Here is a 72,089-nt window from a genome sequence, read left to right on the forward strand (position 1 = left end):
GGGAGGAGGAAGAAGGAAAGAGAGCAGTTGAGGAGGAAAGTAGGAAGGCTATATGAGGAGAGAGAGAAAATTAGGAAAGGGATACATAGTAGGTAGTCTAGGAAGTCTAGTTTTTCTATAGGAGAAATGTGCCAGTACACAAGGCTAACATCCGCTAAACATGTTATAGATGTGTGTTAAGCAGCATACAAACATCCAGGTCAGATAGACTTCCATGATGTTAGGGTATAAGATAGGTCTTCCGTGATGCTATTACAGGTAGTTAGGCATGAGCAGGGCAGGAGAGGGCTGTCCCCCACCCACTAGAAATGTCTGGGAATGATTCGGCAATTACTGCATTGCCCCTCTAAAAGTGATAAATTGGCAGCCAGCTCCAGGGAGAGGCGATTTCCTGATGTTCCACATCTGTTGACATTAAAGTGTTAACTAAACGCAGACCTCAGGGAGAAAGCAACTTCCTGGGCGTGCACATTAAGAGACAAAAATGGCGAAGTACAGTCTTCCGGGTACACTCCAACAGGAAAAGGAAAAAAGCCTCAGATGGGCATGTGTACAACTTCCTAAACACACCGGGCATGCTCACTTCCCAAGGGTAAGGTGAGCTCTGCGCATGTGGTAGCACAGCCTGTGGGAAGAATCATGGGAAAGAGGGGAGCTCATAAAGTCCCAGGATCAAGGTTAAGGCCTTTTCTTTTTGCTCTCTTTTCTCCCTTGGACCTTCAGGCTCCTGCTTGGTCTCTTCCAAGCAAATTTTCCTTTCTTTCCTTTTCTAAAGCTTTTTAAATAAACTTCCACTGCTGCTCTGAAACTTGCATTGGTCTCTTATTCTGCTTTATGCCGTTCAGTCGAATTCTTTCTTCTGGGGAGGCAAGGACTGAATTTGCTATAGATACACCACAGGTAACTCAGGGTAACTCGGATGTCTTCCTCTGGTAACAATGCCAGGGTGAGCACTGACATTCAGCCTGGCCCCTTACACATTTATTCCTGCCTCTATGGCCCTCACAGAGCACCGTGGAGGAGCCATGCCTCCATAAATATGGATTGTTTATGAATGCAGCTGAAGGCTTTTGTACAGAGTCTTTGGATTCTTCCTCACCGACACTGCTTAACTCTCCAAGGTTTTAGCATTGTTTCTCATGCTCCTGTTTTCTTCTTTTTCTTTTTTTTAATGCAATAATGATTTCTTCCTGGTTCTGGGTTTACTTCTTTTCAGGGCAATTCTATTTCTGTAGTTTCGTATTATCTGGAGAGTGTTCTCTAACTTGCACCCTCTCCTTATTTGATTTGGCCCTTTCAACCCTATTCTTGGGCAATACATGGTCTACTGATCCATCCTTATTACACTCCAAAATATAAACCATTTCTGTTTTTCACAGGCTTAGATAAATTTGCTGATCTCTGCCTAGGGTCATTCAATTCTGATGGGGATACATACCAGATGCTCCCAAAACTTTCATGGGGCAACAAAGATGATGCAAATCCATCATTAAGAAATTAAACATTGAAAAAAAAAATCTTCTGTTCCTCTTGCAGTAAAGAATAGTATATTAACTTATAAGGCAGTGGGTCTGTGGGAACTATGAAAAAAAGTAAAATAACATCTACGGTTGCTAAACTTTCTGAACCAATAATTGCATTCATCTTTTATTTCAAGTCATTAAAAATAGTTTATGCTAAATGTCATGCTGTGGGAATGGGCTCTAGAATGGATCTGATGCCTGCATAGGCAGATATAAAGGCTCCCCTTTTCATATCACAGTCAAACCAGGAATTATGCTAGCAATTTTCCTCCAGTTACTACAGTTTTGCTTGTGGCTTTTCCTTTTAAACTTTCTGCATTGAGCAATAATAGCTCAGCCACTCTCTTCAGAGGTCATCCAATATGAAAAAATTGCTCTGGTATGTCATTAGAACAAGAGGACAAAATGTGAGCAGTTTTAATATTTCTCACAATATCTCTGCATTTTGGCATTTTGATAACAAGACATACAATTAGCAAATAGATCAAGAGTAGTAAGATATTCAATTGAAAGCAAATGCTAGTACAGTTTATGTCTTTAAAATCCAAGTTGGAAGTTTTGTTTATGTCTATGAGGGAGTAGATGTATAAAAGAAATCCTCTTGGAGAAAGTAAGTGTAAAACCTGGACAGAAAGTAGAAACAAAGCAAAGCGGCTATCTGGATCCCACAGAAAACAATTATGACAGCCGAGAATTGTGGGGACTAGACCTATAGAAGAGGAAATTGCATTGAGCTGAACCCCAAATTTGCCTGTATATTTTCTCCCTATTTATTTATAGTTTCTCAGTGGTAATGATAGAGCCTGAAGAGAAAGTAATAGCCTTGAGTTGTTACAGTATCATTGGATAGAGAGAACAAAATCAGATTTCAGGAACTGGGGGCAACCACGATTTAAGGGAAAAAGGTACGGGAGAGAGGACATTCAGAGGAGTAGCATCAAATATTGCATGCAGTTTTTTCTGGAGCATTTGCCAACTTGTGAGATGCACACACTTGGTGTGAGGCACTGTGAAGTACAGACAAAGGATACGTCTAGTTCACAGTGCTGGGAAAGCAATTTTAGAGGCCCCATCCCACAAAAAAAGAAGGGGCTCAAAAAAAAAAAACCCTCAGTTGAGGATCTTAAAGAGCTACTCGTAACAATAAGAGCAATATCATAAAAAATGAGGGTGACGTTTAAAAGTAAAGGCAAAGTAGAATTAGAGCAGGAATCACTAAACCTGAACTGCACAATAGACTGTATGAGGATGATCTGGCCAGACTCTAGCAGCTTATTGGAATTAAATTAAGTTCTCTTTGGAAGAAGATAATCTCACATGCATATATATATATATATGTATGTATATATAAAAATAAATATATATACATACATATAAAAGCAATATATTAATATATAAATTATATATACAGCTGTTGCTTTTGGTGTTTTAGACATGAAGTCTTTGCCCATGCCTATGTCCTGAATGGTACTACCTAGGTTTTCCTCTAGGGTTTTTATGGTATTAGGTCTAACATTTAAGTCTCTAATCCATCTTGAATTAATTTTCGTATAAGGAGTAAGGAAAGGATCCAGTTTCAGCTTTCTACTTATGGCTAGCTAATTTTCCCAGCACCATTTATTAAATAGGGAATCCTTTCCCCATTTCTTGTTTCTCTCAGGTTTGTCAAAGATCAGATGGCTGTAGATGTGTGGTATTATTTCTGAGGACTCTGTTCTGTTGCATTGGTCTATATCTCTGTTTTGGTACCAGTACCATGCTGTTTTGGTTACTGTAGCCTTGTAGTATAGTTTGAAGTCAGGTAGCGTGATGCCTCCAGCTTTGTTCTTTTGACTTAGGATTGTCTTGGAGATGCGGGCTCTTTTTTGGTTCCATATGAACTTTAAAGCAGTTTTTTTTTCCAATTCTGTGAAGAAACTCATTGGTAGCTTGATGGGGATGGCATTGAATCTATAAATAACCTTGGGCAGTATGGCCATTTTCACGATATTGATTCTTCCTATCCATGAGCATGGTATGTTCTTCCATTTGTTTGTGAAAAGCCAAAATTGACAAATGGGATCTCATTAAACTAAAAAGCTTCTGCACAGCAAAAGAAACTACCATCAGAGTGAACAGGCAACCTACAGAATGGGAGAAAATTTTTGCAATCTACTCATCTGACAAAGGGCTAATATCCAGAACCTACAAAGAACTCAAACAAATTTACAAGAAAAAAACAAACAACCCCATCAAAAAGTGGGCAAAGGATATGAACAGACATTTCTCAAAAGAAGACATTCATACAGCCAACAGACACATGAAAAAATGCTCATCATCACTGGCCATCAGAGAAATGCAAATCAAAACCACAATGAGATACCATCTCACACCAGTTAGAATGGCGATCATTAAAAAGTCAGGAAACAACAGATGCTGGAGAGGATGTGGAGAAATAGGAACAATTTTACACTGTTGGTGGGATTGTAAACTAGTTCAACCATTATGGAAAACAGTATGGCGATTCCTCAAGGATCTAGAACTAGATGTACCATATGACCCAGCCATCCAATTACTGGGTATATACCCAAAGGATTATAAATCATGCTGCTATAAAGACACATGCACACGTATGTTTATGGCGGCACTATTCACAATAGCAAAGACTTGGAATCAACCCAAATGTCCATCAGTGACAGACTGGATTAAGAAAATGTGGCACATATACACCATGGAAGACTATGCAGCCATCAAAAAGGATGAGTTTGTGTCCTTTGTAGGGACATGGATGCAGCTGGAAACCATCATTCTTAGCAAACTATCACAAGAACAGAAAACCAAACACCGCATGTTCTCATAGGTGGGAACTGAACAATGAGATCACTTGGACTGGGGAAGGGGAACATCACACACCGGGGCCTATCATGGGGAGGGGGGAGGGGGGAGGGATTGCATTGGGAGTTATACCTGATGTAAATGACGAGTTGATGGGTGCTGACGAGTTGATGGGTGCAGCACAGCAACATGGCACAAGTATACATATGTAACAAACCTGCATGTTATGCACATGTACCCTAGAACTTAAAGTATAATAATAATAAATAAATAATAAATAAAAGAAAACACAGATTTGAACTTCAAAAAAAAAATCATATATACATATATATATTTAATTTACAAAGTCCAGCTTAGAAAATAATCAGTCATGGCAGAAAATAGGACAAAATAACTCCGAAAAAGAAGAAGAAAAAAAAAAAGATAAAGGAAAGGCAACAGTAAAACACCCAGAGGAGATTCCGTTGTCAGACGTAAAACTTGAATATCAGTATAATTAATGCGTTTACAAAGTAGAGAAAAAGACGAATAATTTTACCAGAGAACCACAATCTATAAAATAAATGCAAATGTTAGAAGAAAAATATATATTAAGAAAGTAATATAAGTTTTAGTAGTGATATAGATATCATAGAACCAAACGTTAGTAAGCTAAAAGGCAGTTCAGCAAGAAATACCAAGGTTGAAACACAAAGAATACAGAAAATTTTAAAATACAGAAAATATCATGAGATGTCAAATATAACATGATGAAAAGTTCTTAACTTTGTGTGATTAGAACTCAAGAGGAAAGACGAAAGAGAAAAACAGTAATATTAAAGGAGAATGAAGGGCAATCATTTTGAGATAGCTTTAAAAAATTAAAAATAATTTTTAAAAACCCAGAAAGCCTCTCCTTCAAACGGCTTTCAAAATACCCCAATAGAAATATAAGAACACACACACATATTATTGGTGTAGTTAAAAAGTTGAAAACAAGGGAAAATTTGGAAAGCAACTGTATAAAACGCATGTTTCCTTCAAAGGTGAGATAGACAGCCAACGAACTTTCTCTCAGAAACAGTGGAAACTACAATATTAAAAAAAGTTGAAAATGCCACGCTGGGCTTGATGGCTCATGCCTGTAATCCCAGCACTTTGGGAGGCCGAGGCGGGCGGATTATGAGCTCAGGAGTTTGAGACCAGCCTGGCCAACATAGTGAAACCCCTTCTCTACTAAAAATACAAAAGATGAACTGGGTGCGGTGGCAAGCGCCTGTAATCCCAGCTACTCAGCAGGCTGAGGCAGGAGAATGGCGTGAACCCGGGAGGCGGAGGTTGCAGTGAGCCGAGATCGCGCCACTGCACTCCAGCCTGGGCGACAGTGCGAGACTCCATCTCAAAAAACAACAACAACAAAAATGAAAATCACAATAAAGAAATTCGTTTTAGAATTTTATTCATGATGAAATTTTCTTCAAAAATAAGAAAAAAAGGCATTTATAAATAAACAAAAATCAGAGAGATTCATCCAGGGAAGACCTCATTAAAAGACATGAAAAGATATTATCAAGCAGGTAAAAAGATAAGAATATTCCCTGCTTCAACAATGTGTTGTGGAATTGAAAATATGTATAGAAATCATGTACACAAAAACGGTAGCACAAAATTCAGTAAATGGAGCTGAAGTTGTAAGGTCCTTGCATTGTCCAGGTAGCCGTATAAGTATTGATTTAAGGTAAAGTCTGAGAAATCAAAAAAGCTATAAAAATCTAGGTTGACCACTAAAAAATCAATTATAAGATCATAGAATAAAATAAATTAAATAATGTTAAAATCTTAAACAATACAAGAATGAGTAAAAAAGTGACAGGGAATAGATGGGATAAAGAGGAAACAGTAGTAGGATAATAGATTTGAAACTGAACAAATCAGTAATTGTATTATATGTATACAAACAGAAAACTCTAGTTAAAGACAAAGTTTTTCAACTTGAAAAAAACTCATCTTGATAGATGACATGTAATAAAATCATTAAAGAAATCTAGTGTAGCTATGTTAATATCATAAAACTTGAGCTTAAAGGCAAGGACTAGTAAAAAGATTGATATTTCACCAAAATATTCAATTCACCAAAAATTTTCAATTCACTAAAATTTATAATAATTCTAGATTTGTATGCTGCTAATATGTACTCAAAGTACATAAAATAGAAATTAAAATAAAATAAAGCTTTAAAAAAGGTTGAATCATATTAGAATGTAAGTAAATATTAGAACAGGCATAAAATAAGTGATTAAGGATAAGAAAGAATAACAACCCTCACAAAAGCTGACATAGTGGTAGAAGACTGTATCAAAAAATTGAAGAATATATTTTTAAGTGTACATGAAACTGTTTCCGCAACAGACTGTATCCTGGGCCAGAAAAAAAACTCGTCATATGTCATAGGATTGAAACTATTAAGAGTGTTTTCTTTGTCCAATTTTGCAAGAAAGCAACACAAAAATAATATTTGAAAAGGTTCAAATATTTATAAATTAAACAATAAGCTTCAAAATAAACAAATGAGTCAAAGATACTAAATTATATACCTATGGGATACAGTTAAATCTGTGCTTAGTGAGAAATGTATAGGCTTAAGTGATTCTAATTGACAAAAGGAAACATTTTTAAATTAGTAACCTATGTATTCATCTTACGAAGCTAGCAAATCCAGCAAATTAAATGTAAACAAACCAATAAAGAATAATTTAGAGCAGAAGTCAGCAAAATAGACAACAAATGGACAATGGGAAAAATAATAAAGCCAAAAGTTATTGTTTTGGCAAAGACTAACGTGGTAGATATGAAAATGTTTATTTTCATATCAAAAGTGTGAATTCCCTTCAAAGGTTTTTCTTTTCAGCTGTCAGGAGTGTGGTGAGTAGAAAGCATCCAGCTGTCAGCTCCTTCAAAGTCAGCCTCAGCGGTATAGAGAGCTGTTTGCTTTAGAGCATGGCTTTCCAAGGGAATCTCATATCTGATAGAAGCAGACATATAAAATCTGTCAAATTTCAAGCTGATATGGGTTAACTCTTGGGAAATTATTGCTACAGTGCTGCCTGCCATGTTAGCAAAGGTCTTGGCAGGCAAGCATCATACTGTGGATTTCTAATAAACTATAATCCAAATTGGAACTGGGAATGGTTCAAGCAAGCAGGTAAGAAGGTGGATTGTTTTTGAAGCTGGGTTTTGAATTTGAATCATTCTCCAACTGTCTGGTAGTAAGGATCCCAGCACTGAAGAGAGGTGGAGTACAAATGGGCCTGGCATGAGATGGTGGTCCAGTCATTAACCCTATCACTGGTAGTGAATTAAGAGGGTGTATTAATGTAAGGGAATATGCTGATTAATCCTATGTATTAGATGTTTGAGATGAATGGAAGAAATGCTATATAGATGACATGCTTGCTTGGCTATAGTTAAATGCCATTGATGTTCCACAGAAAAGTTATGAGGAGCTGAGGAGAGTACTGGACAATTTAAAGTCAGGTGTGAAAGCTTCTTCTTCAGTGACAGGTAGAGAAACCCAAGGACAAAGATGTAGACTTAATATATAGAGAGGTCAACTTCAAAGACAATTAAATGCTCATCAAGACTCTTCTCTCATGTTCAGGTAAGGGCTCCAGTAGGAAAATCCTAGAATGCTGGCATATTAGATGGAGAGGCCTGGGTGTATGCCATGCATCTTTCTGACGTCTCAAAGCCCTACTGAGTCTACACAAATGACATTCCCATTAAGAGCTAGAATGCTCTAATACTCACTTCTTGTGTTGGTTAATAATTCAGAGGCTCTTTCCTGTAAGGCATCATGTGTACCCCTCAGGATCTGCTCTCACCTGCCATCATGCCCACTGCTGCTATAACTATGTTAAGTTGTAGCATAACTTAGCTGGTTTTATAGTCAAAAGGAGCCACATAAAATAGACATCATATACCAGCAAGTCCCGGGGGAGCATCAATGGGGCTGGATTCTGAGGGTGCTGAATCAAGGAGAAACAGTATAAAATAGGATAGGTAAGAGTTTATTGACTTGTAAATACTCTCCTATGATGTAGAATTTAACATCCAGGCAATGATCCCAGGATATGGGGCAAATTTACTAGTAAAATGTCGACTAAAGGCATGTAAAAAGCAGTGGACTATGCTGAATGAAGTTAAAGGGCCAAAAACTGGAGAAGTAGAAAAGGGAAAGGAATAAAAATGCTCTTGGAAGTGGACATGCAGGAAGTAGATATAGCATGTGTAGTGAGCAGGTCTATCAGATGAGTATGCTTCATGGAAAGGCCCAGGGGGTGTATTATTTATCAGGGCTATGAGGAATAACCTGGTGAGATAGGCACCAGCAACACTAAAACTTTTAGCATTGTCTTTACTCTGTGAACTATGGCTGTTAGTTGGATAAACTAAAATGTGCCTTTCTGATAGCAGTAGGGTTAATAGGAGCCACCTACACGTCAAAAAAAAAAAAAAATAGACGATAGGTGGTAGAATTAACTACTAAATATAATAGGCTACAATTATCTTATTATACAGCAAGTTATAGTTGAAGTCAAGAGATCTGAACAACAGAGGATTATGAATTAGTAGATATTTATATAGTTATGGAACATGGCATCCCAATAACAAGACAGATAGGTGGGCAACAAGGATATTACTCAGCTTGTACCAGCAAAAGAAATCAAGGATGAATGACAGGAGGTTGAGGGTAGTCACCTCAATTAAAAAAAATACCTTCATCAATTCTCTAACCTGAGTCTGTTTCCTGTTTTCAAATCATTTGACCAAAAAGAAAATTAGATCCTCCCAAGAGAAAGGCAGCTGCAATAACACAGCAAGTCTATTCCATAGTGACTCTCTCATTCCTTCCCTGAAGGGATCCATAGCTAGTTATTCGAGTTAAACAATAAACTTGGAAAAAGGCATTATTCAAATATTTTTAGGACTACTGGACACAGGTCTTAATTGACATTCATTCCTGGAGACCCAAAGAATAATAACCATGGTCCCCTAGATGAGAGCTGGGTCATATGGGGCCACTAAGGTGTTCAATACATGTATGGGTGGATCAATATTTGTAAAAGTACCTGGTCTACATTAAAAATAAGAATTAACAAGGGTTAGTTAAATCTGTTAGCTGAATACTGCCAAGAAGCATTGTTGAGCAAGATATCAGAGTAATATTTGTTTTAGGAATATAGGATTGGCTTGACTTTTGCAGACATTATTTGCTTTCATAATTAATTTTTAACCTAGGCTAACATTAAAATTAGTTATTATTCCCAAGGGCATAATGAATGCCAGTAAACAATGTCAAGGACAATTTTCTCAGAGCAGAAAATAAAGTAATACTGCAGTTGATTATTCATATGCAGATACTAGCGAGTTAGCTGCCAGACAATGGTGATCAATAATAAAAAGAAATGTTGAGTTCTTCTGTTCTGTGCAGATGACAGCTGCCTATAAGCTGTTGCCAAATCAGCACTCATAGAACATGGATACAGCCCCAGTCTAATTTCTAAGCCTGGAGATTGGAAAAGTGACCACCTGCCCCTCTGCAATGCAGTGGAATTTTTCAGGACAGGTAAATTTGTCTAAAGCCGTAAACTGTCACAATATTGAGATTGATTTATAAATTTCTCAAATAGTCATACGTTAGAAATGAATAATTTTAATATTATTCTTATGTGACCCTGTCATGTCATAGTCCAGTATAGTTGGTCTAGAGATGCTCTGGAATTAAACAAATCCAGAGTCAGGTAGCATCCAAAGCTCTCAGGCATTTTAAATTTTACTGCACAATCCTACTCTAACTGCTGTTGCCAGAAAGGGTCCCCATAGGGTTTGATTTAATGTAATACTGATAGCCACAATGCTCTAAAGGCTGATCACAGAGGGAAAATCCAGGAAGTAGCCTAGTTCAAGTAGGTCTCCTTAATTCAGCCAGATTTTGTGTAAAGTTGGACATTATAAATGGTTCTTTGGGACATTTTCTCTTTTAGTTCTGAAATGTTTTTCTTTTGTTCCTGAAAATCAGATCAGATGCTCATTTAAAGAGCTTTGTTATAAATACGCAATCTTTAGAGATTTCAGGGAAAGCGAGTTCATTCTTTTAATATACTTTTGTGGGTAAATTTTGGAGAGCAATGAAAATAATTTCATTCTCAAAGTGTACTGAAAATTTATACAATAACATATTTTGATCTGGGGAAGAAAAATAATTTCAATTAAAATTATAAAAATAATACAATTTGAGCACTGAAAAATAGTTTCTTGTTAATGAATATTTAAAGACCATAATATTCCTTGAAATATTTTTATTTATAAGTTAACCCAAAGGGATATTTTAGTTATAATAATATTAGACTTGCTCAAAAATTAATTTAAATATCAAAGTACATTTTATTAAAGTACTTGTAAATTAATCAATATACCTATGAGTAAGTAATCAGACAATTTTCATCTCAAACTGAAAACCTCAGAATTTACCTCTGCTAGCTTCTATTACCTTCTAGCATTCTCTAGGCAGTAGTGATCATGCTTTGAGATATGGTAACTGTCCTCTCCCCACAATTTCATTGAAGAAAATTCTAAGACTGTTCTGATTCACTAAGAAATCAATTCCCTCTCTCTGTCTCTTCTACTTGAAACTGTGGTCAAATCACTGTGTTAAAATTCTAGATTCACACTTTGGAGGCCGAGGTGGACAGATCACTTAAGCTCAGGAGTTCGAGACCAGTCCAGTCAACATGGTGAAACCCTATCTCTACTAAAAATAAAAAAAATTAGCCAAGTATGGTCACTCACACCTGTAATCCCAGCTACTCAGGAGGCTGAGGTAGGAGAATCTCTAGAACCCGGAAGGCAGAGATTGCAGTGAGCCAAGATTGTGCCGCTGCACTCCAGCCTGGGTGACAGAGTGAGACTTCATCTCAGGAAAAAAAAAAATCCAGATTCACTTTGTTAAGCAAAGTTTATTGGGGGCCATTGTTTTGGACTAGCCTCCTACATGAGGCTCCAGTAAACCATGAAGGAGTCATCTGTGCTCAGGGCCACATGGTCAAACTAAACTTTCGAAAGAGCCAGTTTTCAGGAAAAAAAAGAAAAAAAGCAAAAACTTAAAAACAAACAAGATACTAGCAAACTGGGAAACTGGAGAAGGTTGATAAGGAAGACTTCTCTGGTTTATTTTTTTTGTTTTGTTTTTGTTTTGTGTGTGTGTGTTTTTTTGGGTTTTTTTTTTTTTGAGACAGAGTTTTGCTGTTGTTGCCCAGGCTGGCGTACAATGGCGCCATCTCAGTTCGCCACAACCTCCATCTCCTGGGTTCAAGCAATGCTCCTGCCTCAGCCTCCTGAGTAGCTGGGATTACAGACACGCACCACCACACCGAGCTAATTTTTTGTATTTTTAGGAAAGACAGGGTTTCACCATGTTAGTCAGGCTGGTCTCGAACTCCCGACCTCAGGTGATCCACCCGCCTCGGCCTCCAAAATTACTAGGATTACAGACATGAGCCACCATGCCCAGCCTAAGACTTCTCTGTTTTAATCCTATAAAGTAGTTTTGAAATGACCAATCTTTTTGTTTTGTTTTGTTTTCTATGTTTTCTTTCTTTGGTTCTATCCTGCCCATAAAGCCAACCTCTTTTGCTTAACTCATCAGAACATTCATTCTGCTTTATACAATGAAAGTTTGCCAATTCTAGAATTGCAATAAAATCCAACTTGAAATTTAATCTAAATTTATTGTAATTTTCTCTTTTAACAATTCCTAGGGAAACTCTGCGATTATGAGAGCTAGAGACTATTTTAGAGGTGACCTAATCTAATAATTTCCAATTGTTTGATTTCTCAAAGTTTGTCTTTTTTTTTTTTTTTTTTTTTTTTTTGAGATAGGGCCTCGCTCTATGACCTAGCATTGAGTTCAGTGGTGCAATATTGGCTCACTGCAGCCTTGAACCCCAGAGCTCAAGCAATCCTCCCACCTTGGTCTCCCTAGTAGCTGAGACCGCTTGTGTACGTCGCCATATGTGGATAATTTTTATTTTTTGTAGAGACGAAGTCTCACTATGTTCCCCAGGCTGGTGTTGAACTCCTGAGCTCAATTAATCCTCCCGCTTTGGCCTCCCCGAAGTGCTAGGATTACAGGTGTGAGCCACTGTGACTGGTCTCAAGGTTTGTCTTTAAAAAATAAAAAATAAAATCTTTACAAGCAATGAGGAACTACATGATCTTGCCTTCAAAACCTCCTATGACTCATCCTCAAATAGATTTTCTAGGAAGCCCTCAAATAGATTTTCTAGGAAGCCACCCAGACAGCTAGAATTCATGATACTTTATGTTAAAATATATAAAAACAAGTTCACAAATGTTGGATTCATTGACTTTTCAGAATTCACTAAACTCTCAGGTATTATGGCTTTTTTAAAAAAAAGAACCAGAACTTGTGAGTACTTCAGTAGACTTCATTTATTTTCAAATGGTTCCTTCAGTTGGACAACAATGTGAGTAAACCACCCCTTTTCTCCCCAGTGAACCACTGCTGCTAAGACTCTCACTGTTGAAGTTTTGTACTTGTTTACTATTTAACCCACACCACGCAGTTCTCTTCCTCATTATAATGTGATTATTTCACAGTGGTGTCATGTTTCCATAGTGATGCAAGATTGAGTCTGCACAGCAGTGTCATAAGTAGAACATTCTACCGTCTTTACATCAAGTTAAATATGAGTATAAATGGGGATTGCCACAATTCTGAAAGTGAGTAAGGCACCTGATTCTGTCTTTAATGCAATCCTTATCACTTAATGTGTTCTTACGTATTAAAGAATATGTGGCCAGTAGAGAGAAGCATAGGATAAATGTCATGGTACCTGCAATTTTTTTTTTATTCAAATTTACTTTCATTAATGAAAAATTTTTACATCCACTTACCACATTTATAAAACGTTTCACATATATTGCCCATCTTCTTTAGAAAAAAGTCATTAAATCTCTAAACTAAATCAGATCTTCCTATCATATGCTAATAACATATCCTATAATTTTCCTTCTTAGCAATTATCATATTTTATAATTACATAATGGTGTGATTGCTTGATGAATGCCTGTCTTCTATATTAGACTCTAAATTGCAGTATAGCAATTATTAGTTTTTGTGAGCATCATGACTATCCTTAGCACCTACAGTGCTTGGCACACAGCAAATAATAGGCATTTGTAGAATAATTATATTTAAAAATAAATTATTTTCTTATATGAGCACCTGCGAGTTGGTAACAAAACTCTTCACAAAAAGTCACAGCAAGGCTTCAGAGTTCTCAGCACAACCTTCCAGAGCCACTGCCAATTAAAATGGTCAGACATATTAAAACTTGTTTTTCGTTCTTGACCTTACTACTTATCTAGAATACCATTTCTTAAAATTCCTTCCTGATAATAGTCACCTTCAGGGCTTATTAGAACAAACATATTTTCAGGATCCTCCCCTAGAGATTCTGATTCAGTGAATTTGAGATGAGACCCAGGGATCTTTTAACAAGCATCCTAGGTAATTTGTATTATCAGTAGAATTGGAAAACACTGATATAGTCATGCTTAACAAATTTGTCTGAACATAAGATTCAATTAAAAGAAAAAAATACCTAACCATACCCAGGACTTCTAAATTAGAATGTATAGAGGAATTGGGAATCTGGATGTTTAACAAACACCATGTGATTCTGTTGATTAAATGTGAGAGACTTAACTATCTGTTACTTAACTGTATGTAACTTCTGTTTCGTGAGCTTAGATATAGCTTTTTTTAAAAGAGTAGGACAAAGTTAAATTTTTGAAATAAGAAAAAATATGTTTTGCATGAATATGATAAGTTGAACACATGCATTATCTCAATCTTTATCCTTTAGTCCAATTAAAATCTTATAAAATTGATTTTAAAACTCACAAGGGTAAGAACAACAAGGGAAAACATGGCAGTTGAATCCAGAAATCACAACTTTAAATGTACATGAATAGTAAGAATGATTTGGGTTTCAGCTTTCACACCTTTGCTAAGTGATTGTGGGAGAAAACCACAAGAATCAAGTTAACTGGGTCCACAGATTCCCAATGAGTCTCATTAATTGGAGGCTCAAGTACATGATTTTCTATGCACTGAATATGGGAAAGAAGTGTAGAACCGTAAACAAACAAACAACAAACCAGCACCACCAATATCACCACCACCACCACCACCAATAACAACAAACCAGGAGGAAGAGTTTCAAATGCGTCTATGAAATAGCTGTACCTTCAAAACTTCTGGCTCACTGCCCCTTCCCATTCTAACAGAAGGCAGCAGATTTTACTGCCAGGAGAGTTTAGAAAACCAAATGCAGTGGAATGCAATAGAGAAAACAAAACAGGTAAACTAAACAGAAATTTACAGGCAAGAATGAAAGAAAAAAAAGCAGAAATAATTAAGGTCAGTCATCTCATCAATGAGCCACTGCACTAGCTCTGAAATCCCACCTTTTAGATTTCTTGTATAATCAAAATCACTAAATGTCTTTGATGCTTAGTCTACTATTTTCTTTCTTTTATGAACTCCCAGAAACACTCTCTACCAGGCTTTTAGTACCCTATGCAGGTAAGTAAATGGCTGTTATCTTTATAAATCAGATTGATAGAAAGGACAGAGATAATGTCAAGTGGATATTTCTTTAAAAAAGAAAAATAAATATATGAAAACAACTGTAACCTATACCCACTGACTATACCAAATAGTCAACACACTAGTGAAAGAATCTGTCAACCACACATGCAAGAAGAAACAGACTATCTGAATGGGCCTATGTTCATTAAAGAAATTGAATCAACAATTAATAACCTTCCAAGATACCAGCCCATATATATTCATTGGCGATTTCTACCAAACACTGAAGGAAGAAACAATACCAATTCTCTACAAACTTTTTGAGAAGATAAAAGCATAAGGAATACTTTCGACTTTCATTCTATGAGGACAGCATCACCCTAAAACCTAAATTAGACAGTGACATTACAAGACAAGGAAACTACAGGTCAATATCGCTCATAAACATAGATGCAAAAATACTCAAAAAAATGTTAGCAAATTGAATTTTTTTAAGTACAAAAAGGATAATATACATGACCAGAGGAATTTACCCCAAGTGTGCAAGGCTGGTTCAACAGTCAAAAATCAATTAATGTTATCCATTACAATAAGATAAAGAATTTAAATCTCATGATCATATTAATATATGCTGAAAAAGCATTTGATGAAATTCAATACTCATTCATGATAAAAAAAAAAACCTCAGTAAACTTAGAGAGAAACTTCCTCAAATTGATAAGAATAGCTGCAAAAAAAATCTATAGCTAACATACTTAATAGTGCAAAGCTAGATTTTCCACAAGATGAGGAACAAGGCAGGATATCTCCTGTCATGATTACTTTTCAAAATCATATTGGAAGTTGTAGCTAATGCAATAAGACCAAAAAAAAAAAAAAAAGGCGATGGGAGGGGGTAGAGGGGTGCAGGGCACGATAGCTCATTCCTGTAATCCCAGCACTTTGAGAGGCTGAGGCAGGCAGATTGCTTGAGTCCAGGAGTTTGAGACTAGCCTGGGCAACGTGATGAAATCCCATCTCTACAAAAAAGCACAAAAACTTGCCAGGCATGGTGGTATGTGCCTGTAGTTCCAGCTACTTGGGAAGCTGAGGCAAGAGGATCACTCGAGCCCGGGAGGTCAAGGCTGCAGTGAGCTGCAATCACATCACTACCACCTGAGTGACCAAGCAAGACCCCGTCTTAAAAAAAAAATACACACACACAGCAACAACAACAACAAAAAAAGAAAAAAATGCTATACTGATTGGTAAGGAATAAATAAAACTGTTTTTGTTCACAGATGATATGATTCGATATGATTGTTTATGTAGAATATCTTGAAATTCTTGAAAGTCAATTCCTGAAAGACTCGACAAGAAGAAACACCTTCTAAAACTAATAAGAAATGATAGCAAGGTTGTAAGATATAAGATACAAGATTAATACACAAAAAGCCAATTCACATTCCTTTATGCCAGCAATGAACAAGTAGAATTTGAAATTAAAAACACAATGCCATTTCCACTGGCACCCACAAAAGGAAATACTTATGCATAAATCTGACAAAATATGTACGATATCGGTATCAGAAAAACTGTGCTGAGGTATAGCAAACAGTATAACAAAACAAATGGAGAGATATTCCATATTCATGAATAGCACCCACAAAAGGAGATACTTATGCATAAATCTGACAAAATATGTACTATATCTACATCAGAAAAACTGTGTTTAGGTATAGAAAACAGTATAATGAAACAAATGGAGAGATTCTCCATATTCATGAATAGCAAGACAATATTATCAAGATGTCAGTTCTCAATTTGATTTATTGATTGAATGCACTCCCAATTAAAATCTTAGATAGTTGTTCTGTTGATATCAACAAACTTATTCTAAAATTTGTATAAAGCAAAAGACTCACAATAGCCAGCACAATATTGAAGAAGAACAAAGTTGGAGGACTGATACTACCCAACTTCAGGGCTTACTATAAAGCTATATTAATCAAGACTGTGTGGTACTGATGAAGGGATAGACAAATAGATAAATGGAATACAACAGAGAACCCATAAATAGACCCACATAAGTATAGTCAACTGATCTTTGACAAAAGAGCAAAGTCAATACAAAGGAGAAAACATAGTCTTTTCAACAAGTGGCACTGGAACAACTGGACATTCACATGCAAAAAATGAATCTGGACATAGACCTCACACTCTTCACAAAAACTAACTGAAAATGGACACAAACCTAAAGGTAAAACATAAAGCTATAAAACCACTAGAAGATAACAGAAAGAAAATCTAGATTACCTTGGGTTTGGCTATAATTTCTTTAGATATAACACCAAAGCCATGATAATTGAAAGAAGGTATTAATAAGCTGAACTTTATTATAACTAAAATTTTCTGGTCTGTGAAAGACACCGTTAAGAGAATAAAAAGACAAGACTGGGGCAGAATAGTTGCAAAAGACATATCTGATAAGATTTTAATCCAAAATATACAAATAACTCTTAAAAACGATATTAACAGATACTTCACCAAAGAAGATACACAAATGGCAAATAAGCACATGAAAAGATACTCCAGGAGTCCTGGCATGTGGCTTATACCTATAATCACAGCATTTTGGGAAGCTGGGGTGGGTGGACTACTGAAGGCCAGGAGTTCAAGACTAGACTGGGCAACAAAGCAAGACCCTGTCTCTACCAATAAATAAATAGATAAGCCAGACATCAAGTGGCATGTGCTTGTAGTTCCAGCTGCTTGAAAGGTTGAGGTAGGAGGATGACTTGAAACCAGGAGTTAGAGGCTGCAGTGAGTTACCAGTGCACTCCAGCCTGGGTGACCGGGTGAGACCCTATATCAAAAAAAAAAAAAAAAAAAAAAGAAAAGATACTTCACATCCACATCATACGTCATCAGGGAAATGCAAATTAAAATGCTAGGGAGATACCATTACTTACCTGTTAAAGTGGCCAAAATTTGGAACACTGTGAATACCAAATACAGATGGTTTCCTACTTACAATGTTTCGACTTAAGATTTATTTTTTTTTTACTTTATGATGTTGTGAAAGTGATACACATTCAGTACGTTCCTCAATTTATGATGGGATCATGTCTGGACAAATCCATGGTAAGTTGAAAGTACTCTCAGTCAAAAACACACATTCGACTTATATTTTCAACTTACCATAGGTTTGTCCAGACATAGCCCTATCGTAAGTCAAGGAGCATCCCCACGGATCAGAGAAACAGGAACTCTTCATTCATTGCTGGTGGGAATGCAAAATGGTACTGCCTCTTTGGGAGACAGTTTGACAGTCTCTTACAAATCTAAACATATTGTTACCATGTGAACCAGCACTTGTGTTCCTTGGTATTTACCTGAAGAAAATGAAAACATACATCCATTGAAAAACCTGCACATAGATTCGTATGGCAGTTTTATCCATAATTTCCTGAAACTGGAATCAATCAAGACATCAGTAGGTTAATAAACCGTGTTACATCTAGACAATGGAATAGTCAGTGCTGAAAAGGAATGAGCTATCAATCCATAAAAAGGCATGGAGAAAAATCAAATGAATATTACTAAGTGAAAAAAGCTAAGCTTAAAAGGTTACATATTGTATGATTCCAACTATATAACATTCTAGAAAAGGCAAAACTATGGAGACGGTAAAATGATTAGTGTTTTCCAGGGGTGAGGAAGAAGGAAGGGATGAATAATCAAAGCAGACAGGATTTTTTTAGGGTGGTGAAAATTCTCTCTATGATGCTATAATGATGGATGCATATTATTATACATTTGTCCAAACACATGGAAACAGTATAACAACTAATGTCCAGAATCTACAAAGAACTCAGACAAATAGGCGAGAAGAAAACAAACAATCCTATCAAAATGCATATGGAAAAATGCTCAACATCAGTATCAGGAAATGCAAATTCAAAACCACAATGCGATACCACCTCACTTCGGCAAGAATGACCATAATAAAAAAATCAAAAATAATCAATGTTGTCATGGATGCAGTGAGGAGGGATCACTTTTACACAGTTGATGGAAGTGTAAACTAGTACAACTACTATGGAAAACAGTGTGGAGATTCCTTAAAGAACTAAAAATAGATCTACCATTGATCCAGCAATCACACGACTAGGTATCTACTCAGAAAAAAAGAGGTAATTTTACATAAAAAAAGATACTTACACATGCACGTTTATAGCAGCACAATTTGCAATTGCAAAAACAGGGAACCAGTCCAAATGCCCATCAAAGAGTGGATAAATAAAATGTTGTATGTATGTATGTGTGTATATATATACCATGGGATACTACTGAACCATAAAAAGGAACAAAATAATGGCACTCACAGCAACCTGGATGGAATTGTAGGCTATTATTCTAAGTGAAGTAACTCAGGAATGGAAAACCAAACATCAAATGTTCTCACTCATATGTGGGAGCTAAGCTATGAGGAAGCAAAGGCATAAGAATGATACATTGGGCTTTGGGGACTCAGGTGAAAGGGTGGGGCGTGGCCAGGAATAAGACTATACATTGAGTACAGTGTACACCATTCGGGTGATGGGTGCACCAAAGTCTCAGAAATCATGGCTAAAGTACTTATTCATGTAACCAAACACCACCTGTTCCTCAAAAACCTATTGAAATAAAAAAATAAAAAAATGTAATAAAAACACAAGGTAGAACATGGTATGTAGGTTAGTAGTGACATAAGAGATACGACTTTCATATTGTGTGGAAATTAGACACAGCTTTGTGAGAGAAAAAATAGTGACCTACTTTTCTTTCTTAGCACCTTAAAACTTCTGTCTCCAAAGGCTTCAACAAGCAACTTTCTCTTTCTCATAAGAAAGTACAGGGATGTTATTCTAGATGAGTTCTCTGAGAATTGTTTTCCTTTCCTTAGACAAAAAAGAACTTTCAAACAGGGCTAGAACACACAAAGCATGGCTACATTAGTTCAGTACCTCTCAGGTTGGCATATGCATATCTAAAAACTAAGACTCGTGGGTGGAAACAAATGGCCTATGTTCTTCTCAGGGTAGAGCACATACCTACAACCATGTAATATATTTTACATAACACGGGAATCCTCATAAGGATATGAAAACCAAAATAAACAGTTAAACTTGGGTATGAAATTGACTCTTGAACAAGTTTGAATTGTGCAGATCCACTTAGACATGGAAATTTTTTCAACCAATGTATTAAAAAACTTTTTAGAGATTTGCAAGAATTTGGAAAACTCCCAGATGAACTGCATAGTCTAGAAATGTCAAAACAAAAGAAAAGCTATGTCAAAAATGAAAAAAATCATACGTAGATACTAGTATATTTCATCAATTCTCACAAAATGTACACAAATCTATTGCAAAAAGTAAAACTTACCAAAACTTATGCTCACACTTACAGACCATATGTAGCACAGCTGTATGTAGTAGAGAGAAATGTAAACAAACATAAAAATGTGATATTAAATTATAACTGCATAAATTATGTGTAGTACATATTGTACTACTGCAATATTTTTGCAGTCAACTCCTCTTATTAATAAGTGTTGCATGTATCTGCTTAAAATGCTAGGTGAGGTGAATCATCTTCCAGTGAGCAGTTGATCTCTCCAGTAAATTGCATATTGCAGTACAAAGTGATGTTTTGCAGTTCTCGTGTATTTTTCATCTTGTTTAGTGCAATACCTTGAATCTTTAATAACGGAACCACGCAAAGTGCCACTAGCGCTACTAGTGCTGCTGGAGGTGCCCCTAAGAAGTGGAGAAAAGTCATAGAATTTTAAGCAAAAGTTGAATTGCTTGACATGTGCTCTAGATAGAGGTCTGCAGCTGCCTTTGTTCATCATTTCAGACAGACGATTCATCTTGTAAACACATGAGGTAAACTCACAGCATAAGCAAATACAGTACTATAAATGTATTTTCTTATGATTTTAACAATATTTTGTGTTTTCTAGCTTACTGGATTGTAATAATACATTGTATTATACATTAACACACAAAATACATGTTCATCAACTATCTGTATTATCGACAAGGCTTCTTCTGGTCAACAGTAGGCTATTAGTAGTTAAGTTGGGGGGAGTCAAAGGTTATATGCTGTTTTCCTATTGTGTAGTGAGTTAGTGCTCGTAGCACCCCCATGTTGTTCAAGGGTCAACTGTATTTTATACTAGGTTTGATGAAAAGTGGATATACTGGACAAAGGGGGTGTGATCTAATAATAATAAACTGGGGGAAACTTAGTAAGACGTGTTTATTCAGATACTTCTCTGTGACTGTTCATCTTCAGAGAGAAAGAGGTTTCTTTCCTCAAGGTACAGGGAGAGCAGCTCTCACATGAAGGTCTCATGACCTGTTTAAGAGAAGAAGGTGAGGGTTGGGTAAGTTCAGAGTCACATGTCTGCTTCTGTGCTTTTCTTCAATATGTCAAGGTGCCGTATTTGAGACAGTGTTTCCTGAATCTCATTATAAGTCCTTTTGCATATCATTAGTTCATTCATTTTTCTTTCTGAGCAGTAATTCATTATGCTGAAATTTGTTTACACATTCATCTATTGATGGAAATTTGGGTTGTTTCCAGGTATTGTGGATTACATATAATGTTGCTATGAACAACCTTGTCTATGGACATGTTTTTGCTTATCTTCTATAAATACCTATGAATGAAATAAATGGCTTCATATCTTTCACAACACTTGGTGGGGTCAGTTTTGTTTTATTGTAAACATTCTACTAGATGTGTAGAGATATCTCATTCTAAATTTAGTTTCAGTTTCCCTAATGATTAATAATTTCAGCATACTTGTATGTGTTTAGTTGGCATTCATATCATTTTTAAAGAGTCATTTCAAAATTTTGCCCTTAATTTAATACGTTTTTTGTTTGTTTCTTATTTTGAAAGTTCTTTATATATTTAACATACAAATCATTTACTAACGATGTGAATTGCAAATATTTCCTTCTGGTCTGTGGCTTTCCTTTTCATTCTCTTAGCAGTGTCTTTTGATCAACAAACATACTTAATTTTGATGACATATAATTTATTAATCTTTTTCTCATATATATGTGTGGCTTTAGTGACTTTATATAAGAAATCTTTGCCTAATTCAAGATAACTGTTATCTTCTAGGAATTTTAATAGTTTTAAGTTTTTTGTACATGATGCAAGGTATAAAGTTCTTTTATTTTTTTGCATGTGAATATTCAATTGATCCAGCATCATTTTTATAAAAGACTATTCTATCTTCACTGAATTGTCTTTGTACTTTTGTTGAAAATCAATTTCTGGATTCTTCAATCTGTTCCATTTATCTATTTGTCTATCTTGATGCCAATATCATACTTTCTTGATTAATGCAGCTTTTATAGTATGCATTGAAGTCAGCTTGTGTAAGTCATTCAACTGTGTTCTTTTTCAAAGTTATTTGAGCTATTCTAAGTTCTCTGAATTTCCATATGAATATTAGAATTACATTGCCAACCTCTATAAAACAAACTGCTGGGATTTGACTGAAATCAGATTGAATATGGATCAATTTGTGAATTGCTATTTTAACAATGTTGAGTCTTCTCATCTATAAATACGGACTGCTTCCCTATTTATTTTTATCTCATTTAATTTCTCTCATTAATGCTTTATATTGTTTACATTTTTCATTACATTTATCAGTAGGCATTTTTATGTATATTATTACAAATACTATTCACATTGTTTATTGTTAGTATATAGAAATAGAATTTATTTATTGTATATAAAGTTTGCACCTTGCAAACTTGCAAAGCTCACTTATTATTTCTAATAGTTTTTTTGTAGATGTCAGTTGATTTTCTACGTAGATGATCATATCTGGAAATAAAATGTTTGATTGTTTCCCGGCTGGGTACAGTGACTCAAGCCTGTAATCCCAACACTTTGGGAGCTCGAGGTGGGCAGATCATTGGAAGTCAAGAGTTCAAGACCAGCCTGTTAAACATGGTGAAACCCCATCTCTACTAAAAATACAAAAATTTGCAGCATGTGATAGTACATGCCTGTAATCCCAGCTACTCAGGATGCTGAGGCAGGAGAATTGCTTGAACTCGGAGGCGGGGGTTGCAGTGAGCCCAGATCGCACCACTGCACTCCAGCCTGGGTGACAGAGTTAGACTTTGTCTTAACAAAAAAAAATTAAATCAAAACCAAAATGAGATACCATCTCACGCCAGTTAGAATGGTGATCATTAAAAAGTCAGGAAACAACAGATGCTGGAGAGGATGTGGAGAAATAGGAACACTTTTACACTGTTGGTGTGAGTGTAAATTAGTTCAACCATTGTGGAAGACAGTGTGGCAATTCCTCAAGGATCTAGAACCAGAAATATCATTTGACCCAGCAATCCTATTACTGGGATATACCCAAAGGATTATAAATCATTCTACTATAAAGACAAATGCACACATGTTTATTGCCGGACTCTTCACTATAGCAAAGACTCGCAACCAACCCAAATGCCTATCAATGATAGACTGGATAAAGAAAATGTGGCACATAGATACCATGGAATACTACACAGCCATAAAATAGGATGAGTCCATGTCCTCTGCAGGGACATGGATGAAGCTGGAAACCATCATTTTCAGCAAACTATCACAGGAACAGAAAACCAAACACCACATGTTCTCACCCATAAGTGAGAGTTGAACAATGAGAACACATGGACACAGGGAGGGGAACATCATACACCAGGGCCTGTCTGTGGGTGGGGGGCTAGGGGAAGGATAGCATTAGGAGAAATACCTAATGTAGATGACTGTTGATGGGTGCAGCAAACCACCATAGCATGGTATACCTGTGTAACAAACCTTCACGTTCTGTACATCTATCCCAGAACGTAAATTATAATAATAATAATAAATTACTTGTTTTCCAATCTGAATGTATTTTATTTATTTTTCTTGCCTTAGTGCACTAACTAGATCCTCCTGTACAATGTTGAAAAAAGGGAATGAAATTTTCTTGTTCCTTACCTTAGGAGAAAAGCATTTAATCCTTAACACAAATATGATATTATATGTAGGTTTTTGTAGATTTTCTTTATCAAGTTCCTGTCTTTTTCTCATGTGCCGAGAGTTTTTTCAGAAATAGATGTTCAATCTGATTGTCTTAGTTTTTTCCTGCATCTACTTAGATTACTGTATGTTTTTTCTTTTTAATCTGTTAACATGGTAAACTATATTGATAAATTTCAAATGTGAAACCACTTTTGCATTTTCTGGGTTAATATTTGGTAATGACGCGTTATGCTTTTTACATATTTTTGGATTCTGTGTTTTTTTACATTTAGTTAGGAATTATTATATCTTATGTTCATGCAAAATATCGATCTCTGATTTTATTTTATTTTAATTATTTTTGAGACGAAGTTTCACTCTTGTCGCCCAGGCTGGAGTGCAATGGTGCGATCTCGGCTCACTGCAACCTCCGCCTCCTGGGTTCAAGTGATTCTTCCGTCTCAGCCTCTGGAGTAGCTGGGATTAAAAGCGCGTGCCACCACGCCTGGCTAATTTTTGTATTTTTAGTGGAGATGAGATTTCACCATGTTGGCCAAGATGTTCTTGATCTCCTGACCTTGTGATCCGCCCGCCTCGGCCTCCCAAAGTGCTGGGATTACAGGCGTGAGCCACTGTGTCCAGCCGGTTTTCTTTTCTTATAATGCTTTTTTTGTTTGTTTGTTTTGGTGTCAGAGTAATGCTAGCATCATTAACTGATTAGGAAAGTATTCCGTACTTTTCAATTTTTGGAAGAGTTTGTATAGAATTAGCGTAACTTTTTCTATCAGTTATTGAGAGCGGGATATTGAAACCTTCAACTGTTTTTTGGATATGTCTCTTTCTCCTTGCAGCTTTATCTATTTTTGTTTCATGTAGTTTGAAGCTCTGTTACTACTTGCATAAATATTTGGCAATATTATATCCTCTTGATGAATTGACCCTTCTGGATGGTGAAGAAAAATAAAATATTCTTGGCTTAACCTGAGCTCCAAGAATTGTTCCCTTTGGTCCTTGCAGAGGTTCATTCTTCAGTTTTGAGTAGACTTCACCCACACATGTGCAGATCAGTTCTCTCCTGAAACACTTGAGAAAGACCCGATAGATATTGCCAGAGTTTTCTCCCTGTGCAGCTGTCACTTCTCTCATGCTCTGTGAACCCTAGCTGCTTTTGTCTGGGAACTCTCAGCTGTCTCCTCAACTCTACAAGAATGCGAGACTCTGCCTGTGTTTCTTCTGGCTCACCTAGGTCTAGGAGATTTAACCAATTATTTAATCTTTCATCTAAAACAAAACATACTAATTTGTACAAATACCTTTAATTCTGTGTGAAATTATTCTTATATTATTTATTTATAATATATGTTATATCTTTTATATTATAATGTTATTACATAATATATAAGGACAGAAAAAATTAAAAGAAAGAATAACAGAAGAAACATATGGATAACACTTGAATTAATTCACCATTCCAGTGTCAGGAAAACAGTTTTTGCGAACATTTAAAAAATCTATTTATCCTGACAATTTGATGTCTTGTGATGATTTTACGAGAAGAATCAAATATAAATAATCATGTTGTAAAAGATTGATATACGTGCATCTGCTTTAAATGGAACAAAGCTAAAGAACATTTTGTTCTTGTTACTGCTTCTCAATAAGTTTGGTAGTTCACTTTAACTCAGATAAGCTTTCCAAATGTCTAGCACCTTGTTCAAGCTCATACCAAAGATGTTCAAATGCCTTGGCACCCTCCTATTATTCCTTCTCTCTCTCCTCATAGCCTTTTATCTTCTCATTTTCCATTTAACCATTCCTGGACCTCACTCTCATCTTGCAACATCTAATAAGCCTTTACTAAGGACTGAATATGTGAGGGCCAGATTTCTGAACTGGACTTTTCTCTCTGTAGATTTTTTCGATAAAGTTTTCACAATGCCCTAGTTTCACTGAGTCAGTAAAACTCCCAGATGTTTCCATTCTTAATGTATCTCTCTTTGTATCCCTCACCTCTGTCATAATTTTAGAGACCCTCTTGACATTTAAAAAATTTGGAAACAACAGTTTCTTATTTCTGCCTAAGAAGACTTCAAAATAAGGTATTTCTGTAAAGATTTGGATGGACACATACAGACATTTATTCCAAATTAAATCAATGGTCTTCTTCAAATTGAGTTTCAAGCTGTAAACTTCAAAGGATAAGTTCTGCTTGACTAACTGTAACACCAAACCAATTCTTTTATAAAAACAATTAAATTTTCATGTACATAAAATTTCATATCCTGAAAGAATAGAAGTAAGTTCTATATTCACAATAAGTTTTCTATGTATAGTCCTCAATCACAGTGCCTATGAACCACCATCCTGGGAGATAAACTTTTCTTGAGATCTTAAAGCAAATGAAGACAAGTAACCAGCGTGGCACAAATGCTTCTCTGCTACTATGTGGATTGTTTTATAGACACTGATTATATATTAAAATACTAATTTTATCCATTTATGCTCATCAAAAAAGAAATATATGGTCCACATACTTAAATTTAACTTCTGTCTTAGAGGCAATGAACTAAGTACAATCACAAGCAATAGACAAACATCATAACTTTAATTTTTGGCTGTAAAAATGGAACAAAAACAGTAATTGTATTCATCATCACTTGATCAAGTCTGGAAAATGTTACTCTTATTCTAGGAAGAATGCAGGCAAGCTCTAAAGAGTTGATGTGGCAAGAAAGACACTGATATTTTTTCTGGGAAAAAAAATACCTTGGCTCTGAACAAAAAAGAATCTTGCTGAAAATATATACTTAGGAGCCTAGTTCTCCTATTGTTAGAGCTCTTTTAGGACATTTTATGATATTTTTCTACAAGCACAGGACTGGGGCTATTTAGCTTGGTTTCTATTATGCCTTTCTTGGCATCATGTAGGATAACTAGCACATCTTATAGGACACCAGTGAAAGACAAAATAGAGAACACAAAAATCATATGGCATTCTTCAAACTGTTTTATGTGAAAAAGAAAAACTATCTTAGACGATTCAAATCCCTAGACAAATATGTCAAAATAAGAGTACTGAGAGAAAGGGGTTATTTCAAGGATGTCCCACATATAGACAACATAGTGCATTGTGACATCATTATATAAATATTAATAGTGCCAAAATACTAATCCCTTGATCGGGGAGGAAATGTTCTAAGTTCACTTACCTCTTGCAGCACTTTCCTACATAGTACTGTAGACACAACCCATTGGCATCCTGGAGATGGCATTCTGAAGAGAAAGCAGGATCTCAACTCCTCTCAAGGTGTTCCTCCCTCCCTTGAAGGTCAGGATGTCTTATGCTGGCACATCCTTTGGTGGGTCAGTAGATGGCAGTGTGTCTGAATCTAGTATGTATGGTAGGGGAAAGCTTTTTAGCATTTCCCAAGAAAATGATGGTTTTGAAAGCTGTGAGGCAGCATGGGGCCTAGTGCATGGGCCAGGAGACTTGATCTTTATTTCTGGCTCAACTTCTGAATAAATTTACTTGAATAAATGGACACCAGCCACTTAACTTTTGTGTTCCTTGCTTTCTTGAACTTGAAATTAGACAAAATACTCTGTCTCTTCCCATCTCCCTCACAAGGACACTGTGAGTTTAATCAGACTTCAGATTCATTTCCGTTCTTTGAAGAAAAGACTCGTTATGAATTTGCTATGCTATTTATAATGTCAGTGGCAAAACTGATCTGGGTTGTTCTTCTGGGACTTGAAGTAAATAAACATAGAGGCAATTGGCAAGAAGGATCTTCTGTATTTCTGTGCCATAAAATGTTGGTGTATTTTGGTTTTAAGTAGCAGCACTGGATCTCAGGATGCAAATTTATTCTTGTTACTTGGAATAAAATAACTTCCTCCATTCCATGGAACTTGACAATTATGGAAGGTAGCCAATAGGCCTCTGGCACCTTCCCAATTTAAATTTCAACTGTTCACTGCAAACACAGATTCAATCAGATACAATAATTTTCACTTTTGCCTGCTATTAAACATAAGAATTTTCACTTCAGCATTTTACTACAAAGCTGGCACTCTGATAAATGTTAAATGAAACTGTAAGTAGAAAATACTGTTGAAGGGTTGAAAGATGATCCTTTTTCCCAAGAAGATCCAGCTGTGCGTGAATTCACTGGAAGTTAGGATCCTCAACCAAAACATACCTTCAGCTGTATGGCACCAAAATGGGTCATGACAACATCATGTTGGGGCAAAACAAACTTTAACATCTCACCTGCCAACCTGGCTCTGGCCACGATCAAAGCTAAGCTTCTTTCCAGAAGCCTTGCTACTTTGACGCTGGTAACAAGGATCAAAAAGGGGTACAATAAATAATACTACTTCTGGACAGGTAGATTCTGATAGGGAGGTATAGTGTATGTCTAATACAGATGCTTACCTCATCCAGTCTTCCTGGAAACAAAACATTATATTGTGTGGGATAGCCAGAAACCTACCTGCTATATAAAAAGATAAAATTGTAAAATGAAATGAATGTCATGCTTGAACACATGCCATACCATCATTTTTAGATAGCAGCCTTTCAATATAAAGACAAACATATTTGATATGATTTCTGGGTGTATAATCCATTGGAAAAGCTATTCTAATATAAAAATTCACTGTCAAGATATTAGTAAACAACTAGTCTTTTTTCAAATCTCTTGTTCTATGAACATAGACTCAAGACAAATGATTTTTGTGGCGTCATCTTATTTGTAAGACATGTCTCTCTAGTTGGATAGTGATTGGCTTGTTGGTTTGAATGTCAGGAGGTTAAAATTTTAATTTAAATATGCATAAGTATTAAAATATGTTCAAGAGAATGTCACATCAACCTCAACCTCAAAGTACCAATTATGTTGTTTGGGTTACACATTTGACACTATTCTGACTACACTGATATCTCCAGTTCAGAATTTCTAAAAATGCCTCAGATCTCAGATTCATAATACATTATATGTAAAGTAGAAACATTAGAAAAACTGAATTGTAGAAACATAATTTCATAGTTTCAAGGACATAAAAGTCAAAACATACTGCTTGAAGCTAATGAACAATTATAAAGGTGTAGAAGCCAGTACATTATTAGCATTAGGTTAGAAGAAATATACTTAGACAATTCTGTAACCACTCAACAGGATGGATTCAAAACAAAGAAATTGTTAAGGTTGGAGTTTAATTATAAACACTAATTTGTAACTTGGATGAGAACAAGTAACTGTTTTTAATCTTTAGCCAGTGTTTTATTTTTTCCCTGAAGCCACTTATTGAAGAAAATAAATGATGCAGGAAAAGCAAGGGGAATAACTAATAACCAACATTTTATGCATATGTATGTGTAGAACTTAAGTGAGGAAAAAAAAACTGATGGCACCATAGTCAATTTAAGTAAGATAAAACTTATCAATCAAGCAGTCAACCAGAAATCTCTAAGAAACAAGAAGCCCATGTACAAATTCACAGAAACATGGTAATTAATCTTTGTTGATGACCTTGAAGCACTTTGTGATTCAGAAAAAAAAAAATTTGGAAGTTATCATATGTGTAATATGGTTTTATACATAATATTATGTATATTTTATTACATTTTCTATTTTTAGATATTCATACCCAATTTGTGGCAATCCTGTGAATCTGATCATTGGTAAGTTAGAATACTTCTTTCCAGGTAATTATTTTTAATTTACTATTTTCAGATAATTTTAAACTTTGGTAAAGTGGTTTCAGAGATAGTTGCTCTGACAGGCTATAAATCGGTTTAGTAGCTACCTAACAGCATAGAATATAAGAATGTGCTCTGTATGTTAACTGTATACATCAATTTCTTAAAAGCTAAAATATCTGTATAAAAATCAGGTGCTTTAGGAAAAGAAGGCCATTGGAAGACCCGTGAAAATGGAAATTGACTTTCTGAACCAGAAAAGTAAAGAGATAACATAAAGGAAAGAAACAAGGTGACAAAAGGTATCATAAAGTATTACACTTAAATGCTGTCAATTACAGAGATGGCAGTTCCTGGATCATCCTGATTTTGTGAAGCAAGTGGAAAATAGATAAAAATAGACTGCCTCTCTGTAGACTGGTGAGATCCCAACTGTTAAGAAGTGAAAAGTTTACCAACTTATGCAAATGAAGAATTGCAACAAGTTGACCAGAAAGATGATGGTATCTATCAGTCAGGGCTCTTTCTGCTCTAAGTGATTGACAATTCAACTTAAATTGGATTAATAAAACTGAGGTATTATTGGCTATAATGTAAACAAGCAGTTCAGTTTAATTAGAGACTCTAATTCTAATGATTAGAATTTCTCTTTATGCTGTCCCTTGCTCTCCGGGCTAGTTCAACCCTTTGAATAGTGCCTCTCAATGGATGTACAAGAGCAGCAGCAAGCAGCAACCTTTACATTCTTCTACTACCCACTTCAGAGAAGCTATTGTCTCACAGGTCTAACAGTTGTTCTGAGGATCACACTTTTAGGACTGGACTAAATTATTGGCCAATACCTGTAGCAATCCTGATGGCCAGGAAAATATAATGTACCTATTGGCTTAAGCCTGCATACATCCATTAATTAGTGAACTCATCCAATAAATAATCAATCTGTTGGAACCTTTCTTTGACCCCAATCACTGTGGCCAAGAGTGTGAGCTGTGCGAATAAACCCTAGGCAGTATCATCATTATTGCATAACCAATAATGCAAAACTAGTAGTTTTCCAAAAGCAGATGGGATATTATTTGAAGGAAGGAAAATAATAAATGCTGAAAAGAAAGCAACTCTAGGGAAATTCCCAACTGTTTTCTTGATTCAATACATATATAGAGTGGATAAGTTCAAGGAGGCTGAACAAAGAGAGAGAATGCATTTCAGTATTTCTAATGCAGGGTCAGAAAAAAAGGAATATATGTAAGGAGCTATTAAGTTTATCAGTAAGGTGATCTAGTCTTATAAACAAGGTCATATCAAGTTTTTTGAGTCTGTTCCCTGTTAGAGCACTCATTTATGCATTCTGTAGTACTTAAGGTTGAGGTAGTTTTATGTTTAAGTTATATGTAAAGAACTTCTACTCATTCTTTAAGAGTTGGCCAAGTATTCCATCTGTGAATACTTAGCCGAAACCCCTTATATCGGTCACAAGTATACTTCATGCATATACTAATTTGTACACTTTTCAGAGTCTGTTGTAATTATGTTTGTGTTTCTGTCTTCCCTACTTAGCTTTGAGCTATTAGATGACATGGTTTCTTCATTTTATCTAGGATATGTCACAACTGGGTATAATGCTCAACAAATACTTGGTTAAAAATGAAATATAAAATTTAACATTTTTCTTTCTTTACCCATTCATCCAGTAAAATCTCAACAATTTTATATAGGAAAAAAATGTATCTGAGAAAGAAAAAAAAATATATATATTATATATACACATATATAATATATATACACACATATATACACACTATGGGTATATAGAGTATGTGTGTTATATTTGTATACATATATCTATAATACATAGTGTTTAATGAAAATGAACCTCCTCAACAGGTTAGAATAAGCACCTGGGAACTGAAAACAAAGTGTGAAAACTGAAGCTGCTTTGTTTCTTCCCTAGGAACCATGTTGGAGTTGACTTCTTGGGATTTATTTCAGAAATGGCTGTTTGAGAAGAAAACCGAAGGTTCTGTGAGTTTTTTACATGATTGCATTTGTACAATATCTGCAGTCAGGCCATATCCAAACTGGGTTTAAATGACAGCTTTGTGAAGCAGCTATACCAATATCTGGCCCTTTAGAAACTCCCATAAGGTATTCCTTGTGCTTTTAGGCGATCCTCCCAGTGAGCTCTCACTCACAGGCATTTGTTCTTGCTCAAAGACTTTTCTCTAGATTTGCCTTTCAGTGATTTCTTCTGTCTCAGGGTAAGATAACCAAGCTCTCATTTGATTTTGGATCTCAAAATGTCTAATCATATATTAATTAGTACCTGATTCACAACTAATTTTGTAAGATTCAAACTTTTTAATGTCTGGGCATTTCTTTCTGAAAAACATGGTAAAAAAATTATTTGCACTTATTAGGTTGTTTTTTTATCTTTGCACTCTGATAAAGAAGCTTTTTTGTTTGTTTAACATGATTCTAGTTTAGCACAATGGAAATGAAAGGGAGAGCCAAAGCATTAGGAACTGGTAAGGAGGTTGTTCCTATAGTAGATTTGGAAACTTCTATATCATTGCATTTCTAGTTGTTTTGATAGAAGAAAAAGTAGATATTAGAGGAGGGTGGCAGGAAGCTAGACTAGCCACTCTTCTAAGATAGTGATTCTACTCATGTGGAATGGGTGGATTTACTTATCTGGATGCAAGACTCCACATATGGTGTCCCTAACATGAAGGTAAGTCTCCTTGGCTTCCGCCGCATCTTCACTGCTGCTCTATTAGTATCTTACTCCAAATGTAAAATCTTGTGTCATTGCCCCAGGTTGAAGTGCACTGCAAATTAGTATTGGAGTCAAAGGGGCAGGGAAAAAGAAATTAAGTGTTGAGAAGGAAGACAAATACAGGGTGGACGCGTAGCATAGACTAAATTTTGAGGAAAGTAAATTGAAATTAGAGAAGTAACCTTACCCCCCTGGCAGGGCATGTGACTTGGGTGTGACTGGCTTCTTCCATGTCCAGATGCTCAAACCCGTAGGGTGAGCATGCAGACAGGCAGGTGCATAGGTTGTGAGGAGCGTTTTGGGGCTCTGGCCCTATAGCAGCTTATAGGGGTGAGTGTTCACAACTCTTAAAGCTCAAGTGGACATGTGTTACAGTGTGCTCTTTCAGTTTTGCTGTCTGCAGATGGCTTGTGTTAATCAGCTCAATTAGACCCTCTGCCTTATCTTAAGAAAAGGGGCCAGTGTGACAACCTGGGTTCTTGCCCAGTGTACCGGAAGAATCAGAGCACATGTGGGCTGGAAGGATGAGTGCAAGGTTTATTGAGTGGTGGAGGTGGCTCTCAGTGAGATGAATGGGGAACTGGAAGATGAGGATGGAGTGGGAAGGTGATCTTCCCCTGAAGTAGGGCTGCCCAGCTACTGAAGTCTTCTCTGACTGCCCCTAGCTGAACTCTCCTCAGCGTCCAGAAGTCCTTCCTCTTCTCTCTTTCTTTCGTGTGTGTGTGTGTGTGTGTTTTAATTATACTTTACATTCTGGGATATGTTTGTAGAACGTGAAGGTTTGTTACATAGGTATACACGTGCCATGGTGGTTTGCTGCACCCATCAACCCATCATCTAGATTAGGTATGTCTCCTAATGCTATCCCTCCTCTAGCTCCCCACCCTGCAACAGGCCCTGGTGTGTGATATTACCCTCCCTGTGTCCATGTGTTCTCCTTGTTCAACTCCCATTTATGAGTGAGAACATGTGGTGTTTGGTTTTCTATTACTGTGTTAGTTTGCTGAGAATGATGGTTTCCAGTTTCATCCATGTCCCTGCAAAGGACATGAACTCATCCATTTTTATGGCTGCATAGTATTCCATGGTGTATATGTGCCACATTTTCTTTATCCAGTCTATCATTGATGGGCATTTGGGTTGGTTTCAAGTCTTTGCTATTGTGAATAGTCCGGCAATAAACATATATGTGCATGTGTCTTCACATCTTCACAGTAGAATGAGTTATAATCAAACTGGCTAGCCATATGCAGAAAACTGAAACTGGACCCCTTCCTCATACCTTATACAAAAATTAATTCAAGATGGATTAAAGACTTAAACCTAAGACCTAAAACCATAAAAACTGTAGAAGAAAACCTAGGGAGTACCATTCAGGACATGTGCATGGGCAAAGACTTCATGACTAAAACACCAAAAGCAATGGCAACAAAAGCCAAAATTGACAAATGGGATCTAATTAAACTAAAGAGCTTCTGCACAGCAAAAGAAACTATCATCAGAGTGAACAGGCAACCTACAGAATGATAGAAAATTTTTGCAATCCATCCGTCTGACAAAGGGCTAATATCCAGAATCTATAAGGAACTTAAATTTACTAGAAAAAAACCAACAACCCCATCAAAAAGTGAGTGAAGGATATGAACAGACACTTCTCAAAAGAGGACATTTATGCATCCAACAAATATATGAAAAAAGCTCATCATCACTGGTCATTAGAGAAATGCAAATCAAAACCACAATGAGATACCATCTCACACCAGTTGGAAAGGCGATCATTAAAAAGTCAGGAAACAACAGGTGCTGGAGAGGAATTGGAGAAATAGGAATGCTTTTACACTGTTGGTGGGAGTGTAAATTAGTTCAACCATTGTGGAAGACAGTGTGGCAATTCCTCAAAGATCTAGAACCAGAAATACCATTTGACCCAGCAATCCCATTACTGGGTATATACCTCCTTTCTCTTTCTCTGCCCTGCCGCCCTGCCACACTCTTCAGCACTTTCCACTGCTCTGTTCCTCTGCGCCTCTTGTTGCTCAGCTGCTTCTGTCTATGCCTGCTTAAAGTCTCAGCTTTAAATGGGCACAGGATGGGGGGTGTGGTAGGCCAAAAGGCAACCTTTTGGGCATGAAAACCGAAATGTCTGTCCTCACTTAACTCCATGGGCATAGATTCAAAGGTAGAGTGCTCACCAAAGACCCCACACTTCTCTACCAGCACTTACTTCCCTGCCCCCTTCCCATATTAGAAAAATGTGACCAAAAGACAAATCTTGGCCCATGTTATTTTCTCATGTCCTCATTATCTTCTAGTTGTGTTCACTGTCTAAACCCCCAGTTAGACCATCATATATGAGCCAATCTTGTGAAATCTCCATTCATACCATAGCTGCCAGCTCACGTAATGTTTTATGACATTGAAAACTGGCTAAAGGCTGAAAAATATTGGAAAGGGTATTCCTCAGAGAACTGAAAATTTTACAGAGTGTAATAACAAGGTAAGAACTAGGTTCTTTGGCGCAGGATGGAACTAACTAAAGAGAGAGCTTCCACTTGAGAAAAGGAGGTAGAACTCAATGAAGAACTAGGCCAGTAGCCCACTGGGGAAGGAAGAACTGAAAAGGAATTCACCTAAATCTTAAGAGTTTGCTGGCTAAGAGTAAGAGGAGAATGTCACTGGAACTGCAGAGCAAGCATGAGAAACATCGTTATTTCTCTTATGAGGGGCTGCAGGCAGGCCTTGAGATAAATAGAATGGCTGACATTACGAAAACTTGATGGGCATGGTTTATTCTGAATATGTTATTGCTACTACTAATTAGAAGTTGCAAGAAAAGTATTACTATAATAATATTTGTATGTCTGTATTTCTGGAAAATTATATTGGGGCCATTAAAATAGTGTAGAAAACTCCTATAGGCTACATATCACATTCATGAAGTGTAGGGAGGGAAGAAGCAGAAAGGTTCACTCTTCTTCGTTCTATGTGTGCAAAAGAATGACTGGAGGGGGAAGTGGTGTTACACAATATGTTTACACTTCCTCCAGTAAGAGATTTTTTTTTTTCCTGAAGGAGGAGAAAATTTCCACTTAGGAGGATATTCCTGAAGCTCACTCTTGGTTTCACCCAATGGGGTCACCCTTGGGGAGACTGCATACATACTAGTACACAAGGCTTTCATAGGAAGCACATGTCATACAAATACTTTATAGCTGACCTGCTTATATGTCCCAGGACCTCCCCTTGTACTGGATCTGGGAGGAGTGACTGAGGTTTCAGGGCACATTTCAGGTCTCAATATCCCCAGGTCCTAGAATAAGAGAACAAGTGAGAGCAACACGGAGAATGCGCATTTGATAAAGAAATACAGATTTATTCCAACATCTGGTGCAGCAGAAAGATACTGTGAAAGATAGGGTTGGGAACGGCCTTTGTTGAGAATGGATCAAATACAGAAAATAGAATAAACGCTGGCTCTCAAAAGTGAGCTTCCCCATCCGCACCGGATGTTTGTGAATATCTCAAAGACACCATTCATTTCCCCTTGGCAGCAGCCTATGAAAAAGAGGGAAAAAAGAGTTTACAAAGGCTTTTTTCTACTGCAATCATAAAAAGTTATTTTCAAAATAATTCATAAAGAAGCATGTTTGTTAAATATCTCTCCTATTATTTTCAGAGACCCACGATTTAAAGAGAAATTTTACAACTTTATAGTTATGAGAGACATATTAAATGAATTTTAAAACGTGAAAGACTTAATATTGTCAGTTCCAAAAACTACCAGGTTGCCCTAGTATTATTAAATTTGTTTATATAACTAAAAAAATTATTACTAGTAATCATATAGAAACAATATGTTATATCTTATTTAACTATTGATTTACAGCTCTGATGTCTACCTAGGACAGTCTCCTTTTACCAAAAAGTGTCTTTGGTTATCATAATCTTTTATTAGTCTTTATAACATCTTTTATTTCACCTCTCTGTCAGAGTGCAAATGCATGGATCTAAAGGGATATCAAGGTTTAAGACTAGATTAATCTTATGAGCAATGTTATCCCAAAGTGATTTTATGCCTAGAAAAAAGGTAATGCTAAAATTATCAAACATTTAAAAAAATGCAACATGGCATTATTGGTGAGCTTCCTGATTGCTTAATGTTAGTTAAATAAGTCAACATTTAGCCAGCCAGATTTTTCTCATACAACCCTATATTATTTGGAGCGACTGGAGCAAACTCCAAGAAGTCCCTATAACCAGTATTAGCTCAGAAGGAAGAAATTCGATGTCAGTGTTTTTCATGCATACACGAACATACTACTTATAAAATCCATGTTACCCCATTGCAATGCATCTTACAAACTGCTGCCAGATAAGTCTCTCAAAGACACAGCTCTGATGCTGTCACTCATATCACCAAGAGCATTTAATGGCAGATTCCCAGCTAAAAGGAAACCTCTCTGGGAGACCTTGAAGCAGCCGTGTTTCAATCTTGCACTAAAATATCTAAAATGACTTAGAAAAATAGAATAGTTGCAATATAAAGGATCAAGACTAAAGGTCAAAAGATTGTCATATTTTAAAATAAATTTGTAGTTATTCTAAAGATAATGCACTTGTGGTAGAAAAAAATCATTGGTGGCCCACTATGCTTTACTCTAAGAAATGCATCAGGAAATGTTGACCATCTGAAAGAAGGTAGGAAGACAGGCCATTCCTCTCTGTCTGCCCAGTGAACTAGAGATCTGGGAGGGAGTTAGCTTTCTGCTAGGTTGTCAGAAACCTGGTGAGCACATTATGTAGTATTATGCAGGCACAAGTAAGTTGGCATAAAGCTCTGCGCATCACGTCAGTCTTTGCACTCTCCAATCCTTGTTGAGACTTGCTGTACAGGAGAAAGCATACATACTGAGAAACAAACAGGTCGTGTGCCCTGACTCCTTCTCACTAACTCTATGACCTTGGGTGTCTTTGTGCCTCAGTCCCTGTGTCTTAAATGGGAATAATAAGAGTGAAAGCACTACTTTATGGAGATGTTAAGAATTAAGTGAGTTGATTTTATTACTAAGGCAATTTTTAGCTCAATACAAAATATAGCCAGAGAGGATTTTCTTAATGCTTTGAAGAAAGATTTTTTTAAAGGCCATACTTAATCTTAAAGTAAATCCCTTTACTCCTCCCTATTCCAAGAGTCAGAACAGTCTAAATAACCCCAATTCTGCTATCTCAGAGGAGAGGGACAAACCAATTTCACACAACTGTGGCAGGGATTTGGGCAGAGGACATGCTGAAGGAAAGTTAATATTGGTAAGTACTGCTATCACAGACATCTGCGTGGCCAGAAGAAAATCCAAACAAATAGCTAGAATGATAGAAACATAGCTCATGAAGAGAACACTTTCAAGTATGAACCTGAACAACTGCAGAGAGACCAAAAATGCTTTGCTTTTGTATTCACTCCAATACAGGAAGTCACCAGGTCGCAGAGGGATGGGAATCACATGGGAATCAGTGTGAAGTGCAGAACCAGGATACAGTGAGCACAGTGATACCAGGAAAGGCAGGATCAGAATATTTTAATATATTATAAAGTGATAGTAGGTCAATGAGATAAAATATAACCTTTAGAAGAATGTGTTTTATGTGAGTTATAAATGGACTCACAAAAGAACTTTTGCCTTTCCAAATTACTGACCTTGCCTGGAGGCAAACATTCATTTGGGAAAAGGAATTAGTTCCCACAATAGTAATCATAAAAATTAAGTTTATACCATGAATAATTTCTCTGTTTTATGTTTATCTCACTCTTTCTCTAGATCTCTAATTTTAGATTCAAAATGATTTTTTAAAATACTTTGAATAAGATCATTCTATATTCATAAAACTAGTATAGTTCATACTTATTCTTTAAAATTTTAAATATTTGATCATTAATTATGATTATTTGTCAGATTTATATAAGAAAAAATTAATTTGAAAAAGTGAAAGTTTTACTTGAGACATTAAGCTAAATATTTTATTAGAATCAAACTACTCATACAATTATTCTCAAAAATGCTACAATGGCTCTAGATGTGATTACCAATCTGTACCTTCATTCTCTTAATTCTTCTCTTTTCTCTTTAACTCTTCCTTTTCAAGTCTCCATCAGGTCTCCTATTCCTCCTCCACCCCTTTATGCCTCTTTACAAGTTGTCATTCCACCTTTCACCCACTGATCATCTTATTTCTTTGTTCTCTTTGAGAAATCTCTCTGTTCTCAAGTGTTTAACAATTGTCTACATGCATAGTGTCTTGGTTAGTTTGGGCTGCTAAAACAATACCTTAGTTTGGGTGGCTTAGACACAACAGATATTTATTCTCCTAATTCTGGAGACTGGAAGTCTGAAATCAGGGTGCCAGCATGGTAAGGTTCTGATGAGGACCCTCTTCTGGGTTGTAGACCGCCAACTTCTAGTTTTATCCTCACATGGTAGAAAAAGAGTAAAAGAGTTCTTAGGGTCTCCTTTATAAGGGCACTAATTTCATTCATGAAGGCTCCACCCTCATTACCGAATTATTTCCCCATACCCCCACTATGGGAATTAGGATTTCAACAAGTGAATTTTGGGTGGACACAGACATTTGGTTTATAATACTTAGATTACCAAATTTTACCCTGATCTTTCCCTAACCTTACAACTCCTATATCCACTGAACATATCTACCTGGAGATCTATGATGACTCAAAGGCGGCATTTCTAGTAGTGAACAATACACCATTTTTTTAGCCAGTTTTTTAAAATCTTTCCCTATTTCTGAACATAGTGCATGAAACCATCGTGTAGCTTCTGAAATTAAAGCTAACTATCCTACATTGAGTCCCTATCATTTGCTAGCCTATTTGTCTTGGTTTTGACTTCCTTTTCATAATTCTGCATATACTTATCTCACAACTGTGGCTCTTCTCTTTCAATTTGAATGACATTGGATTAACACACAAACCTTGCCTGTGAGATCTATTCAGTTTCTCAAAACAACTAGTTTTCAAGATTTGGTTTTCTAATACCCTGCTTCAAGGAGATTAACTAAGAGGTCAATTATTTAAAACATACTCTCCAAGTTTCTTCAATTCCCTTGGTCCCCATGGACTTCAGCCATAGCTTTTCTTCAGTTCTTCAATTCAGAATCAAGCCTGGATAATAAACAAATGCTCTTTAAGAAAATTATATAAATATACTGATTTGATTCACATAAGAGTATAAGTTCTCAACTCAAGTCTTTAAAGTGTGTTTCATGTCACTCATTTTCCATTTCCCAATAGTTATACAAACAATTATTTTGGAGGTCAAACCAGCTATCTTCATCCCCCGTGTAACTTTATTTCCCACACACACAGGAACTATCACATACCAATTCTTTTGATTTATCTTCCTTCCTTCTCCATACCTATATCTTTACTTATTCTCATGTAAATAGATATTGTGTCTTGAGTGAGATTTTTCTGTTGTTTTACAATTGATGCTAAGACCCAAAGCTAAAAATAGAAATTTCTAAGTACCTCATATTTTAAATTCAGAGATTCAACTTTTGGACTGGCCATCTTCCATAGGGATGATTGAAAGGTACCATCATAGAATGTATACTCCACCACTGCTTCACCAAATCTACTTGATAAAATGAGAGAACCCATACGGGAGAAAATGGCAGTGCTCTTTAAAAGAAGCTACTTCTTCCAGCCTCTTTCCTGTGGGAGGCAGAGTCTGCTTCCCCTCACTAAATCAAAAGAGAAAGGGCTACTCTTGAGTATGATAAATATAATTTACATATCCCTTAGGAAAAATCTGAGTAACCAGTAGGTACTCAGAAAATCATTGATAGATTATGCAAGTAAGATCTGTCCTATTTTTCCAGAATCAGTGTTGCTCTATGCACTCTTTCTTGAAGGTTGGGAAATTACCCTTGAAGAATTACTAGATATAGACCAACAAAGCCATGAGATATTTCAAAAAAGGTAACTGTCACAAGATAATGAATAATGCTATTGGTATTCATCTGGCAGACCCATTGACTCATTATTTGAGCTGAAGGAAAACAGTTCATGTTCTTTACTACATTATCATCAGTGCCAGAGAGACAAAATGAGATGTAGTGAGATAGATATACACAGAGCCCATCCAGCCTCAGTCTAAAAGAAGTTTACTGATAAAGCGTTCTCTCATTCAAATGTATAATTATCTGCCTAATTGAAAACTGAATTTAAATATTTTCCTGGGGGAAAAATGCCAGTTTGATGCTCTTTTTTTTTTTTTTTTTAAGTCTTTGTCGATGTAAAATGAGAAAATTTTATTGCAGGGTGCAGTGATTTCGCATGCATTAAAATTTAGTATCTAAAATATCTACAGGGCCTGAAAAGGTATATGGAAATGAGCTGTTTTCCAAAAGGTATATGGAAATGAGCCACAGGAAATGACAGCTAAGCTGATCTCTTTTTCACAGCCTTTTAATGATGTATTTCTCTTAGGATTTGAAAGAATTTTAGATCTAGCAGCTTTCGACTCTAAGGTATAGCTGATTCAAAGTGAAATTAGTGTTGGGTTCTAATATGTTAATTCAGAAATAACTGTAGATTCATTTATAGGAGCTCAATTTCCATAAGTGATATGTAGGCATGTAGGCAAACTTATGAAATGAGCAACGTTTATCTCTAGTCGCTCCAGCCTTTCCATTTTCTAACCTGCCTTGATAATTTCTACAACTTTCACATCTTTTTCTTTTTTTTAAAGATGTTCTTCGATTCTTCATTTGACTAATCTGGACTTGCAAAATATAAGTTTCTTTTTCCTTGTAAACTCCTTTTGTTACATATCAATAGGCCACTGGAACACAGGACAGTAATACAATTATCAGGATATTGGCTTGGGGTGAAAATTATAAGAAAAAATTTATGGAAAGGTTGTATATGTAAGGATTGAAAATATATATTATATTATCACATATAATAAAAAACAAAGGTGCAATTTTGCATATTAAATTAGCTTTGGAGATATTCTACACTGTATTTTGTCTATGAGAAAACTGATGACAGATGAGTTAAATAAACTAAACATGACACAAAGTTCAATTTAATCACAATGGTGGCTTTATAATTTTTTGAAAATGTTCAACATAGAGGAAGGTAAGAATTAAAGGTCTCAGTTTGTTGAAGTCAATAGGTAGATTGGCCATATGAAGCCACTGCGAAGGTCCTATCACATTCCTTGTGTTTTATGGAACACTGGATGTTGAATTGTAGGACTAGATTTTTCATTCTCAATGTCATCAGAGTTATGAACATAATATGTAAAACATCATTGATTAGCAACAGTTTTAAAAGCTGTAGCTTCATATTGGTAAAAATGAATTATAAGAAAAATATTAAAATTTTGTGTTTATTAAATTAGGAGTAATTCTATTCAGAATAAAAAAACTAAGCTGAAATAAACTTTAATATAATTAAAAGTAACAAATTATGCATAGGTGATGTCATTTTTTAGAACAATTCTACATACTTTTAAGGACTGTTTCAGAAATTTGTTCTGCTGATGAACTCCTTTCTTCTCATTAACTATCCTGAACTTTTTCTATTTCCAGTGCACAGCATCTTTCTGCCAACTCTAAACCTCCAGGCATAATCCAGGTCACACGAAGAAAGGTGAAGATACAATAATCGTGGGGACTATGCTGATTAAAGCGTTTTTGGCATTGAACCCATGTCCAGATGATTCAGTTAGTTGCATCAGGCTTATGTCCAGACAACAAGGTTACTGAGGCCAGACACATCTCCTTTTAATTACTCTGGGAGCTCTGTAGTTAGTACTGGTAACTATATCCTGATAGATGTAGTACGGCTCCATGGAAGTGGGTAACAGACTAACTTTTGTAATAGTCCCAGCTCAATACGTTAATAGTTTTGTCTTTAGCAAGCAATTTCAGCAACAGTTATATCTATTTAAAACAATTTTAAAAATAATTAAATGAAGAAGTAATATAAAAACTTATAGGGCTTCAGAAAATACATTTCCAATAAATGGTAAATATTATTAGCTATTTTTTCATGATAACTTGTCTAATTGTGCGAGTCAGTTTTTAATGAGGTTAATAAAGTTAATGTCAAGTTGATTAATACATGATAAAAACAATTTCAATTTGCTGTCACACATTTTAGTATAAAATATAATAATCATATGTAAAATATAGAAAATGATATAACAAACTAGTATACTCACACCTCAGCTTTAAAAAAATTTAATATTTGTCCATATTAACTTCAGAGCTTATATTGTTTAAAACTTGAATCAATATAGATACTGGCAGTCATTAGTGAACAATTTCCACTCCATTTTTTTCCCTCTCAACTTAAAGGGAATCTTCTAAGTACATGAAAAATATTTCTCTTATGTTTTCATGCTTTAAAAATAGGTTAGAATCAATAAGCTTTAGAAAGTTTATGTTTTTAGATTTTTTACATTTAGGTATAGACTATTCATTGTATGGCTGATTAAAGCTTTCCTTATATGTATTAGGCTTTAAAACTCTGCTTTCTTTTTAATGAGCATTGAGGTAGATTCAACTATCTTGCTATTATAAACATCAATCTTTGTGCCTCTTCATTTTTAAAGTGGAGATATTAATAGAAACTCCTTCATAGGGACTTTTGTAGAGAATAGTATGGCCAATAAATATAACAATTGTTCTTAGGCAAAATAAATACTATATGTGTCTACTATTAATATCAATTATGTTGCAAGGGTTCTTTTTGTATTCACCTCTCTGACTCTATGTAGAATAGGAATGATATCCAGAAGTGGAAATGTATGGTTTTCAGGTGTATACCTCTTCCCTTTTACTGTAGTTTTCCATTCTGCTCTCCAAAGTAACAGTACCATTTTATGTTCTCAGGGCTTACAGTAGGTTGTTTCTGGACATAGATTCTGGAGTCAGATTCCCTGGCAAGCAGCTGTATGACCTTGGCAAAATATTTCTCGTTTACCTAGTTTTCTAATTCATCAAATAAACACAACAATATTATCCACTTTACTGGATTGCAGTAGAGAGTAAATAGTTTATTTATATACAGCAGTTAGAAGAGTGTCTGCAACACATTAAGTGTACAATAAACATTAGCTATCAAAACCATCACCAGCAGCATAGAAAAGTTCTCTTTACTAGTAGCTCAAATTGCCTGATTTGATGTTTTTGTTTGTTTTCTGCTTTTTGCCAAATAAATGAGTGTGAAGCAGTTTTTCATGTGTGCTTTAGTGTGCTTTCCCCTAATTCCTAGAGATTGTCATTTTTGAAGGAGCCCAACTCCATCTGCTCTGTTTCCCTCTTAACATGTAATGATTTTAATCCTTGACTTGGTCCTGAAACCAATCCCAGGCCAATTCCTCCTGGAGGCCATAAATTTTACCCTGGTTCTCCTCTCAGTTCTACTCTGTACAGATAATTTTTTTCTTTTTGAATGAGGCTATATACTTTTAATTTTCATATTATTGTACTTCATAAGACACATTTTCACAGTAATTTCATTTCATAGTCATTTGGTGTTGGGACCAGAGACGTCGCCTCCAATCATGAAGTTATAGATCTTGACTAGAATTTAAAATATTTTTTTCCCTGATAAAATTCTTTATGTTCACTCTAGGCAACGTGGAAATAGATGAATTGAGATTGAAATAACACCCCATTCTACCACCAAAAATTCTTTAGATCATGAGTAGAGCTGCATTAAGCTGCATCTGTAAGTTATTTTGAGAAATAGTTGCAATTATGCAATGGTATTGAATTTCCTAAAATTGTTTTCTTTAGAGTGCTATTCTTCTAGGTATTAATAGATGTCCTTGGAATAAAAGATTCCACAGTCAAATAAGTTTGGAGTACAGGGGGTTAAAAAGTTAAATATATACTTTTGCTGCAAGACTACTTGAGAGAGAGATAAATTGTATATGATTTCTAAAACATATTTGGCCATTAACTACTCCCAGCTCATATATGCACTTTCCTTTCATATTTCTTCAGTGCTTAGTGGTGAAATTTACAAGTAATATTCATAGCTCAGAGGAACTGGATCCCAACTTTTACTCTATTTAAGATTGTTTGCCAATAAAGTTTAATTTTATTGTGTATTTTAAAATGTTATTCTCAAATTATTTGTGTTATTTTCCTAAACTGGATATTGCAATTTTATCTACTTATTAATAATAGTTTTTGACTTTAAGGGATCCATTTAAATTTTTACTCATAATGAAATGTGAACAATGTTGGTTTTATAAAGATATAATCTTCCTCATTGAATGAACTTCCACGGAATGCTTACTAATTTCCAGATTCCTTCTAAAAATGAAGTATCTAAAACAGAATAAAATAGGCAAAGGCCTACCTTACAATTGCTGTAAAGCATTTAATCCAAGAATATAATAACTTAAATTGCTAAAATACATTTCCCTTTAGTAAACTTTTTGAATATGCAACTTCAGTATACACAGATTGCCTTATGTATAAAGACATAGGCATTATTGAGTTTAATATAAAAGTTAACTTCTTGAAAACTTGAAACTATACAATATTGCGAACCATTTTGACACATGATCCAATACCTACAGTATTTTTTCTAACTACGAATTCTGGAGGCCACATTTTCATGCTCAGAATGAAAATTACATTACACTTATAGCAGCTCTAAAATCACTTTTGTCTGCCAGATAGTTCAGCATAATTATTTATTGAATACTGGGGGGAATGGCTTATATTGGATAGAAACTTTTCATTTGAAGATCTCAGATATAATCTACCTACATGGAACATTAAAAGCAATTTATCTCCACCATTTAGCAAAAATAAATAAATAAATAAATAAGTTTTATTCTAGTACATTCTATGTGGGAAATCTTAGCCACTAAGAGTTCACCTGGCAATATTATAATCATAGACCTCTGCATGACCCCCGTTTTGTTTATGGATGAGAAAATAACCTAATATGATTTTCTTCCAGGGCTCAGTAACATGACTTATACTAATCTTCTGTTAAATTACTTTACTATTTCACATAAAGGAATGGAAAAATAAAAGTATTAACAAAATAATGTTAAAATTTTAGTTATTTTATACTTGAGATATGTATAACAGTAGTAAACATGTGAATGTGGGGAATCTTAAACCAAAACCAATTAGTGGGGAAAATCTTTCAGTAATCACCTCCCATTTGGAAATGTGCAACAGGCAAGGCTGTCAATTTCATACAAAATGTAATAAAGTGTCATGGAATCAGACAGGAATCATTCCCATTTATGGGAAAATGTGGAGGATATTTCCCTTAGCAACTGATGACCCTGAGGCAAAACAAGCAGTGAACATTCATTTGTCCATGGAAGTGAGGTAGAATTAGGAAGGTTTCAATATGCAGCACGAGGCAGCTTGGCTCCAATTACCACTGCAATGTCTAAGCTATTTCTATCCATTTGGAATAGTATATTAAAATATTTCCACTTCTTTAAGTGAATGAAGTGTCAGTTTCTGCAAAGCCTTTAATGAAGCTGTTGGGGGTTTTTCTTTCCATTCACCCACCTCCCCACCCAGAAATGCAGCTACTAATGATGACATTTACATTTTCTTCGGAGGCATTCCAAATCGTGACCTCAAAGAATTCTTACTTTGTAACCATTTTTCAGTCTTAATGCATATTTAAAGCCAGACTTAAAAGCAAGGGCCACCCAGGGTGCTCTCCTTGAAATGTATTTGTGATCTTGAAAATTTTTATGTAGACAGTTCCTGAGTTGACAGTACATCTTATATGCAGAGGTGAACATGGTTGAACAATTTAGTTTCTTGGAAACTCTAAAAATAAATTAGGATTCAGCAGCAGCAAGTCAGGTTTCAGCTGATCTAAGCATTTTGCTTTTGTTAAAATCGACCACGGGTGATCAAGTGGACGGCAAGTAGAGCAATATTATAAAACAACATGCATAATGAGGGGCTTACAGTAGTTAAATGTTTGTTTTAGACACTAAACTTGAAATTTTTAAGTAGTTCAATTTGACACAGAAAAAAATTAGACCGAATAAATTTGTGTGATAAAATAAGAATCTAGATGAATAAAGGAGACAGGTTAAATCAGGACAAAGGACAGTGTTTTGTATTTCAATATGAATGCAATGCTGTATGCAATCTCTCCTTGCTAGAAATCAAGGTGACAATATGTTTTGCAACTATTTTAAATAGGATGCATTTTCTTTATTGAGATACATCATACTCTTTCACACAAATATTTAATTAGAGTAAAATTAAGCTATTGGAGCGTTTCCTTTATTTGCAGTGAGTTTAGTGAGTCTTTCAGTTTTCATTGAATATGGCAATTTCCGGGGATTTACTAATACTTGCCAAAAAGCTCATTCATTTTCAGCTCTCTATGAGTAAATGAAAGAACTAAAGCTTGTTTCCTCCATAAGCCGTCAGGAAAAAATGAAGCATAAGAGTGAAAAATCAGGTTGAAAAGATAAAAAAGTGACTTAACTTTTAACTGTTGCTGTCATTTAAATTTTCTTCCTTCATTATCTTATAAAAAGGTCTTTTATAAGAGGATCCTTGAAAAATCCCACGCATCCTGTTCTTTTCTTCTTCAATGATCTTTTTATTTGCCCTTATTAAAATAACATTCATTTATTATTTCTTCAGAAAAATCATAATACTGTTTTAGAGGCTGCATGTTTGTGGATCTTTTCTTCTTTCTTTTCTGACTCCGTTTTAATAGTTACCACACTGGAGAAGAATGAAATTCAGCTCTGCTTTCTCTCTTTCTCCAGTTCCATTTCATAAGTGAACCACATAGGTCTATCATGATCACCTTTTCAGCACATTGATCCTGAGTCTGTTTCATTTATTATGACTCCCTGTGGAAATCTGATTAGGCCAACTATGAATGCATTCCTCTGAATTCGTTACATTGTTTCAAATTCTTTCATCTTCAAAGTAGACCAGGTATGGAACAATAAAATTAGTACTTGCCCCTTTACTTGAATTTGAATGAATTTTCTTTTCATTTAGTCAGAAAAATGATGTTCTGACAATCCAATCAGAAATTTCTACTCATTTAGAAAATGCCCTAGAAAAGAATATATATGTATGTACACACACACACACACACACACACACACACACACCCCTACTCCTTTATACAACTCAATGACTGTGGGTTAACTCCCCCTTCTCCCCACCGCCTTACCCCATGACCCAACAATTTAAAATGCCATAAAGATCTGACTTTTATGTGAAAATCTCTCCAGCCCTCTTACGTGTGGCCTTTTATCCTATCTTCCTCATTCTTTCTGTACATCTGATTTTATATAGTGTTTTGACTTAGCAGTTAAGCTAATAATAATAGTGGTAATACCAAGAGGGCCTTATGTCACAAAGTTCTGTCCAGCTGTAATTAAATGCCCTGTGTTTTCTGAATCATTGACTTCTATATGTTTCTAAACCTCTTCAAAACAGGCTTCTCAAAAATCTAAATGACTCTACTGCTAAATTTTATGTGTCAACTTGACTGAGTTAAGGGACACTCATATAACTGCTAAAACATTATTTCTGAGTGAGTCTGTGAGGATGTTTCTGAAAGAGACTAGCATTTACAGAATCAGAAACTAGCATATACAGAATCAGTAGACTCTAAAGAAATATGCCTTCACTAATGTGGGTGGGGGGTGGTGGAATAATATAATCTACTGAAGAACCAGATGGAAGAAAAAGGTGGAGTAAGGGTGAATTCACTTTCTCTTCTGGAGGTGGGACATCCATCTTTTCCTGCTCTTAGACATCAGGGTTCCAGGTTCTTGTGCCTTAGAACTCTGAGACTTCCACCATTGGCTCCTCTGGTTCTCAGGCCTTTGATTCAGACTGAATTACTCCACTGGCTTTCAGGTTATTCAGCTTGCATGGGACTTCCCAGTCTCCATAATCTCATGGCCGATTTCCATAGTAAATCCCCTCTTATAAAACTCTCTGTATATATCCTATTGGTTCTGTTCCTCTGGAAAACCCTGACTAATACAATAAATAATACTCTTTATTTTCAGAAGTTGTTTTAAAATTTTTGAGTAAAAATTTTGATTTATGTTATTATTCAGTTCTTAGATATTTAGCATGCACATCTTAATAATGGTGTTAATGTATCTGAAATGAGTGACTTGACTATTAAGAGTATTCTGATTTGTCCCATTATATTTGCTCTATCATCCTCAGTACACTGTAAGCTCTTTGAGGAAAGGGACAGTGCTTTCTATAATACTTTGACAATTTAAAGTACCTTGCAACGTTATAACAAATAACAAAATAAGGGAAAACATTACATACTGGTGTTGATTCTTTGGTTTATTATGCTCTGTATATGTGTGTAGGGAAATAGTAAAAAAACATTGTAAACCTTATAATAATTGCTATGTAAAGAATATTTATAATAATACCCCTTTATGAAGATTTTGAAATTTCTGATTAACAAATACAATTCATTTCACTCATGGAAAAATTAAAGTTGCCATCTACGTTTAATCAAAGTCTACTGATCAATCACTTATTATGTGCCAGGCACTGGGATAGCCACAATACTTTGTGGGAGGGTAGAATATAATAACCATCTCCTCACTTAAGCATTTACTCATTGTTTTTATCTATTAATCAGATATTAGCCTAAGTTTGGTCTTGTATTATTAGACTTATGTTATGCTACATATCAAAGATGAGAGGATTAGAGCCTGCATTTTCTTGCCTCTTTGTGCCAGGAAACTGCAATGCCATTTCCTTCATTGGCTCTTTCATCCCACAGGCAGTGCCTGACATGTAATACTAACTTCTCTTTAGTATGCTTTTTCTAATGAAGGATAATGAGATTCTGTAATGCAGCAAGTATAATTTATGAATCAGCATCAAATAAGGCTTTGAAAGCAAACTAAAGACAAATCTCACCAAGTTAGCTATTCATAGCCTGCCCTGGAATTAAATCAAAAGCACTGAACAGCATCTAAAGATTGTGAGCCAACTGTCTTTTACTGCTGACAAGATGCTTGGCACTAGTCTGCAAATCAAAAATTATTTTATCATGTATAATTTTTGAGGGTGTTGCAAGATTGTGAAAAGAGTCAAAAAGGAACACCCGTGGGCCCTTTTGGAGGAGTATTTTTTGACAGCAATAGTTCCTTATATTGTCAGATATAAATAATTAAAATACACACTAAGTCACAGACATTAAAATAATCTCCAATTTTGCATGAAGATCCATAAAAGTTAATAATTTTCTTATTCTAACATTTAATATATTCATCTCTAAGTCCAAACCTGAATCCGTAATCTTCCTCTATCCCAAATCATTGTTTATTCATAATTTTGTTTTCCTAGTTTTCCCTTTTATACCCCTCAGCTCAAACTTTACATATTCAGTAATCACTAAGCAAAGTTAATTCTACTTCCTAAATACGTTGCTCAGGTGTCCTCTTTACTCTGTTTATCATGTCACTGCTTTACTTATTCCCATCTTCCCTCTTATCTAGACCAAGGGAGGAGGCCATATGCAGAGAGGAGGGTACAGAACAATATCCATATGGCTGGGATAAAAGGTATGGTAGAGGATCAGTGCAAGTTAAAGAGGGAAATGGAGATCTATGGATGGAGAAGGGCCTTGCATGGTAGGACATCAAAATTTATCCTGAAATTTATGGAGAATAACTGAAAAAGTAAATGCAATGATCAGAAAACAAAACTACTCTGGTGGTAATGAATTGTTAGAGAAGGCATAGTACTCCGAATCATGAGTCCCCAAGGTGTCAATGTCCTTATCTGTGGAACCGATGGATATATTCTCTTACATGACAAAAGGTTAAAGAACTTGAGACATGGAGACATCCTGGATTATCCAGAAGACCTAATATAATTACAAAGAGCCAGTAGAGTTACAAGGGCCCTTGTAAGGAAAAGAGTGAGACAGGAGGCAGAGCATGGAATGTGATGACGGAAACACACACACACAGAAATGGGGGGCGGGGGGAAGAGAAAGAGAGGGAGGAGGAATATTTGAAGGTGTTATCCTACTGGCTTTGAAGGTGGAGGAAGAGGTCATGAGGCAAGGAATGCAGGTGGCCTCTAGAAGCTGTTAAATAAAAGGAAATAAACTTTCTCTTAGAGGCTCCAGAAGAAATGCAGCCCTGTTGACACCTTGGTTTAGCCCAGTGAGACCCATTTTGGCCTTTGACCTCCAAAATTATAAGTCAATACATTGGTATTGTTTTAAGCTCCTAAATCTGTGGTAACTGTTAGGGCAGCCATACAGAAGGCAAAAAAGGAATGGGAAAGTGGAGAAGGTAGGTTTTTAGGGTTAGCATAACAGCACATTCCTAATAATTGCAGCTGTTCCAAAAAACACAGGTTTAGAAGGCAAAGAGAAAATTAAGTATTATTTTTGAATCAGAGTGCCTTTGAAAATAAACAAAATATCTGACATATTTGAAATAATTATGCAGTTAGGCAATGACACAGATTCTATGCATAAGACCCTGTCCTTTGTAAGACATTTTTCTTATTTTGTAGGAGAAATATAAACATGGTGAAAAGGCAATTTATTGCTATTAATATAAGACTTAATGCAGTTGAAATTTAATAATGAATTGTATCTTTTTCAGAACATGAAAGATTGCTTCTTCTTAAATGAAAGATTGCTTCTTCTTAAATATCACTAACATTTGCATAATCTTGGATAATAATATAACTGAAAATACTTTTGCTTTCATTCTAGTCCCCAAATACATGCTCAGAGTAACAAAATTTAGTGAGCATATAAACTGTGTGCTCCACATCATTACTTCATGTCTTAGTGGCTATTATAAACCAGAAACTAAATGGAGTAGACCTACAGATGTATGTATGTTGGAGAAGTGATAGATTTTTTTCTTGGTTGTATCTAACACTGAAGTAAAAATATTTCATAATATATTAGGCAACTAAAGCCATTTTGTAAGGCAAACCATTTTGCGTCTGAGGAAACTTAGACCCATAAAGACTAAACAACCCACCTTGATGACATACTGGTAAGAAATGAATCCAGGACATAGGGCCTTATGTGTGGACATCAAGGCCTGGTCCCTATTCTCAACTGCTACACTGTCAAATTCGTAATCATACCTTATGTACTGTTAGGGTATTTATATTTTGCATTGGTGAACAGCTACACAACTGAGTATTATAAGTTGACTCACTATCTTAATGGCTGCCTAGTATTTAATGCAGCATTATTATTGTTGAACATTTGGCTTGATTACAATTTTTTTCCTTTATTGGGAAATAATAAGCAGTGTTGCAGTGATCATCCCCCTAAGGGAATCTTTATTTATTTTATTTACCTTTAATGACCAGAAGTGGAATTACTTTTTATTAGGCAGTACTAAATTGACCTCCAGAAAAGACTTATTTATCATGTCTGCGTTTTAAATGTTCCTTCAGTAATGATTCTACTATATAGGATGGCTTTATAATTACTCGTAATAATAGTTCACAGGAATGCAGTCACCCATCCATCTTTCCTCTGATCACCTGGATGCATTTCTGACATGGCCAAACATATTGGTGGATATATTTTGTGAACACTGAATTTGAAATGAAATAGTGGCATCTGATATTTCACAAAATTCAGAGAAACACTTAAGTTAGAGAAGGAAACTTTCTGCTGTTCTCAAGGTAATTTTTAAAATGCCTCACATGTTAAGGTCAGAGTCTACTCAGTTTAACGAGGTGTTAATATGCTCTAAAAATAGTCTAATTAGAACTATTGTTGGGTTAAGTTTTCATGCCCCTGAGAGATGGGTCTGCTTTGATTTAAGTCAGTTTCTCTCTTCTTGTCAGAAAGTTATTCAAAATGTCCTTTCCTCTTTATTCCTTTTTCCTCCTTCTTCCTTCTAGTTTTGCATAAGTTCTAGAGGTTTGAAATGAGCATTTTGAACAAAGCACACATATGCTGAACTTAATGATAAATGCACTATCTGTAATTCTTTCAACTTTGTTCTGCATTGCTACAGCTTTTGCTTTCTCATTATTTTTAAAAGATTTGGAGTAATTACTTTTACTCATTAAAAATAGCTTAACTGCCAGTTAATTATTATACAATCATCTTCTTTATGTGATCAACTTAACTGAAATCCTTCATAAAAAATGGGCTCAGGAAATGCAGGACACAATCTCCATGTTTCAGTCACAGTAATCAACTTAGTATACACACACACACACACACACACACACACCATTCATTTATTCTCCATTCATTCATTCATTCATTCACTTTTCACGGAACAAAGCCTTATTGATCAGTTGTGATATTCATGATACTATGGGAAAGAAAAATAATAACCTATAGTCCCTGCTTGTAATTAATCCAATAGAAGACATAAGAACATTACTCTAGTATTAGAGTGCAGAGTGAAATAGAATTCTGTATTATAAGGTTGTCCATGTTCTTTTCTAAGTAAAAAACTGTACTTTTAAATATTGAAAAAATTAAAGGTACAAGGAGGCCTAATCAAAAGTGTGGAGGCAAAGATAGACATGGAGTGTGTAAGGAGCAAGGAGTAATTATTTCTACTTGGCTAGGATACACGGTATCTAAAAGGAGCTTTTGAAATAAGGTAAACAATGAACCTATCTGAGAGATATTTGGAGTTTATTCCATTGGTAATGGAGAATGTTTAAAGATTTTTTAAAATGGGGATAAAGTGATCAAAGATTTACTTTCTAAAATTAATATGAAATCAGAGTGAAGGACAGAATTAAAAAGGAGGCCTCTATGGAAACAGTTATCATTATTATAAGGTATTTATTTATTTATTTATTTATTTAACAAACATTTAGTGAATTTCTTTATTTTCCTTCTTCCTGTCTTTTTCTTTTTTTTTCACTTTTGTTTCAGACAAGGTCTCATTCTATTACCCAGACTGAAGTGCAATGGCATGATCACACCTCACTGCAGCCTCAAACACCCGAGCTCATGCAGTCCTTTAGCCTTGGCCTCCCAAAGCACTAGGATTACAGGCATGAGCCACCACACCTGACCAGTGAGTTTCTACTACATTTCAGAGTATTCAATACAAATATATAGAGAGAATTAAGGCAAAATTCCCCATCCATAGAAACTCAATCTAGTGTAAAATCCACTAACAGAACTGACAAAGTATAATGTGTAAAAGTGAAGGTAGAGATATGTTTGGGCTACTAGAAATACATAGGTAAACATATTTACCTGGGATAGTTCAGGGAAGGGATGATAAGCTTCCAAAACAAGGGCCTTAATGAAACTGATTCAAAAAAAGTAACATTTTTGAAAAGTTGAATATGTGCAGATGGAAGAATATTATGAGCAATAGCACAACAAATGACATTTTGAAGGCTAAGAACAATGGCCAAAACTAGGGATTTGTGTGAAGGTATGACAGGGAATGATGTCATCAAAAGTCTAACATTCCAAATTATCTTAGTTTAGATAACTTGTTCAGATATTTTTTCTGAAGCCAGCAGGAACTATTGAAGGCTTTTAAGCAAGGAAATCGCATGACAATAACATTGTTTAGAAAGGTCACTTTAACACATAACAATTATATGATGGACATGTGGGGTCACTGCTGGAATAAAAAAGACAAATCCATTGTTATTGCCATAATCCATGTGAGAAACAATGTGGGCCTACAGCAAAGCAGAGACATGACAAATATTATAAAAGAATCAACAAGTTCAATAGCTCTTGGAAACTAGTTGGATTTAAGGTGGTACGGAGAAGATAGGATGACTCATAAGTAAATAAAATATTTTGCAAAACAGAAATATATCATTTCCAGAGTAGTTCTAGATAGGGGTTTAAGATAAGACTTTAGCATGGAGAGGGGGTCTGTTTTATACAATAGACCGAGGGAGTCTTAAACACAGCAAGCAGGTATCTACATTAAATTTTGACAGAGTAAAATTTTGTGACTGTAAATTTATCAATAATCAATCTGTATATTGTAGCTGAGTTTTCTGCTTGAAATATGTTACTGAGAACACTCTGATGTTCAGCAAAAAAACAGGAAATGCTGATTGATGACTTTGATAATGCAGATTTGCTAGTTGGGCTGAGGGAGCAAAGCAGCAACTCATTATTGAATTTCTCACCTTCCTTTTTTTGCCAACGATAAAGTGGATTATATTTGTCATTTTTTCAATATAAAACATCAGCAATGAAGAGAAAATTGTATGCAAGTTGCAGAAAGTTGAGTAGTTTTATCTAGCAAAAATTGGAAGTATTCTGACCTTATGATCAGATAAATATTCCAATGTGTGAAATTCTGCCTGTCATTGAAGAGCACAGGCTGGATGCAGGTGGCTCTGGTTGGCAAAAATTTTGAAAACAAATTGTTGATTATTCTGCCAGTTTACTGATTACTTTGGGTTTATTCATTTGTTCTCTATTAAGTTTGGGGAATATTGTATAATTGTTACAAATTCAGCATCGTTGTCATTGTTCTGCTATTCTTTAGAGTCTGATGATGAGCTCCATCAGTCCTTGTACTTCCTCTTTAAGTTCTTGGTTGGAATGAGGAAAAGCATAATAAATCCAGAGCTTTCTACCAAGTACATGGTTGATGTTGAATAAATAAACAATGAATACATGAATGAAAATCTTGACATCCTGATGATAGAATACATTTATGTTTTCAGTGTCAGAAAAAAAATGTGAAACATTGAGAAAAACTTCGAAAAATACAAGTGTAGGAAACTAGCAAATTCACATTATCAAATATATATTCTGCGACTGCTTTTTATTCGTGGTAGTTAAGGTTGTTCATTTATCCATAGTGGCTCTTATTTTTCTTTGTTTTTTTTTGGGGACATTTCTACAGTTACTGAGATAACATTCACCTTTGGAATGAATTGCTTGTATTAACCTTGTCAGATGTTATTTCCTCAAAACAGTAAGAGTTTTGCCACTGAATGAACAATATAGCCATGGCCTTTGGTCTTTCTTTGTTTTTATTTACAGAAAAAATTTCTTTTGAATGATAGGTTCAGATTTTTTCCTAAGAGTATTAAAGAATCAATTTAATTGATATGGTCTTAGGCGTAATTACTGCAATTTTATAAAAATGAGTGGTTTTTTGAATTGTGGCTATTTAACTACAAAATGTACTCTTGCATGTTCTTACAGATGTCAGCAAAAAAGTCCTAGAAATGCTTTGTGATTAAAAGAAACAAGAATATACATTATACTTAGAATGTTGCAAATATTTATTAATCATATCTTTTGTTAGAAATTTGTTAAAAAGTTTAATTCAAAATAAGCGCTTTATTTTGTGTTGGGTCGAAGTATTCAAATTTTGTTCTTTCTTGCCTTTTTTGCCTGCCTTGTAATTTTTTTTGTTGACAACAGCCAGACATAATGAGTCAGGAACTGTGGTAAATGAGTCTTTTTTTTATTGTTTTTTTTTTTTTTTTTTTTTTTTTTTTTTTTTTTTTTTTTTTTTTTTTTTTTTAGATGGAGTCTCCTCTGTCGCCCAGGCTGGAGTGCAGTGGCATGATCTCAGCTCACTGCAAACTCTGCCTCCCAGGTTCAAGCGATTCTCCTGCCTCATCCTCCGAGTAGCTGGGATTACAGGTGCCAGCCACCATGTCTGGCTAATTTTTGTATTTTTAGTAGAGACAAGGTTTCACCATGTTGGCCAGGCTGGTCTCGAACTCCTGACCTCAGGTGATACACCTGCCTTGACCTCCCAAAGTGCTGGCATTACGGGCGTGAGCCACCACGCCCAGCCGGTAAGCAAGTCTTTAGTGTAAGTTCTTTTGCTAATCCTGCTAGGAGTTGAACTGTGTTTAATGTTTGCTCTAGCTGTTAGTGTCAGTGGCTTAGGTTTTTTTAGTGTCCGCGTTTTTGTCTGTCCCATCATCTTTGGCAAAAGGGAACAAAGAGCTTCTTCTTAAATAGACTCTGTGTCTTGCAGTTCTTTCAGCTATAACCTATTATTGTTATACTGAAGTTTTGTTGATGTGTTGATGAGATATGGGACAAAGGAAGTATTCTATAATGTTATAATCAATGTCAGTTGTTTTGAGTGGGCCTGGGTTCTGAGGATGTGACTTTCACAAATGTTTCTTATCAATTTTCCCTCCCCTTCGGTGAGACAAGAAGCCTAGATGAGACTGGAGTTGGATGATTTCTTTTTCCCAAGTTGTATAAGGATTTGGTGGTCTTTTTCCTTGCAGGGAAAATATTTCTTAAAATGGAAAATGTTCTGGGAGTATTTCAAAATGGTTAGCTTTCTCCTCCTCTTGCTAGAAATGTAATTATATTTCTTGCTAGAAATATAATTTTCCCTGAATTAGTGGGATTCCTAGAGATAAAACCCATGAATGTGTGGTTGTCCTAGGACTCAGCCCTTAGGAGTTCTCACTCTCAGCCAGTCCACACTCAGCCTTCAGCGAAGCATCACAGTCACCATATAGGTACAACTAACAATATAAGGTTCCAGTGGCTTTTTCTTCATAAAGCAGATCTCAGCTATGATTCTCTCCCTGTCTCTTCAGATTTTGTGGTGCTGGTTTACCTTGTAACCTCAGTTCTTTGATGGGTGCAAGAAAGGTGGTTGATTTTCAGTTTGCTCTGCTTTTTTCTTCTTGTGAGGAGAGTAGTGATGGCATCCGAGCTCTTTACATGGCAGAGGTGAAACCAGAAGTCCATGATCATCATTTTATACATTTACTATGAAAGTTTTCAAACATACACAAAATTATCAGTAGTACACGGAAACCTTATGTGTCTATCGCAGAATAGATCACAAATAACAATATTTGTTGATCTTGTTTCATCTATGTCTCCCATGTTTTTACTTAAGCCAAGACTTATTATAAAATAAATACCATACATCAAAACCCCAAACACACAGAGCCTTCAAGCCTCAATTTATTCTGTTTCAATGTTGACATTGACTGAATATTAGATGGTATTAAGAGATTATTATTAACTTTGTTGGGCCTTATGACAGTTATATATTTTTTATTATTTTAAAATCCCCCCAGCTTTGTGTAATCCCCAATCTATTCTCTGTTTATGATAAAGTGTATCTTAAAAAGTGGATCTCATAACAGTAATTTGTTTTTATTTTTAGTTATTATAAATACATACTAGTTATACACATTTACAGGGTGCATGTCATATTTTGACGCAAGTACACAATGTGTAATAAATCAGAGTAATTAGGTTATTTCATCACCTCAAACATTTATCATTTCCTTGTGTTAAGAACATTTTAATTTCACTCTTCTAGTTATTTTGAAATACACAATAAAATATGATTTATTGCAGTCACTCTATTGTGCTACTAAATACTAGATCATATTCCTTCTATATAACCGTATTTTTATACCCATAAACCATCCTGTCTTTATCTCCCATTCCCACTCTCCTTCCCAGCCTTTGGTAGCCATAATTCTACTCTCTAACTCCATGATTTCAATTTCTTTTTTAGCTCATGAACATTATTGAGAAGATGCAGTATGTGTCTTTCTGTGCTTGGCTTATTTCAGTAAACAAAATGTCCTCCAGTTACATCCCTATTGTTGCAAATGACAGGATTTCATTTTTTATTGCTGAATAATATTCCATTGTGTGTACGTACCACATTAAGCATCCTTATTTATTAGAGATAAGTGCTGAAATTTTTATGGGTGTTTGGGGTTGTTATTGTTTTTATTGTTTTCAATTATTGATAGTTATATAACAAAAGGCAGACTTATTATGGAGAACATTGTTTAAATAATTAAGTCATCTTTATAAATACTTATCTTACCACCAAAATAGAAAACACAGTATATAAAACATTTTATAATTTATTACTACTTAAATTAACTAACCGCTTAATAAAATGAACCTTACCACTTACAAATTTTAATGGAAGTTTTGTTTTATTTTCTCCTTAAGATAGTTTCTTTCATACATTTATACCAGGCACCACCCAAATAATGGCATACTGGTTTCACATTAGGCATCAAGATCCAGTGGGGTGGGGAGGTGGGAGCATAACTTTAAAAAGATGCCAGGAACTCACCTGAATATTTGGAAAACCATGGAATGTTTATCATGACATTTATATACAAATTACTTCAGGGTAACCAAGTAGCTGATAGGGGACATTTATCTCTTTTTTTGTTTGTTTTTTTGAGACGGAGTGTTGCTCTGTCGCCCAGGCTGGAGTGCAGTGGCTCAGTCTCGGCTCACTGCAAGCTCTGCCTCCCGGGTTCACGCCATTCTCCGGCCTCAGCCTCTGGAGACGCTGGGACTAGAGGCACCCGCCACCACAGCCAGCTAATTTTTTGTACTTTTAATAGAGACGGGGTTTCACCGTGTTAGCCAGGATGGTCTCGATCTCCTGACCTGATGATCCACCCGCCTCGGCCTCCCAAAGTGCTGGGATTACAGGTGTGAGCCACCACGCCCAACCTTATCTTTTATGTTAATATTCATAGTACTAACAGAGAGCAGAATGATAGAATTAGGACATGACTATATTTTAACCTCTAAGGAATTAGTAGGTTTAGACAATAATCATCAAAATAATGACATCAAGAAAAGCCGGACATTATGAAAGTATACAACACCATCTATGAAGTAGTTTTGGGTCTTGTGATGGATAGATATAGAAAAATATCTCATTCCTCTGTATTTTTTTTAACTGCAAATCAGTGGTTAAATTCAGAGGCCCTTGAATTATGGTAGTTTACTTTGTTGATAATGTGTTCTTATCTTCTTTATATACTGACCAATAAAACTTCAAAATATATATTTTAAAAGTTATATTATGAATGATTTTACCTGAGCTGGACATACCATATATGAATCTAAACTTGCAATTTTTTTTATGACTAACTTTATTCACAATCTCTTCTGTTGTGATTTTAGTTGGCTATTTTACACACTAAAAGAGATGTACACATATATATTATGTTATGGAGTGTCCTTGTGGGAATTGTCAAATATTGGCAATCACGATATTTAATATAAACTTTGTGCCATATTCTACTATTTGATTCATATGTGTCTTCTCACTTATGTTAATACTCCTATCATACATACATGGAAACTGAATAACAAAGAAGATATGTAACTTTCTGAGGTTACATAAGTGTTAAAACTTACTTCTGTTTGACTCTCGTGATTATAGTTTTAGCCACAAAAATTAATGAATTCATACAGTACTAATACATTTCAGTGGCAAATCACATACGACAACAGTCTTGGAGGTTGACCATAAAATTTTCCTTTCCTTGGCACAAGGTAGGTTTTAAGGTGATCTGGTTATTCAAAAGGATACCTTTGTACTTACCATTGGACTCAGCAATCCCACTCTTACATATTTATCCAAGAAAAATGGAAACACCTTTCTATACCATATGTGAACAAATCGAAATCTGTATTGGCTTCTATCTCCATTGTAACAAGTTACCACAACCTAGTGGTTTAAGTCAACACAAATTTACCCTCTCTCACTGTGCAGGTCAGTGTTTGCTGGGCTGCATTCCATCCAGGGGCTTCAGGGTAAAATTCATTTCCTTGTCTTTTTCAGCTTTTAAAAGCTACCTGCATTCTGTGGCTCACAGACTCTCTCCAACATCACTCCAACCCCTTGTTTTCACAGTCTCGTCCCCTGTTAAACCATAGCAACACTATTCATAATAGTCCAATTATTTAAAAAAATCTAGTGAATGAGTAAACAAATTATAGTGTATCCATAATATGTAACACTATGCGGCAATAGATAATACAACCATGAGGATAAATCTTGAATATATAATGCTAAGTTTGAGAAGACAAATACAAAATACTACATACTGTATGTATAAAAATCTGGAAAAGTCAAACTATTATAACGAAATGCAAATCAGTGTTTGCCTAAGGCCAAGAGTTTAGTGAAGTGATGGCAAATGGACAGGAGGGACATTTTTATAATGAGATAAATGTTCCACATATCAATTATGGTAGTGCCTCTACAACATTATAAAATTGTCACAACTCATCAACTGTATACTTAAAATGGAAAGGTTTGATTTTATGTAAATTATACCTCATTAAATTTGGGAAACTGTTGATAGACTATCCAGGTTATTTCATGATTTTTTGCTTTTATATAAAATCCTTAATTTTCCAGTAATTAGATTGTCAATGGCAAACCTTATCAACTTATACATTAGAAGAATGAGTTCCACATTTTTCAGGATACAATACAGATAAGCATCAGAGGCCATTAGAAAATCAGAAATGCAAATACATTAATAGAAATTAAGATGAGACAACTTTTCATTAATAAAACTGAGTTTGAACTTTCAAATGCAGAAAATGTATTGATAAAATTTCAAAGCTTCTTGGATCATTTCCTTTTTTTCTTAGGAACTTAAATTCCTGGCCCAAGCCATGAGTACCAACGGATCCTAGGACAGTTACACAAAGAATTTAACATTAGAACCAAATAATCATTTTCTTCAAAGCTCTTCCTAAGGATGGTATAAGCATGGATAGGCTAACTGTAAATTAAACTGTGCTGATCCCTCAATGAAAGGAATATCAACAAAGCTACCCCTCATTCTATATAATATCTTCATTTGTAAAATGATCCAAGGGTATAGTTTTGATATAGGAGAGTTAACTTTGTCAAATGCTGTATGCCAAAACATCAAAGGGATTTTTTCTTAATTATGATGATGATGATAACTGTAAATGTTACATACATGTCCTGCTTTGCATAAGTTAATAGAAAATTCAATTTCCCTCCATTCTTTCAAATAAGGCACAGAGCAACTTTAATTTAATTCATCCTTCTGCAGAGTTATCTGAACAACTAGGAGCAATTAATTTGTAAGTTATTTACAAGTGCTCACTGAAGCACATACACTGCTGATTTATGTGGCAGCTAAAGGGCTATGAAGAAGACAATGCTCACTAATCACAGGCACCTAGGACATTATCACCACAAAGTAAGTGACATCTGAGTGTCTTAAAACTGTCACAGAAGGGTTTATACTCATTAGTGGCAGCTCATAGTCTTTTTCAGAACCCTAAGCACCAATGGCTAAAAGCATTTATTCCATCCAGGGGTAAAGCATAACATAAATATTAGTATCAATTAAATTATCCTGTGTCACCCATCTAAGTATTATCTTCAGCTCATCCTTTAACCCCCATATTTGATCAAAGGCCACATCTTGGGAATCTTACCTCATGCATGTCTCTTAACTCTACCCTTCTCTTCTGTTCTGGACTATTATAATGACTTCCCCTGTAACCACCCTGCCCTTAACCTGTCCTCTCTCTACCTACTTCACTAAAAACAAATCTGATCATATTACTCACCACTTAATCCTCTCCTCTCCCTCTCGATGCTTTCAGGTTGAGGTTGGAATATTTTGATGCAATAAATAAGAACTCAGTTGATCTGGCCTTTCTCCACCTTTCCAGTCTAATTTCCCATCAACTTTTCTCTTGTCTCTATTGTTGTATGTACATACAAGGGTATTACCATTCAGAAGCTCTAAAGCTCTTTCCAGGAACATAGCATTCTATGTCATGCCTGCAATATTTGCTGACCCCTGCTTTTTGCTGTCTTCTAGGTAAACTCATAAAATGCTTCTATACTCACCTAGTGTTACTTTCCCTTGAAGCTTTCATTGGCCCGATAACATATCAATTATTTACACTCTTCTCTATGTTGTTCTTCCTATGTTACTAAAAAAAAAAAAAAATCTTACTTTTAAATTAATTACCTACAAATCATTTATTTATCTGCTTTTTACTACTTATATATTATATCTTTTTTCTTATTTAGGAAGCATAGCTTATCTTTACAAACCTGGTGGCTGTTGCAGAGTAGATGCTTAATATACATTGCAATGGACAACTGTGGAGAAAATTCTCCATTAGTGGAAAGTTAGACAAGGTGGTTTCTAATGTCCTTTTCCAACTGAAAGACTTTATATCACTTTCTTCTTTATAATACCATTTCAGAGCCACAGTCTGAAAAATCCAGTTCCCTTCTAGTTTGAGTCTCTTTGTTAGAAAATTTCTGTCCATTATAAAATACAACTATTTATTCATAAAGCAGAGCAAATACAACATTCTCTTCTAATTTATAACAGCATATAAATATTGTATAATGTTCTTCTTTCCCAATACTTCTAAATCTCTTAGGGCATTTATGATACAAAGACAAATATTAATTTAAGTTCACTTAATTTCCTTGTATTTACTCTTAATCTTACGTATTAACAAATTCAATAAATTGTACAAAACACAGAGAACTCACTCTGTTATAAATCTGTATGTTGTCACTCTTTAGTTCAGCAATATTACTTGCATCAAATTTTTTTTTTTTTTGGAAAAGGCACATTTTCAATGATTTTTAACTGAAGTATTAAAAAAATGCCTTTTCCTCAAGCTTCCTTTGTAAAGGTTAAACATATACACTCACTATGTGCTGTGTGGATCTTAGTAATACATTTTGGGAAAACTGAGTCATCCAATTTTCTGTGTTGATAACAATCTGAGTATTCTTGCCCCCGTAAAAACCATCAAAAAGACATGAAGCTAAAAAATATTTCAGTACCTCTTTTATTCTCTGAGATAAATGTTTAGGGTTACATTTAAATAGGTTGATTTTTCATGACTCTACCACTCCATCAAATGAATACTTTATTCACATTGATATTTATGATTCTTTTCTAACTCCACTGTACATAAATAAAGTTTATAGGTACTGTCAAATGTTGCAGACGAAATGCTTAAAAACAGAATCTTACCCTTGGAAATATAAGTAGGAGCTATATCAAGATGTTCTGAAACCGACAAGAAATATAAACACAGACTGTTGTATTTTAAAATATCTAGGTTTTCAAAGGCTGCAGGCATCAGTTCTATTCTAATGATTAAATGGCAGATTCACACAAATGTTCTATTCCAAAACCACCTACTCCACCTGTGCCTTCGTTCCTTCCTCTGAGAACTTTTCATTGATGCTTTCCTTTCTCTTGGATCATTTTGTTTTTCTCTCTTGTGTCAGTTAATCTCTCCCTCACTACTAGAAGTTTTACCTTCCCTGCACATACAAGTTTCTCCTCTTAAAATGGTCTACTTGTGACCTAGTTAAGTAGCCATTCTCTTTCCTTTCTTTTATTGTCAAAGAACGGGAAAAAAAAAATTCTTCTCATGGTCTTCCTTTTCCTTTCACTCTCACTTTAACTGCTTGAAAAGTGAGTTCATATCCAATATCTGTGAGGACTTTTCTTAGCCCTCACTGTCCTCGGATACTCTGTTGAATTTCCTATGTTGAAACTATAATTCCCATTCTCTTTCCTTTGTGGAAATTCTTTCTTCTCTAAATTGCATGCAGCTGTATTCTTTTGGTTTTCTTCTCATGGGATCTAAAGGTTGGGCAGGCATAGAATTCTGACTACCTAGATCCAATTCTTACTCCATCATCAGCTGCTGCATGACCTAGCACAAATTACCTTGCCTCTGCATGCTCAAGTTTCTTCATTTAGGCCAAGGTCTTATCTTTAGAGCAGGTAATCTGTCAGTCACTGCAACTAAAAATTTTTTTAAATCTCATTAAACTAATGGGTCTCTTCAAATTAAGCCAAATCCAATAGAAAATTCACATACAATAAAGTTAAATATATAGCTATTTTTGAAAATCAATATTATATCATAAGCAGTGGGCTTCATTGCATCTTACAAAGTTTTTGACTAACAAATACAGTAATGTATGTTAAACTAAAATATAATAAATAGGTATGTTTTTATGCAATACTTAAGGAATATTTGAACATCCATTAAGTACTGGAAACAGTACCAGTTACCTGGATATACAATAGTGAGTAAAACATGTCTTATAATAGACGTTAACATAGTAACATTTGCAGAATGAATAGACTCATTCATTCTTCAATTTAACTGGTGCCACTAGAATTTAAGTATTCGAAACTTTCATTTTAAGATTGTAAATATTCATCTTATTTGTTTTAATTTATTTTATTTTTGTTTTAAGGAGAGAATCTGGCTCTGTTGTTGAGGCTGGAGTGCAGTGGCATGATCATAACTCACAGCAGCCTCGAACTCCTGGATACAAGCGATCTTCCCGCCTCAACCTCTTGAGTATTTATGCAAAATAAGGTCCACAATTTCCTGTTGCAATGCAGAAATCCTTTCAAATCCCTAAAGTTAATAGTTTTAAAGTTTGAAATTCACCTTGGTTAATATTTTATAACATTTTATCCATTTGTCCCAGAGTCTCTGAAATTACGTTATTGGCATATGACAAATATGAAGACATTTATTTATTTATTTATTTAATTTTATTTTTGTTGAGATAGGATCTCCCTTTGTCATCCAGGCTGGAGTGCAGTGATGCATTCATAGCTTACTGTAGCTTGGAACTCCCGGGCTCAAGTGATCCTCCCACCTCAGCCTCTGTGGAGTAGCTGGGACTACAGGTGTGCACCGCCACACCTAGCTAATTGTAAAAAATGTTTGTGTAGAGATAGAATCACATTGTGTTGCCGAGGCTGGTCTCCAATTCCTAATCTCGAGCAATCCTCCCACCTCAGGCTCCCAAAGTGCTGTGATTACAGGTGCGAGACACTGCACCTGACCTGAAGACTTATTTATAATGTAAGTTCAACTCTAAAATGAGTAGTTCAGTTTAGAGAAATACATATTGACCTGAAGTCATACTGAAACTGAATATCTTGTATCATCACTTTCCTGAGAATAACTTTTAGGAAGGAAAAGATTCTTAGCATTACAAGAATCACTATTAATGTGTTCACTATTAGTGCTACTACTGAAAATGTGTGCAAATGTGAAAACAGGAAGTTCAGCTTGGAGTGAGGGGAATCACGGTTTTCCAGCCTCAGGAGCTAACAGAAGAAAAGAAAACCAAATCTCCTATCATGTGAGCTAATCTGTAATGTTTATTGTGTATAGTAATTTTGGTAACAATATGAATCTATGTTTTAATAGAATGAGCTCTGGGAAATACATTGCAGTAAATGCTATTGCTTTTATAAAATTACCCCATTCTTTTTATGTAAAGACATACCTTCTTGTCTGTTACTTTAATATCAGTTCAAAATTATTAATCTGCCTAAAATTGCCTGCTGTTTGGCACATTAGAATGTTCTATATAATTTATAACATAATTTTCCTTTTCCTTTGTATTTTCTACATTTAGCATTACTGAGAGAATTCATTACCTTTCTGACACAATTGCATTATGACTTCTGATAAATATAAGGGCATCAGGCAAGATTGCTCTTGTGTTGATATGAAAGTGTTTTATTTTATTTGACTTTATTTATCATATTATTAATATTTCTTTTGAGCAATGAGTATTTCTGCTCTTTTCTGAGCCTGTTAACCCAGTACTTTACTCTTAAGTGGGACAAACCTCTCAGATACAGCCTCTCTGCTTTTTATTTTACTTCATCTCAGTCTCCTCCTCTTTCCTATCTTTCCCTGGACGAGTGGATTCAGGGGTGCACATTAACTTAACCAAAAAAAAAGCAACCTCAGTGACAAAATGCAATTCGAATTAACAAGGTAGATCAATTCCATTTCTTCTCCCTTTTCCATATGTCAAGATCATCTAAATGGAGGATATTGCCTAAGATTGCTATTTTTACTTTCAAAACACATACAAAACATCCCTTAATAGATTTTCTATAAAGATGTACTCTTGATTTCTCCTGTAAAAGGGAAGTCTGATTTCCCTCTGCCTACAAAGCACAAAATCCTCAGCCTCAGGAACACAGGCCAGAGCAGAAGCCTTCAAACATTTGGTTGGAAAAATAATCACGTGGGTGTAAGCAAAATGACTGTACTTCAGTCAGGAGTAGGCAGAGGTAGACATCCGGTACAGTATGACACAGAGGGTTTGGAGCACAGGTTCACAATTCTGTGCACTAATCACATTTATGTGATCAGTGTAACCTGTGTTAACCGTGTTAATGTAACCTGTTTGTGTGAGTTCATATCCAGCTTTGAGCCACTGTTGTCTGTGAAAAATATAACTGCACGGCTGACTCTGTAGGAGAGAGTGGGGAGAGAATAGTCATGTCCCAACTGCCTATGGTCCCTCGAGTGTTCTTTCAGTTACCTGCCACCTGTCTACCAGCTTCCCTCCAACCCCAGCTCAGGTTGGAACATGACAGTCAGTTTCTTGTGAAAGGTTCACATTCTTCAGAGATACCCTCAAAGACACTGATTTCATGAAGTTGAGTGGCTTCGGGAATCTGTATTTTAAAAAGTATTTCATGTGATTTTGGTGCAGATAATTCAAGGACCATGGTTTGAGAAATTTTAGCCTGCATTTCAGTTTCCTGCAAATAATTTCTTTAAAAAGGATCCAAACTGTCATTATTCAAATAAAAATGTTAAAATCTAAACCTTAAGGTTATGAAATTATGGGAGGAAACAGCGGCAGGCTACTCATTATGTCTTTTGTGGAGCTGATAGTCGACTCAACACCCTAGGGATGTGTACAGATCAGTCAATATTTCATGAGCCTTTTGTCACAGTCCACCAATTTAGGGCAAGTGGAATAAATACTATGAAGGGCTCAATCATGCTGGAGGATGAGAACATAGTAGGACCCCGATTTCTACCAGCTTTCCCAGAGTGATTCTGGTGGGACACAATGTTTGATGAGTATTTTAAGAACAGATTATAAATCAGGTAGAAAGTCTTTCTTAATTCCACAGGCAATGGAATAATGTTGAAAATTCAGCCACAGAATTTCCCTACTTTCACACAAGCATCCAGAGTAAGTGAAGTCTATGACTAGAATAAAACCATAACCAATGTTCAGAACTAGTTGGGTGATCATATTTTTTAAATAATTTCTCCATATTTGACTAAGATATTTAAAGAGATTATCTGTGTTAAGCATATATGATGCCATCATATTTTCTTTTATATAAATAAAATTGCTAAGATCAAATTATTAAATGCATTAGCCATCGAAGGAAGGTCAAGATCTGCCTTCCCTATCTCTTTTATTCTTCTTCCCCTGATGAGGCACATACAAATGACAAGGGAGAGGCCGGTGCGGTGGCTCACGCCTGTAATCCCAGCACTTTGGGAGGCTGAGGCAGGCGGATCACGAGGTCAGGAGATTGAGACCATCCTGGCTAACATGGTGAAACCCTGTCTCTACTAAAAATACAAAAATTAGCTTGGCGTGGTGGCAGGTGCCTGTAGTCCCAGCTTCTCTGGAGGAGAACTGCTTGAACCCGGGAGGTGGAGGTTGCAGGGAGCCGAAATCGCGCCACTGCACTCCAGCCTCGGCGACAGAGCAAAACTCTGTCTCAGAAAACAAAAAACAAAACAAAACAAAGACAAAGGAGAAAAAGGAGAAACAAACACAGGTAAATACCAGATACTGGCTAATATTTGTAAAATATGTTAGGAATTCTAACACTGAGAGTGAGATAAGCCTTGACAAAATACAAAAATTTCAAAAAGGCATTTATAAAATTTATTATGTGCAAAGTGAGTTTCGGTGAAGGCATGACCCCGATATTTGAGGCAGATGACCAATGTGCACACATGATGATGAGAAATAAAATACTGCTTCTATTTTACCTAAAGTTATAGTTCAGGCTAACAATATTTTTTAAAAAATTAATAGTTACTTGTCTAGCACTGTTCGCATTGCCAAAGATACAAAGATCATCAAACATAATTCTTAGTGTTGGAGACTAGTCAAAGAGTCTGAACAAATTCTAATACTTTATTTAAAATCTTCTTTATGTTCTCCCCAGTTTAAAAAGATGAGACTAACCAAGTGGCATTCTTTGTGTAGGCTTTTACACCACAAATAATGATAAAATAACAAGAAATAGTTAAACAGAAATAGGATTTTATTATAGGAAAAATCATGGATGGATAACATAAATCCAGTATCCTAGGCCAAAGAATAAATTTGTATCATATGGAGAAAATTCAGAGATAACCTCAGTGAATTAATGTTTCAAAATTATAGAATATAAGAAAAATATTAGAATTTTAGAACTAAGAAACTGTTTTCCTGGCTTTTAAAAGAGTAAAATAAAGTTATTATGTACATGAGAGAAAATGGGCCTTGAAAAACAGTGGTCTTCTTCCTTAGAAAGAGAATCAGTGTGGGCCAGTCGCAAATCCCAGCACTTTGGGAGACCGAGTCAGGCGGATCACGAGATCAGGAGATCGAGACCATCCTAGCTAACACAGTGAAACCCCGTCTCTACTAAAAATAAAAAAAAATTAGCCAGGCGTGGTGGCGGGCGCCTGCAGTCCCAGCTACTCAGGAGGCTGAGGCAGGAGAATGAGGTGAACCCGGGAGGCGGAGCTTGCGGTGAGCTGAGATCTCACCACTGCACTCCAGCCTGGGCGACAGAGGGAGACTCCGTCTCAAAAAAAAAACAAAACAAAAAAAAACAAAAGAGAATCAGTGATGGCGAACACGTATCATAGGTTTATATATATGTTTGTTTTTTAAATTATTGATATGATTCTTGTACTCAGGGATTGGGAAATGCTACCTAGGTAATATATTTGAATTTCAACAAGACATTAATCTCTGAAAATATTTGTTAGGTGAACTAATAATTGACAAAAACTATGTATCTTAAAGTACTGGATAATGTTAAGTTTTCTCCTGAAGGAAAATTACTACTAGTAAACTGTGGACATTTAATTAATTCTGTCTTCTGTTCACAAATCTAGGTCATTCTTCAATACGGGATAGCTCGTGAGGAATATTCACTGCTGAGAGAAATCTCAGTTTAAGGACGAACTGGAAATTTACCTAAAAGATTGTTCATGTGACTGCCAGGCAAAAAGAGAAAGTTAAGAAGGGTAACCAAGAAAAAAAGCTGAGATCTGAGGTGCGGAATGAACAGATTAAGTATTCAATCTAGAGAGGCTAAGTATAAACAGAGAAAGAGTACGTTTTACTAACCAAAGACACTGAAAGAATAGAGTAAGATACATGTCAGTGTGATATTGTTTAGTATTTATGTTAGTGCTGACTGCTTCTCCAGGTGGCTTTTAACACATGGACAAACATGTTGAACCAGCAACACTTCCTAATGGGTCAAAACTGAAGATACAATCTCCCTTTACTGCAGAGGTGCCCTAGAATTTGGCAGTCATTCAGGGACTCCACAAGGTCACAGTCATAATATCATTGAGACATCGTCTCTCTTTTTTTTTTTTTACTGTGCTGTCACGTTCACTGACAGTGCAAAAACTACAGCGAGTAAAACTGCTGGGGACTTACCACAAATCAAGACAGTGGCAACAAATTCTATTTATGGTCACTGCATTCTTCACTGTCATGTAACACACACACACACACACACACACACGAATGCATTTTTTACTTATGAGTGTCCTTGATAAAGCAATGAAATTGATTAATATTAAATCTTGACCCTTGAGTACGTGCCATTTTAATATTCTGTAACAAAATGGGAAATTTGCAGAAAGCGCTTCTGCTGCACACCAAAGTGTATTTGTCTCTACATAAAGCCATTGTGTGAATGTTTCAGTTGCTACCTGAACTAGTCCTTTTATTCTATTTCACTTAAAGTTTCAACAGACTCACAAACTATGGATATTGAAGCTTGGATGTTTTCCCAATATTTTCTTTAAGAAAATATAAAGCAAATCTGTCACTTCAGAAAACTGATAGTATAATAATGGAATACAATTTAAGCTTTCAAACAAAAGTAAAATTTTGGAAAAATTTTATTGCCACCATGAATTTGAGAACTTCCCAGGACTTGGTGTTTCTGTTGGTATTTGTAGTAATATTAAGAAATGTGGGGGGTTTTTGTGTGTTATATAAAAGAATATATCAAGCTTTAGGAAGATCTTAATTCAGTTACGAAAATTTCCAAATGACTTATGCATGCTATTACAAAATCAGCATGGGTAAAAGATTCATTCAACGTGTAAAATAGAAAGTAGTTTGTATAATAAACATAGGGTAGATATAAATCTCCCTTTCCTTTTGTCACATAAAAATAAATGCACACCCACTCATATACACATTGCTATGCAATGTGCAAATTACAATAACCTGCAATATCACATTATCCTACAGTTACTCTGCAGTTTCTAATGCCCCCATGATACTCATTGTCCCTGTTGCTTGAAGAATTTTTTCAAATAAATTATTTTTTAAAAGATTGTTTGCCAAATTTTGCTGATTTAATCACTCTGCTAGTATTCTCATAGCTTGCTTCTTACTGGGAGGTATTTTATTTCCTGCCTTCCTCTACTCTCTAAATAATCACAGTTTAAAATAAATTGGAGATGATTTACTCTTCTTGGCAGTTTCCTACATACTTACCATCCAGCAGGCATCCTGCCGTAGCTACTTCTTATCTTTCAGCGGGGTAATCTCGTCACAATTACATCTGAACTACTTAATATCTATGCACATAAAATTTACAGATTACTAATAAAATAAACCAACTGTTTGCATTTATGATGTTCTAATGTAAACAGCCTCAAAATACCTTAAACTCTGCTTAGAAGTTCCATGAAGAGGCGATCTAAAATTCAAGTGTTGGCCAATGTGTCCTGATGTTTTTACTATCATTGTTCATACCAAATCATTTATGAAATTATTAGTAGCTCAATGCTGTATCCCACTATGACCTTGGAGATCTGATATCAGACCCAAATTAACTTTTATAAAAATAAAATTTAAAATTTGAAGGACATTGGGTCCATTCTTACATCTCTAGGCAGGTAAATGTCTAATATATTCATTGAAAAGCAATACTGAAAGTTCTCTAGGCATCACATGCCTAAATGTGCATTTCTAGTTTATCTGAAAAATGAATCATTCTAGCAATCAATCATATTCAACTTATAACTAAAAACATTATCAGAGAAATTTACTTCTCATTTTGTGTTATTCAGATGGAGCTCAACTGGTCAGCATTCTCACTTAATGGATATGCTTTAATATATTGTAGATAGTTAATTAGTCACTCTAGAGTTTCCCTTATTTTTTTTCTTTTAATAAACAACTCTTACTCCATTAACCTTTTCTCACGTGGGCTTAATTCTATCCATTAAATTATTTTTGTTGCTTGTTGCTGTCCCCTTTTAGGTTTTTGTTCCATCTTGTTTTCTAATGCTATTTCAAAATGTAAGGTAGATTATGGACTATGCAATATTTGAGCCAAGCCAGTCACCGAGGTTGGATGCCAGCCAACACTTTAGAAGCAATTCAGTAACTTTTTTTTTTTTTTTTTGCAATAGGATAATTGGCTTCCATTTGTATCACACTCAAAAAATTCTCTTTCTTGAAGGACTTTAAGAATAAGGTAAATCAAACTCCTATGCAGTGCCTGAAATAAAATGAAAGAAGAAAATAAGAATTGGGTTATGAGAAAATTTATCATCCTAATATTTATTTATTTTAATTTATTGTCTTT

Source organism: Macaca mulatta, chromosome 14, assembly GCF_049350105.2.
Source record: "Macaca mulatta isolate MMU2019108-1 chromosome 14, T2T-MMU8v2.0, whole genome shotgun sequence".
NCBI lineage: Eukaryota > Metazoa > Chordata > Mammalia > Primates > Cercopithecidae > Macaca > Macaca mulatta.